Genomic DNA, 72089 nt, shown 5'->3' with positions numbered 1-72089 from the left:
TTGCTTTCCCTTCTGTTCGTTTTCCCCCTGCTGGTCTTTTTTAGGTTCGTTCCCTTTTTCTCTCTCCTCCCTCTCTCTCTTCTCTCTATCGTTCCGTTCCTGCTCCCAGCTGTTCCTATTCCCCTAATCAATCATTTAGTCTTTCCACACCTGTTCCCTATCTTTTCCTCTGATTAGAGTCCCTATTTCTCCCCTTGTTTTCCGTTTCTGTCCTGTCGGATCCTTGTATATTGTTCACCGTGCTGTGTCTTTGTCTCGCCCTGTCGTGTCGTGTTTCCCTCAGATGCTGCGTGGTGAGCAGGTGTCTGAGTCTGCTACGGTCAGTGCCTTCCCGAGGCAACCTACAGTTTATGGTCGAGTCTCCAGTCTGTCCTCGTCATTACGAGTGGAATTGTTTTTTATGCTTTGTTTACCGCTCCGAATTGTCTAGGAGTATTGCATATTTCCTTTACTGGAATAAAGACTCTGTTTTCGCCAAGTCGCTTTTGGGTCCTCATTCACCTGCATAACAGAAGGATCTGACCAAAGAATGGACCCAGCGACTATAGACGCTCGTAACACTGCCGTCGAGATCCAAGGAGCCATGCTCGGCAGACACGAGCAGGAATTGTCTGCTGCTCGTCATGCCGTGGAGAACCTGGCCGCTCAGGTTTCCGACCTCTCTGGACAGTTCCAGAGTCTTCGTCTCGTGCCACCTGTTACTTCCTGGTCTGCCGAGCCTCCGGAACCTAGGGTTAATAACCCACCTTGTTACTCCGGGCAGCCCACGGAGTGCCGCTCCTTTCTCACCCAGTGTGATATTGTGTTCTCTCTCCAACCCAACACATACTCTAGAGAGAGAGCTCGGGTTGCTTACGTCATATCACTCCTTACTGGCCGGGCTCGAGAGTGGGGCACAGCTATCTGGGAGGCAAGGGCTGATTGTTCTAACAATTACCAGAACTTTAAAGAGGAGATGATTCGGGTTTTTGACCGTTCAGTTTTTGGTAGGGAGGCTTCTAGGGCCCTGGCTTCCCTATGCCAAGGTGATCGATCCATAACGGATTACTCTATAGAGTTTCGCACTCTTGCTGCCTCTAGTGACTGGAACGAGCCGGGCGCTGCTCGCTCGTTTTCTGGAGGGACTCCACGCAGTGGTTAAAGATGAGATTCTCTCCCGGGAGGTTCCTTCCAGTGTGGACTCTTTGATTGCTCTCGCCATCCGCATAGAACGACGGGTAGATCTTCGTCACCAAGCTCGTGGAAGAGAGCTCGCGTTAACGGTGTTTCCCTGCTCCGCATCGCAACCATCTCCCTCCTCTGGCTCAGAGACTGAGCCCATGCAGCTGGGAGGTATTCGCATCTCGACTAAGGAGAGGGAACGGAGGATCACCAACCGCCTGTGCCTCTATTGCGGACTTGCTGGACATTTTGTCAATTCATGTCCAGTAAAGCCAGAGCTCATCAGTAAGCGGAGGGCTACTGGTGAGCGCTACTACTCAGGTCTCTCCATCTAGATCCTGTACTACTATGTCGGTCCATCTACGCTGGACCGGTTCGGTGCTACATGCAGTGCCTTGATAGACTCTGGGGCTGAGGGTTGTTTTATGGACGAAGCATGGGCTCGGAAACATGACATTCTTTTCAGACAGTTAGACAAGCCTACGCCCATGTTCGCCTTAGATGGTAGTCATCTTCCCAGTATCAGATATGAGACACTACCTTTAACCCTCACAGTATCTGGTAACCACAGTGAGACTATTTCTTTTTTGATTTTTGGTTCACCTTTTACACCTGTTGTTTTGGGTCATCCCTGGCTAGTATGTCATAATCCTTCTATTAATTGGTCTAGTAATTCTATCCTATCCTGGAACGTTTCTTGTCATGTGAAGTGTTTAATGTCTGCTATCCCTCCCGTTTCTTCTGTCCCCACTTCTCAGGAGGAACCTGGCGATTTGACAGGAGTGCCGGAGGAATATCATGATCTGCGCACGGTCTTCAGTCGGTCCCGAGCCAACTCCCTTCCTCCTCACCGGTCGTATGATTGTAGTATTGATCTCCTTCCGGGGACCACTCCTCCTCGGGGTAGACTATACTCTCTGTCGGCTCCCGAACGTAAGGCTCTCGAGGATTATTTGTCTGTGTCTCTTGACGCCGGTACCGTAGTGCCTTCTTCCTCTCCGGCCGGGGCGGGGGTTTTTTTTGTTAAGAAGAAGGACGGTACTCTGCGTCCCTGCGTGGATTATCGAGGGCTGAATGACATAACGGTTAAGAATCGTTATCCGCTTCCCCTTATGTCATCAGCCTTCGAGATTCTGCAGGGAGCCAGGTGCTTTACTAAGTTGGACCTTCGTAACGCTTACCATCTCGTGCGCATCAGAGAGGGGGACGAGTGGAAAACGGCGTTTAACACTCCGTTAGGGCATTTTGAGTACCGGGTTCTGCCGTTTGGTCTCGCCAATGCGCCAGCTGTTTTTCATGCATTAGTTAATGATGTTCTGAGAGACATGCTGAACATCTTTGTTTTTGTCTACCTTGACGATATCCTGATTTTTTCACCGTCACTCGAGATTCATGTTCAGCACGTTCGACGTGTACTCCAGCGCCTTTTAGAGAATTGTCTCTACGTGAAGGCTGAGAAGTGCTCTTTTCATGTCTCCTCCGTTACTTTTCTCGGTTCTGTTATTTCCGCTGAAGGCATTCAGATGGATTCCGCTAAGGTCCAAGCTGTCAGTGAGTGGCCCGTTCCAAGGTCACGTGTCGAGTTGCAGCGCTTTCTAGGTTTCGCTAATTTCTATCGGCGTTTCATTCGTAATTTCGGTCAAGTTGCTGCCCCTCTCACAGCTCTTACTTCTGTCAAGACGTGCTTTAAGTGGTCCGGTTCCGCCCAGGGAGCTTTTGATCTTCTAAAAGAACGTTTTATGTCCGCTCCTATCCTCGTTACTCCTGACGTCACTAGACAATTCATTGTCGAGGTTGAAGCTTCAGAGGTAGGCGTGGGAGCCATTCTATAACAACGCTTCCAGTCTGACGATAAGGTTCATCCTTGCGCTTATTTTTCTCATCGCCTGTCGCCATCTGAACGCAACTATGATGTGGGTAACCGCGAACTGCTCGCCATCTGCTTAGCCCTAGGCGAATGGCGACAGTGGTTTGAGGGGGCGACCGTTCTTTTTGTCGTTTGGACAGACTATAAGAACCTTGAGTACATCCGTTCTGCCAAACGACTTAATGCTCGTCAAGCTCGTTGGGCGTTGTTTTTCACTCGTTTCGAGTTTGTGATTTCTTACCGTCCGGGTAGTAAGAACACCAAGCCTGATGCCTTATCCCGTCTTTTTAGTTCTTCTGTGGCTTCTACTGATCCCGAGGGGATTCTTCCTTATGGGCGTGTTGTCGGGTTGACAGTCTGGGAATTGAAAAACAGGTTAAGCAAGCACTCACGCACACTGCGTCGCCACGCGCTTGTCCTAGTAACCTTCTTTTCGTTCCTGTTTCTACTCGTCTGGCTGTTCTTCAGTGGGCTCACTCTGCCAAGTTAGCTGGTCATCCCGGCGTTCGAGGTACTCTTGCTTCTATTCGCCAGCGCTTTTGGTGGCCTACTCAGGAGCGTGACACGCGCCGTTTCGTGGCTGCTTGTTCGGACTGCGCGCAGACTAAGTCAGGTAACTCTCCTCCTGCCGGTCGTCTCAGACCGCTTCCCATTCCTTCTCGACCATGGTCTCACATCGCCCTAGACTTCATTACCGGTCTGCCTTTGTCTGCGGGAAGACTGTGATTCTTACGGTTGTCGATAGGTTCTCTAAGGCGGCACATTTCATTCCCCTCGCTAAACTTCCTTCCGCTAAGGAGACGGCACAAATCATCATCGAGAATGTGTTCAGAATTCATGGCCTCCCGTTAGACGCCGTTTCAGACAGAGGCCCGCAATTCACGTCACAGTTTTGGAGGGAGTTCTGTCGTTTGATTGGTGCGTCCGTCAGTCTCTCTTCCGGGTTTCATCCCCAGTCTAACGGTCAAGCAGAGAGGGCCAATCAGACGATTGGTCGCATACTACGCAGCCTTTCTTTCAGAAACCCTGCGTCTTGGGCAGAACAGCTCCCCTGGGCAGAATACGCTCACAACTCGCTTCCTTCGTCTGCTACCGGGTTATCTCCGTTTCAGAGTAGTCTGGGTTACCAGCCTCCTCTGTTCTCATCCCAGCTTGCCGAGTCCAGCGTTCCCTCCGCTCAAGCGTTTGTCCAACGTTGTGAGCGCACCTGGAGGAGGGTGAGGTCTGCACTTTGCCGTTACAGGGCACAGACTGTGAGAGCCGCCAATAAACGTAGGATTAAGAGTCCTAGGTATTGTTGCGGCCAGAGAGTGTGGCTTTCCACTCGCAACCTTCCTCTTACGACAGCTTCTCGTAAGTTGACTCCGCGGTTCATTGGTCCGTTCCGTGTCTCCCAGGTCGTCAATCCTGTCGCTGTGCGACTGCTTCTTCCGCGACATCTTCGTCGCGTCCATCCTGTCTTCCATGTCTCCTGTGTCAAGCCCTTTCTTCGCACCCCCGTTCGTCTTTCCTCCCCCTCCCGTCCTTGTCGAGAGCGCACCTATTTACAAGGTACGTAGGATCATGGACATGCGTTCTCGGGGACGGGGTCACCAATACTTAGTGGATTGGGAGGGTTACGGTCCTGAGGAGAGGAGTTGGGTTCCGTCTCGGGACGTGCTGGACCGTTCGCTTATTGATGATTTCCTCCGTTGCCGCCAGGATTCCTCCTCGAGTGCGCCAGGAGGCGCTCGGTGAGTGGGGGGGTACTGTCATGTTTTGTCTTATATTGTCTTGTCATTTTGCTTTCCCTTCTGTTCGTTTTCCCCCTGCTGGTCTTTTTAGGTTCGTTCCCTTTTTTCTCTCTCCCTCCCTCTCTCTCTTCTCTCTATCGTTCCGTTCCTGCTCCCAGCTGTTCCTATTCCCCTAATCAATCATTTAGTCTTTCCACACCTGTTCCCTATCTTTTCCTCTGATTAGAGTCCCTATTTCTCCCCTTGTTTTCCGTTTCTGTCCTGTCGGATCCTTGTATATTGTTCACCGTGCTGTGTCTTTGTCTCGCCCTGTCGTGTCGTGTTTCCCTCAGATGCTGCGTGGTGAGCAGGTGTCTGAGTCTGCTACGGTCAGTGCCTTCCCGAGGCAACCTACAGTTTATGGTCGAGTCTCCAGTCTGTCCTCGTCATTACGAGTGGAATTGTTTTTTATGCTTTGTTTACCGCTCCGAATTGTCTAGGAGTATTGCATATTTCCTTTACTGGAATAAAGACTCTGTTTTCGCCAAGTCGCTTTTGGGTCCTCATTCACCTGCATAACATAAATGACCATGCTACCTTTAGATACAATTAACCCGATAACATTATTATCCAATGCATTACTTTTTCTCTCTGCCGCAAATGTCATACATTTCACAGCGTAATTTAATCCCCGATATTTAATAAATATGCATTCGCATCCTCTCATGGCTCCTTTAATTTACTTATCTTGGGTAACTCTCATCCGTTCCGGAACAAAGAGTTCTATCTAAAACCGCCAGAACACACTGTTCCGGTTTTATCAACCCCTAAAATTGGCCATAACCATTAAACAAATAACCAAAATATTTTTATATCACTTCTGGAAACCTAGATACGATTTGCTCCGTTATCCCCAGTCCCTGGTGACAAAAGTGTCTCGCTAGTGACGTCATCAACAAGCGTTCAACCTCGACTCATATTGGCAACGATTTTCAACTCATTGTAAATAATGGTTGGCTGTCTGTAACAACAGTATTTCGGGTTCGATAAACCAAACCTAATTTATCACCTCTGTTGAACCCTGAATTAGTCTACAACATCAATCAACATCTCTCAATTCGCTAATTTTATAAAAACATTTCGATGGGCATAATGGGCATGAATTATAGTTGTCTCTTTGTTATCATTTAGAATCCATTTTGCTCTAAGTACCTGTCTCGTCTTTGACTTAGAGTGTATTTTTAATTACAACTCTATTCCCAATACATTATTCACTTGTCTAATTACAAACTCAGACCAGCATTAGTGAGTGTACGCCTTTAAAACGTTTACTACAAAAACTAAACCTAATAATTATGATAATCCCCTCACATCGTTTATTTTAAATCCCTTGAGGTATCATGTAACTTATTTTTCTATCTTCGAATTGTCGTCCCACAATATTTTCTACTGTCATTCACTCAAACCACTGTGATTACCGTGCACTGTCCCTTTAAGATAAGACTTTTCATTTGTTCCCCACAATGAGGTCGGAAATCAGATCATTTTTAGAATACGTTACTTTTCGTTCAATTTCACTGGCGTTACCTTAACCAAAAATCAATAATTAGAAAAACAATCACAACTTCTTACGATTACTATTCTCACCTAATTTATAGTCCAAAGCGTTGCACTATATAGCCCCATTTGAGTGTCTAGCAATTCCGTTGCTTGGCTATAGACACAAATCTGCCTGCCTTTGTAAAATATATATTCCCTATTCAGATTGAGTTCAGTTTTGAATTCTAATCATCAGAGTAAACCCAACCAAACTTCTCAACTTACTATACCCTAACATTTAACGTACCATGCTATAACGTCCAGATAGCCCGAAATTGTATCGTATCTCTCCGTTATTCCCTACATTTAAATTACAACCTGTTGACGATTTTTTCGTGGAGTGTTACACTCCCGGGCGAAATGTCCAATTTTGTTACAATTAAAACATCTTGTATTTTTCTTTTGACCCACCTTATTCATTTTTCTCGACTTTATTTCCTTCTCTAACTTCATCATACCTCTCTTAGTTTCCGCGGGATCCACATACTTGGGTGGTAATTTCACCGGTTGCTCCAGCACCCGTATTCTTATAATCACAAATTCGTCAACTGGATTATCTCTGCATTGTTGGTATAATCTAGGAAGATATAGTTTGTTATCCTCGCCCCCACTCAATTGGTTAACTTCTCTATCTGCGGGAGCAGAGGGTAGTGTCTCTCGAACCTTGTTAGATTTAATCTCTTTTTCGGCGCGTCCCATTCTCTTTTTTGCTTCCGAAAGCCAAACTCCGGCCGTGTATAACCCCTGTTTATTCTACTTTTTCACATTATTACCACATTCCTTATGTATCTGTTTTATAAGGGATTCCAGCTTTTCTACATTTAGACTGCCATCAAAATCGTATTTCTTTTTCCATCTTAGACAGAAATCGATGTTTCTCTTGTCTTTCTGTGCCATGTATCGCTCATCTCCCGTTAGTTCTGGGGCTTCTTTCGAGGCATTCCTCCCCATTCTTAATCTTATGTATCTAGTAGCAATGTTTTTAAACACTTATCTATGCCTTTCTATATCATTTTAAATTATATGTGCGTGCAGTTCTATAAATGTGTAATTTACCGTTACTACTATCCTGTCTACCTATGTGTGTGTTCCTTTAAAAATAATCAGTATGTATTTTCCATCCTGTGAACCGCGTCCATAGAAGACTTTTGATCGGACAATAATATTTCACCCAAAGGATATTCCTTTGGGACTTTCAACGTAAAATGTCTCAAATCTCACTACTCTAGACTAAGTTGACCTCTCCTGTGAACCACGTCTATAGAAGACTTTTGATCGGACAATAATATTTCACCCAAAGGATATTATTTTTGGGACTTTCAATCGTTAATGTCTCGAATCTCACTAATCTAGACTAATCACTTATCATTTGATATTAATTTCTTTCAGCATTGTACAGGTTCATTTATTCTGTTCGCCTAGAATTACCCTGCCTTCTCACCAAGCCTAATTTATCTCACCTTTTTAACATACCTATCTGCTACTTTCCGCAGTCAGCTTCCCATATACAGATAGACTATCAGGTAAAACTTTATTTAGGTATGTTTATTGAATTATTGGCCATCCTATTTGTACGGAACAAGCGTCCTAATTCTCCAATGCGTACTATATCACTCCTTAATAATCCTTCTGGCTTGCAAGACCAGGCTTTATTAAGCTCTAGTTTATTTGGTGGTAGTGCACCTTACCTCAGGGTCAATTTCGGACCCTGCTTCCTTTTTATCGATATCCTGGTTAATACCCCCGGTAGAAACCCATTTAATTGTTCGGAATATTCAAGCACCTATTATTGATCAAATTCAACTCCTTTATAACATTTGAATCAATAAATATCCTAAATAATCCCTCCCAAATTCGAGAATAAAGGCTACTTTACCTGCTGCCGACTGGGAAAAGCATTGTTCGTTGTATCTAGTCACCCTTCCTGTCCTCCGTGATAATACGCAGGCCTGTTTTAATTTTAACCTCAATTCAGAGGTCAGGTCTTTAGTAAAACGAGTCAAAAACTCGTCCGTGCACGATTTTCAGCGTATTACCTTCAGATAACAGGTAGAGTTGTTTAGATCCGGCTCGAAGGACCAAATTGATAGAGGAATTCTAAATTCCTTTAATGTTTTAATTGCCAATACCAATTAGCACTCATTTCTAATTCATTTAATGAGTTGTAAGTTCATTAATTATGCATGAAGTAGATTGAGACCAGTCTTAAAAGCCAGGTTAAAGAGCGTTTTAATTCCAGAGAGTACTGGCCCATACACAGATTTCCACAGGTTATAAACTCAAAATGACATCATCAGTTTCCCACGATAGCCCCGTTGTTTTTTTGTTTAGGTCCGGAGATGCTTTCTACTCCCCTCATAAACCAGACATTACAACCTGTCTAAAAGATACAGATTTCTCTCAACAATGGAATAAAACCCAAACATTCTTATCTTGTCTGAAAAGCTTTTTCTCCCCCTTGACCTTCCCAAGAGGCACAGACAATCAAATTAGTTCTGCTTACATTTTCAGTAACAGCTTAACCAATAACCTTTACTTTTCATATCATAACATAATAGTATTAGAATAAATGGTTTCTAATCATTAACGAATACATAATTGATCATCTAAACTATATTTTCCACTATCAATGCCCCATTACCTGAGTCAGGAATATCTTCATTTGGAATCAAATTTAGGCTGTTCAAATCAGCTCTGGAAGGAGTTGGGGCTGGAGTGCAATGTGTAAGGTGGTGTCAAGGTGCGCCTGATTTACCTTTGACCTGGACTGAGTGTGAAGTAACCTCCTTCACTTCGTACTGTCCAGTCCACCTGGGTTCCAGCCACTTTTTCTTGTGGACTTTAACCCTCACCCAGTCACCAACCTTTACCTTCAGTGGTGGCGTGTCCCCCGGCAGCTCCCCCTCCTGGACCTTGTGAACCTGGGTAGAGTGTGCTGCAGAGAGAACCGTCAGTTTTTTCACATAATTAGACATTACAATTTGTTGTACATCAAGAGCGGGCATATGACCTCCCTCCCTTGGTGGACCAGGCATGACTCTTACCAGTCACTTTTGCTATCTTAGCTTTCAAAATCTGATTTAGCGTTCCACCAGACCTTAGGACCGGGGGATGGTACACAAAACTGAATCTGTGTGTTATGCCAAATCTTTCTTCCACCTGTCTCAGGTGTTTGTTAAATGTGAGCCATTTGTCAAATTTGATTTGTCTTGGGATGCCATACCTGGGTATTAGTTTGGTTTGTAGCCACTTAACGACTGACCTAGCACCCTCCTTCACATACCTTAAGGGAAGATTTCGGCAGTACCTGTATGGTTAGTGAGAAAGTCCATATAGCAAATGTACGGTCCCTTACTAGACGTCCGAAATTGTTTGTAAAATTCGCGGACGGCGTCGGGCCGAGCGGCAGGGCCGGACCTACCAGGAAGTCATCAAATGACCTTTGTCAGACATTCGGTTTCCGTTTTACAAAAATAATAAGATTTAGGTCATTTTTCCGCTGTCCCGGAAATTCCCACAAGAGGGCATAAGCAATCATATTGCTATTGGACAAAACATCACGATTCACGACGGGGCATTATCTCGAAAACTGAAAATATTTAGAAGCCGAAACTCGGTGAGCGTAGGGGCGGCATAATGGGCAGTTGGCCCCGAACAAGATGGCGTCTAGGCCTCAACGGTTTTTGAGTTATGGCCATTTATCTGGGATTAAAGGTCCAAAATGAAAATAGAGAAATTATTTTTCCACTTCACGTCAAAGTCAAGGATCCTCCGGTGTCAATAAAAAAAGAACCAGCCATTTATCTATCGTCATTTAAGAGAAATCGTACAACGACACCTTGGTTATGTTCACAGATAGGTGTTTTTTTTCTAAGGTTACAGATCCAGTTGCAGGGTGTTCTTACGAATCTTTTTAAAGTGTGCTGCGGAGCTCTGCGAGATTTCTGTGATTTTCTATGATTTTCTGAAATAACACACACTCACTAAACCCTCCGTAAATAACTCAGTTCTTAACGTAAAGACTGAAAACTCAGGATTCTGTAAAGGCATACCCCAATCATGATATGAGTTTAATTATAGCTTCCTGTGCCAACCAGAAGTGCCTTAAATGGTGTCACAGTGGCAGTTTCCAAGGGTTAAAAAGGTCAGATCTTTTCAAAACTTCATATGTGTGATTAGGCAACTCCCATAAACTGTAAGTCAGTCATTTCTCCCAACAGATGTCAAAGAAAAGCTCTCTGTCACACACACACACACAGAAACACACACACAGCAAGGATGGAGTGACAAAGTGCGGTGCTTAAAGACACACAAAGCCTAAAAAGTGGGTTTGGTGTCAATTGGTATCAGTTTGGTGTCAGAATGACATCTAATTGACTGATGGACACTGACTTGCTAGTTGACTTTTGTACATTAGCAATATGTTTAAACGGAGAGGGACCATCACCAAAATGGCATTCTGAAATCAACACAAAAAATTGCATCACCATAGTCTCCAGACTGTGCCGAGTTCAACGAGACGCCCCGCTTGACCGTAGCTCGCTCTGAGTGCAGTGACCTTGAAAAAAAGCAGAACCAAAATGAAGCCTGGCCCTCAATGTCATTTGCTTTTAGGTGACAGTGAGAGAACCGTTAGGGTGAGAAGCACAATTCAACCTCAGGTACGTTCCTAAGGTCCTCCCGATCCGTGCAAGCCTAACCTTGACCGTGTAGCATTAACCCTTAATGGTTAAAAGAAGGTGTTTACTTCAAAGAGTTTGCATTGACTTCTCTCCCCATAGGAATACATTGCCTGCACCCCTAAATTCAACCTGAAGCCTATGTGGGTTATGAATGTCGTATGAACCTGTCTTCGATGACAGTCCATCAGGCCACTACGAGGTATACTTGTGTTGATTCTAAGCTTCCTGGACCAACCGGAAGTGGTTAAAATCACCCTAAAAGTGTATATCCATACCCTGCCTGCAGTTTGATAGACATAGTGCATTCAACCCTGTGTAAATCAGTCAATTCTTAACGTAAGGACTTAACTCAGGATTCTGTAAGAGCATACCCCAGTGAGGATATGTCTTGACTTATAGCTTCCTGTGCCAACCGGAAGTGCCATAATTGGTGTCTCAGGGGCTGTTTCGAGGGGTTAAAAAAGTCAGATCTTTCCAAAACTTCATATGTGTGATTAGGCAACCCCCATGAACTGTAAATCAGTCATTTTTCCCATAAAATTTCAAGGGAAAACTAAATCACACATACACACAGCTTGGAAGTAGGGACCCATTGGGGTGCGTAGAGACATACACTGCCTGCATTAGTTAACCTTGTTGGAACTTTTAAAGAACCGTCAGACCTAGAGTTCTGAAACTTTAGAATCCTGTTCTAGACCTCAGGTCGATTGTGCGTGGTGAGTTACGTGGCTCTAGACGGTTCTCGGACCGAGAAACAGCTTCGTACATTTGCAATGACTTCAATTCATTTTGACCATTACGAAAATGGCGACATTTAGAAATGTCTCAGAGACACAAGACTAGGTGCATTGCGACCGTCACGGCCCATATAGACAGACCCCAACGTTTCGGTCCGATAGCTCATTCAAGGACCCCGTAGCTAGTCATAGAAAAAAGTTGATTTTCAGCACCAATTAGGGTTTTGCTCGGACACCAAATGACCGATCGAGCCGAAACTTGGGATTCGTGGTCGCCTCAGCTAGGCCTACACGTAACATAAGAAATGGACCCACAGCTAGAACGTAACTTTGTGTTTTATGTTTTTTTTATGGTTTGAACCGAAGGCGTTGTGAATTTTGGGCCAGCTGAGGCGACCCCGAATCCCAAGTTTCAGCTCGATCGGTCATTTGGTGTCCGAGCAAAACCCTAATTGGTGCTGAAAATCAACTTTTTTTGGCTACTAAACGAGTTGGAAAAAGTGGGTTTAGTGTCAGTTTGTATCAGTTTCGTGTCAGAATTATATCTAATTGACTGATGGACGATGACTTGCTGGTGACTCTTGTCCATTTGCAATATGTTTAAACAGTGAGGTACCATCACCAAAAGTGACATTCTGAAATCAACCCTAACGAGCCATTGAGATGAACCAGAATCACTGCCCAGCCATCCCGAGTTCATCGGGCCAGTCAATTTCACATTCCTGCAGGATTTTTATAGAATGACAAAATCGTGATGGTACATGCCCATTGAACCATATTGCAAATGCACAGTGACTTTGCAAAAGTGAGAAAACATAAACAAATGGACATGATGAAATCAACACAACGAGTGATGGAAAGGTACAACTCTCACTGCTCGACCATCCTGTGTTCATCAGACCAGTCAATTTTTCATTTTTGAGCATGTCAAATTTCTTATGGTAAATGCACATTGAAACATATTGCAAATGCACGTGCATTTGCAATATGATTCTATAGTGTAAAAATATCACCAAATGGACATGATGAAATCAACACAACGAGTGATGGAAAGGAACAACTATCACTGCCCGGCCATCCTGTGTTCCCATAGCGGGCATTAATATCAGAATGACCGGTAAATGCATTCACAACCATATTTTTATTTTTGGGTTACCAGGTGCCTATTTTCAATCACCAGTTGCACAACAATGCGTATCCATCAGAATATTTTAAACAGTCCATAAAGCACTCAGGACTGCCCCCATAGATAGTGGGCCGTAGTAGGGTACTCCCATAGCGGGCATGGATAATAGGAGTCCCGGTAACTGCATTTACAACCATATTTTTTGTTTTGGGTTACCAGTTGCACAATGTTTGCACAAAAAAAATTATATGATAATAAAATTGGACAAAAGTATATTCATACAGTTCTTACACATGTGTAATTGACAAAATAAATCGAAAGAATTTCGAAAAACGGTCCAGAAAGCACTTTTTTAAGGGGTGATAAGTTTTTGACAAAAATTCATTTTTTCAAAATTTTGCTTTTGGACGTTGACTTGGGTTACATTTCCAATATGAAAAACCACGGTGGAGCGGATTCGCCCCCTGTTGAATTTTTAAAGTGTTACAACTGGTAATTGCCATATGGCATTTGCAATACACTTTGCATGAATCAACGCCGAATTGGGTGGTATTGGACAATGTGTATATGGTTTGTCCGATGCCAATGACTTCCCATTCATTTTTGTCCAATACAGGGGGGTATTCCCTTACTGTTGATATTGCTTCTACCCATTTGGAGAACCTATCTATCATAACTAGGAGATAGCGTTTGCCTTTAGATACATTGTCGGGGCCCATGTCGGTGTAATCTATACTAATATCCTGAAAACATGCATTAGGTACTGGGTATGAGCCCATTGGTGTTTTGATATGGTTTCTTTGGGTTGTGGCTGCCACATATGTAGCATTCGTCACAAAATAAGTCAGTTATTTCCTTCATGTGAGGGTGACACCAGATGTGCGAGGCCTTTTGGAGGGTCTTTAGTTTGCCTTCGTGTGTGGGGCCATGTGCTTCTTGTAAAAGTTCTGGGTCCATCAGTGTGGACTGCTCCATGGGCATAGGCTGAGTCTGTATAGATATTCACAGTCTTTCCTTTTCCTCTGATGAGAGCCTGCATCAATCTGATGATTTCAGCTAATTGGGCCGATGCTGGTTGAGGGATGATGGCTGATTGAAGGGTGACATCACGAGGTGAGCTGTTTTTTCAATAGCTTTTGCTACTGCAGCAACGTATCTGGAGCATGTTGTCTGTCCTACCTCAATGTGGTCAAGTTTGGAAGAGTAGTACATCAAGACCCTTCTCTCCCCTCTTGTTTCTGGAATAGGACGGATGAGATGAATCCTTCCTTTTCAGAAACATCCAAATGGAACTTGTTCTTGTAGTCAGGTGCAGTCAGAGCTGCTGCCACTGATAGATCTGTTTTCAGGAGTGCTATGGCTGTTGATGCTTCAGCCGTCCACGCCAGGGGTGCATGGAGGTTCCTTGATCGCTACCACCCCCTCTGGGCCACACACAATGGTACAACATCTGATAGGTGGGGTCAGGTGCATCATGTCTTCGTCCCAGTCTTCAGTGTAGGGGCAGTCATCAGTTTCTGTTGCATTGAGTGTGCAATGGATCTCAGCTTGGGGAGTCTTATATGGGTGCAGAGTGTAGATTTGAGCTTTCAGTTGGTTGAACTTAAACTGGATCTGAGGGGTGGCAGGCCCTGTGGGTAGGCATTTTAGCCAGTACACTTCTTGGGTTTCAGACAGTGTGGGCATCGGCAGGAGTGGCATCATCATAATTCTTACTGGGCGATCAGGTGTTGAAGTGGGAGGGTTGGTGGATACTTCCACTCCACTTTCAGTAGTATGTGAGGGAACTTGATAGTAGAATAGGTGCATCCTGTGTCTACCAGGAACTGATGGGGGACACCCTCAACTTCGCACATCATTGTTGGTTCAGCGTGCTGTTGAAAGTGTTTTCTCTCTTCTCCTGCCGTGGGTGGTGGGCATTTTTATGGCCAGGGCATGGTGTTTCCTGCCATACTTTGGAACTGTGGTTGGTTGTAATCTTGCTGTTGCTGCTGCATGTGATTAGGAGAGGGTCCTCCTCTTCCTCTGCCACTTCCTGGTGCTCCTCCTCCTCTTTCTCTCCATTGCTGTTGCTGCGGGGAGAGTGGTTTCCTGCCATCTCTGGCAAAGTGACCGGGAATTCCGCAGTTATAACACTGGTAGTTTCCCCCTCTGTATGGTCCAGTGTAGGGGCCTCGTTGAGCCCGTTGCTGTTGCAGGATATACCGCTGTGGGGGAGGGTATTGGGGTGGTGGGGCTGCCTGCTGTTGGATCGTCTGAGAGACAGTCTGTGCTACGATCTGAGTGATATCTGGCTGCTCCCCTTGGTCTTGAGTTTCTTCTGCAATCATTTGTTTGGGCGTGGTGGCTGCAGACATTTTATCTAATTCGTCTGATAATGTGTATAATGCGCTTATCTAAGTTTTAGTCAGTCCTTTGTGTGGTGTTTATTTCTATCTTTGTATACTTAGCCCGTCCTTGGTCGAAACCAAGGATGTATTCGCGGTGCCGGGACAGACTCAACTCTTGTACCCCACCCTCGTATTCAAAAGATTTATCAGTGTGTGTTGTCAGCTACGTGTGTTTCTCCGGTAGTAATTTGAAATTGTTCAGCGATTTGTTTAGGTATTTTCTAGAAATGATTCGGCGATTTCCTTTTGGAACAATATATTAGTGAATATATGCGGTTCTATAACAATTGTCAGAGTAATTCTAGCTCTGTAGGAAATATAGATAGAATTTCTTAGAAAACTAAAAGTTGTTCAGTGAATTATTTAAATACTTTCTGTAAATAATTGAGCAATCCCCTCTTGGGACAATATGTTAGCAAATTCAAGCGGTTCTATAACATCTCTTTATGAAATATCGAAAAATAGAAGAACTAAAAAAATTGTTCTGCGAATTATTTAAATACTTTCTGTAAATAATTCAGTAACTTCCTTTATGAACTTATATCAGTAAATTCCAGCGATTCTATAGCAATTGTCAGAATAATTCTATCTCTTTAGGAAATATGGATAGAATAGAAAAAACCCCAAAATCAGTGTGTAGCTTAGCATCTGTCAATCAAAGTCTGTACTTAGCTCGGCGGCTTATTTAAATACTTTCTAGAAACAATTCAGTAACTTCCTTTTGGAACTTATATTAGTAAATTCAAGAGATTCTATAACAATTGTCAGAATAATTATATCTCTTTAGGAAGTACCAACAGCAGAAAGAGGGAAAACAGAAGCAGTCAATATTTTAGCACTCCGGCTGGGTTAATTCACAGCTCGGCGACTGAACAGTATTTGGCTCAGCGACCGTCAATATTACCCCGTTTATCTATTCACAGTATGGCAATCATTCCCCAACAAATGTTTTCTCTGAATTGGGCACAACAAAATCGCGGAACGTCAAAACTGGTTATATTATGTTATAGTGTGATGTGCAATGGGCACATCATTCCCGATCTCTGTCTTGTGGAACACTAAACTTACATATACTATGTCTATTCGACTACACCTCTAACATAACCAATTAAATAGTCTACAACTTATTTAATAGGATATTTTATATGCAGATTCAGTCGATCTATTAATTAACTACACCTCTAACACAACCAATTAAACAGTATACCACTTATTTAATAAGATCTTTTACATGCATTAACTACACCTCTAACACAACCAATTAAACAGTATAGCACTTATTTAATAGGATATTTTACATGCATTAACTACACCTCTAACACAACCAATTAAACAGTATAGCACTTATTTAATAGGATCTTTTACATGCATTAAATACACCTCTAACACAACCAATTAAACAGTATACCACTATTTAATAGGATCTTTTACATGCATTAACTACACCTCTAACACAACCAATTAAACAGTATAGCACTTATTTAATAGGATCTTTTACATGCATTAACTACACCTCTAACACAACCAATTAAAATAAATCACGCAATTCATTCACTCAGTTTACATTAATCTCAGTATCCATTATACACTAGAAAACAGCCTCGATTTAACCTCACCTCAAACACAACCTATATATATTATAGGACAGTTTTCTATGCAGATTTCAGAACAAACCGGATTCCAGGGGGAAATCTAGTGTATTGGTCAAACATTAATTTCACTTATCCATTATAATAACTCAGTATAGGCCAATTAATAAAAATAAAAATAAAAACGAGCAAAACAAGATATCCTTGATCAATGCCTTAGGTTTTTATGTAAAACATTTTGGCAACGATTCATACTCACGTCAGTACTTTCTGATCAAAATTTGGTTTAGACTATAATACAATATGCAGATTTCGATTTAACAGGCTCTGCTCACCTTTTAAGTAGAGCGCTCCAATCAGATTTCCTGAGGCAAGACGAATGGCTGTGGACAGGTCACTCTTCCGCCTGATTTTGAGCCGCTGATCTGTTTTGTCCTCTCACACTAACTTATCATAGATCGAATCCAGGAATAACCATCCTCATGCTACCATTTTGTTAGTGTTTCATACTGGAGAGGGAATGCAAATCAACGACGCTGGACAGAGTAGAATCAGGTGTATCAAAAAGGCGGTTTATTGGTCAAAGATATCTTGTCCTGCCGTTTATCGTGCACAGACCTAAGCAATGCGACTCTGTGAAGAGTCAGAATAATTAGGCTGCTCAGCCAGAGTTTACAGCAGAATGTATACACAGAATAATGTAGGTGGAGTCTCGTCGTGTTGGTCTTCTGACTGGTCCTGAAGAGTTTGAGGCGGGCCCTGCTCTAGCCAGAGCAGGAGCCCCATTGGTGCACAGCAAAGTCCTTTGCTCTTGGCACCCGACCAGTAGGGGGGGTAGAGTGTGAGTGTACAGTGCTCATGAAATGTATGTGTGTCAAGGAAGTGTGGATATTGGTAATGTCTTCTTTAAGCTCAGGTGTTTCCTGTCTTTGCAGGAGTGCATGCAAGGGTCAATGTCAGTGAGATAGCTTGGCACTTCTAAGCTCGTTAGTGTTGCAGGCTGCTCTTTGTAGTTTACAGGGGAGTATATTTGCGTGATGGCAGCTGTGTGTCCTTCGGATAATCATGTTATTGCACGTAGGCTCTAAACTTGACTGAGGACACTGGGCCCAGAGTTATCTGAGGGCATCCGGTTTAACCAGAGCTTTGGTCCGCTAGTAACGCTTTATATTAGATTATTTATATAACACCTTCAATCTTCTTCCTTCCTCACAAATCAAGTACACTATGTTTGTAGAACCCGTGTAAGAGAGGTAATCACAGCACTGGACATTATCAAGACGCTTGAATCTGACTTCAACGAGAGCGCTGCAGAAGAGGACCTTCAAGAGGATATACGTTTCCTGACAAAAATGACGCAAGGACAATGGACATTATGAGATGCCGCTGCCGTTTAAGGAAGAAAGACCCAACCTGCCGAACAATAAAACATGTGCAGTTCACCGTCTCAAGTGCCTGGAAAGGAGGCTAAGGAAAAACAAGCAGTACTACAAGGACTACACAGCATTCATGGAAGAGACCATATCTTGTGGAGATGCTGAGAAGGTCTCCAAAGAGGAAATTAACAAGCATCCAGCATGGTACATCCCACACCATGGGGTTTATCACCCACAAAAGAGTGGGAAGATATGAGTGGGTGCAAAATATAACACATAGACAAATGCATAAGATATATAGAATAGTTGAACACTAAAACAGACTACATGAAGGGAAGGTGACACAGGTGCTAGGATAGCTGGACATACCAAGGCCAGAGGGATATACAAAGGAGGGGGTCAGTCAAATGACTAACTGATGACCAATAGACATAGTTCGCATATTTTTAGGACGTAGAGATGCAGAAGGAATAACAGAGAAGACACATAGTCTGTTGCTCTGAGATAAATACACACAAAGGAACATATTGAGCTAAGTGCAGAGCCAAAGCATAGGGCTGTAAAATAGAGGAATGTATAGTATTTTTAGTATAGCTGGACACGCTAGAAACTGAGGAGACACATAATCTGCTGATCTTAGATAATACACAAACAAAAGAATGCATTTAGTTAAGTGCAGGAACAAAGCAAGGGTCTTGTCATCATTATAATCTGATGGAAAGCAGGTATGAGCGTTATTGAGCTGAACAAGCAGGATGCACGGATTGGAATGTAACGTAATTTACATGTGGGATGGGCTCATGCAATATGTGGATAAATACTGGAGCCAGGGCTCTGGAAAAGGTGTGGGTCCCGCGGGGCTCTCCGGCTTGTTATACTGTCATGTTTGTCATTTATTATCATGTCTTGTCCCTGTGCTCCCCATTCTATTCGTTTCCCTCTGCTGGTCTTATTAGGTTCTTTCCCTCTTTCTATCCCTCTCTCTCCCCCTCCCTCTCTCACTCTCTCGCTCTCTCTTCTCTCTATCGTTCCGTTCCTGCTCCCAGCTGTTCCTATTCCCCTAATCATCATTTAGTCTTCCCACACCTGTTCCCGATCCTTTCCCCTGATTAGAGTCCCTATTTCTTCCTTTGTGTTCCGTTCCTGTCCCGTCGGTTCCTTGTTTAGAATTCACCGTGCTGTGATTGTGTATCGCCCTGTCCTGTCGTGTTTTTGCCTTCATCAGATGCTGCGTGTGAGCAGGTGTCTCCGTCAGCTACGGCCTGCGCCTACCCGAAGCGACCTGCAGTCTGTGGCCGCTTCTCCTGTTATTCCCCTCTACAGACTAGAGGATTTCTGTTATTCCCTGTTTGGACATTTCCTGTTAAGGATTCAGGATTTGTCGTTTTCTGTTTGGACTTGAATAAACTCTGTTTCTGTTAAGTCGCTTTTGGGTCCTCTTTCACCTGCATGACAGAAGGAACCGACCAAGGAATGGACCCAGCGACTTCAGACGCTCGTTACACTGCCGTCAAGATCCAAGGAGCCATGCTCGGCAGACACGAGCAGGAATTGTCTGCTGCTCGCCATGCCGTGGAGAACCTGGCCGCTCAGGTTTCCGACCTCTCTGGACAGTTCCAGAGTCTACGTCTCGTGCCACCTGTTACTTCCTGGCCTGCCGAGCCTCCAGAACCTAGGGTTAATAACCCACCTTGCTACTCCGGGCAGCCCACTGAGTGCCGCTCCTTTCTCACGCAGTGTGAGATTGTGTTCTCTCTCCAACCCAACACATACTCTAGAGAGAGCTCGGGTTGCTTACGTCATTTCACTCCTTACTGGCCGGGCTCGAGAATGGGGCACAGCTATCTGGGAGGCAAGGGCTGATTGCTCTAACAAGTTCCAGAACTTTAAAGAGGAGATGATTCGGGTTTTTGACCGTTCAGTTTTTGGTAGGGAGGCTTCTAGGGCCCTGGCTTCCTTATGCCAAGGTGAACGGTCCATAACGGATTATTCCATTGAGTTTCGCACTCTTGCTGCCTCTAGTGAGTGGAACGAGCCGGCGCTGCTCGCTCGTTTTCTGGAGGGACTCCACGCAGTGGTTAAGGATGAGATTCTCTCCCGGGAGGTTCCTTCAGATGTGGACTCTTTGATTGCTCTCGCCATCCGCATAGAACGACGGGTAGATCTTCGTCACCGGGCTCGTGGAAGAGAGCTCGCATCAACGGTGTTTCCCTGCTCCGCATCGCAACCATCTCCCTCCTCTGGCTTTGAGACTGAGCCCATGCAGCTGGGAGGGATTCGCATCTCGACTAAGGAGAGGGAACGGAGGATCACCAACCGCCTGTGCCTCTATTGCGGAGTTGCTGGACATTTTGTTAATTCATGTCCAGTAAGAGGCCAGAGCCCATCAGTAAGCGGAGGGCTACTGGTGAGCGCTACTACTCAGGTCTCTTCATCTAGATCTTGTACTACTATGTCGGTCCATCTACGCTGGACCGGTTCGGGTGCTACATGCAGTGCCTTGATTGACTCTGGGGCTGAGGGTTGTTTCATGGACGAAGCATGGGTTCGGAAACATAACATTCCTTTCAGACCGTTAGACAAGCCTACGCCCATGTTTGCCTTAGATGGTAGTCATCTTCCCAGTATCAAATTTGAGACACTACCTTTAACTCTCACAGTATCTGGTAACCACAGTGAGACTATTTCTTTTTTTATTTTCCGTTCACCGTTTACACCTGTTGTTTTGGGTCATCCCTGGCTAGTATGTCATAATCCTTCTATTAATTGGTCTAGTAATTCTATCCTATCCTGGAACGTTTCTTGTCATGTGAAGTGTTTAATGTCTGCCATCCCTCCCGTTTCTTCTGTCCCTACTTCTCAGGAGGAACCTGGCGATTTGACAGGAGTGCCGGAGGAATATCATGATCTGCGCACGGTCTTCAGTCGGTCCCGAGCCAACTCCCTTCCTCCTCACCGGTCGTATGATTGTAGTATTGATCTCCTTCCGGGGACCACTCCTCCTCGAGGTAGACTATACTCTCTGTCGGCTCCCGAACGTAAGGCTCTCGAGGATTATTTGTCTGTGTCTCTTGACGCCGGTACCATAGTGCCTTCTTCTTCTCCGGCCGGGGCGGGGTTTTTTTTTTGTTAAGAAGAAGGACGGTACTCTGCGCCCCTGCGTGGATTATCGAGGGCTGAATGACATAACGGTTAAGAATCGTTATCCGCTTCCCCTTATGTCATCAGCCTTGAGATTCTGCAGGGAGCCAGGTGCTTTACTAAGTTGGACCTTCGTAACGCTTACCATCTCGTGCGCATCAGAGAGGGGGACGAGTGGAAAACGGCGTTTAACACTCCGTTAGGGCATTTTGAGTACCGGGTTCTGCCGTTCGGTCTCGCCAATGCGCCAGCTGTTTTTCAGGCATTAGTTAATGATGTTCTGAGAGACATGCTGAACATCTTTGTTTTTGTCTATCTTGACGATATCCTGATTTTTTTTCTCCGTCCTCGAGATTCATGTTCAGCACGTTCGACGTGTTCTACAGCGCCTTTTAGAGAATTGTCTCTACGTAAAGGCTGAGAAGTGCTCTTTTCATGTCTCCTCCGTTACTTTTCTCGGTTCCGTTATTTCCGCTGAAGGCATTCAGATGGATTCCGCTAAGGTCCAAGCTGTCAGTGATTGGCCCCGTTCCAAGGTCACGTGTCGAGTTGCAGCGCTTTTTAGGTTTCGCTAATTTCTATCGGCGTTTCATTCGTAATTTCGGTCAAGTTGCTGCCCCTCTCACAGCTCTTACTTCTGTCAAGACGTGTTTTAAGTGGTCCGGTTCCGCCCAGGGAGCTTTTGATCTTCTAAAAGAACGTTTTACGTCCGCTCCTATCCTCGTTACTCCTGACGTCACTAGACAATTCATTGTCGAGGTTGACGCTTCAGAGGTAGGCGTGGGAGCCATTCTATCCCAGCGCTTCCAGTCTGACGATAAGGTTCATCCTTGCGCTTATTTTTCTCATCGCCTGTCGCCATCTGAGCGCAACTATGATGTGGGTAACCGTGAACTGCTCGCCATCCGCTTAGCCCTAGGCGAATGGCGACAGTGGTTGGAGGGGGCGACCGTTCCTTTTGTCGTTTGGACAGACCATAAGAACCTTGAGTACATCCGTTCTGCCAAACGACTTAATGCCCGTCAAGCTCGTTGGGCGTTGTTTTTCGCTCGTTTCGAGTTTGTGATTTCTTACCGTCCGGGTAGCAAGAACACCAAGCCTGATGCCTTATCCCGTCTGTTTAGTTCTTCTGTGGCTTCTACTGATCCCGAGGGGATTCTTCCTTATGGGCGTGTTGTCGGGTTAACAGTCTGGGGAATTGAAAGACAGGTTAAGCAAGCACTCACGCACACTGCGTCGCCGCGCGCTTGTCCTAGTAACCTCCTTTTCGTTCCTGTTTCCACTCGTCTGGCTGTTCTTCAGTGGGCTCACTCTGCCAAGTTAGCTGGTCATCCCGGTGTTCGAGGCACTCTTGCGTCTGTTCGCCAGCGCTTTTGGTGGCCGACTCAGGAGCGTGACACGCGCCGTTTCGTGGCTGCTTGTTCGGACTGCGCGCAGACTAAGTCGGGTAACTCTCCTCCTGCCGGTCGTCTCAGACCGCTCCCCATTCCTTCTCGACCATGGTCTCACATCGCCTTAGACTTCATTACCGGTCTGCCTTTGTCTGCGGGGAAGACTGTGAGAGCCGCCAATAAACGCAGGATTAAGAGTCCAAGGTATTGTTGCGGCCAGAGAGTGTGGCTTTCCACTCGCAACCTTCCTCTTACGACAGCTTCTCGTAAGTTGACTCCGCGGTTCATTGGTCCGTTCCGTGTCTCCCAGGTCGTCAATCCTGTCGCTGTGCGACTGCTTCTTCCGCGACATCTTCGTCGCGTCCATCCTGTCTTCCATGTCTCCTGTGTTAAGCCCTTTCTTCGCACCCCCGTTCGTCTTCCCTCCCCCTCCCGTCCTTGTCGAGAGCGCACCTATTTACAAGGTACATAAGATCATGGACATGCGTTCTCGGGGACGGGGTCACCAATACTTAGTGGATTGGGAGGGTTACGGTCCTGAGGAGAGGAGTTGGGTTCCGTCTCGGGACGTGCTGGACCGTTCACTCATCGATGATTTCCTCCGTTGCCGCCAGGATTCCTCCTCGAGTGCGCCAGGAGGCGCTCGGTGAGTGGGGGGTACTGTCATGTTTGTCATTTATTATCATGTCTTGTCCCTGTGCTCCCCATTCTATTCGTTTCCCTCTGCTGGTCTTATTAGGTTCTTTCCCTCTTTCTATCCCTCTCTCTCCCCCTCCCTCTCTCACTCTCTCGCTCTCTCTTCTCTCTATCGTTCCGTTCCTGCTCCCAGCTGTTCCTATTCCCCTAATCATCATTTAGTCTTCCCACACCTGTTCCCGATCCTTTCCCCTGATTAGAGTCCCTATTTCTTCCTTTGTGTTCCGTTCCTGTCCCGTCGGTTCCTTGTTTAGAATTCACCGTGCTGTGATTGTGTATCGTCCCTGTCCTGTCGTGTTTTTGCCTTCATCAGATGCTGCGTGTGAGCAGGTGTCTCCGTCAGCTACGGCCTGCGCCTACCCGAAGCGACCTGCAGTCTGTGGCCGCTTCTCCTGTTATTCCCCTCTACAGACTAGAGGATTTCTGTTATTCCCTGTTTGGACATTTCCTGTTAAGGATTCAGGATTTGTCGTTTTCTGTTTGGACTTGAATAAACTCTGTTTCTGTTAAGTCGCTTTTGGGTCCTCTTTCACCTGCATGACATATACTGTTGTATTAAAGCCTGATTGATTTCACAAAGTTCTGGTATGCGTTGTATTTGATCCGATTTTCCACTACACTGCTCAGCTAAGTTTCGAGAGACGTCCTTGAATGACCATCTCCTTGGTGGTCCAGAGTTGACAAACACATTGCTGGGCGTCCTTTGTCATTTTCCTAAGGGTCCAGTTGCAATCATGTGTGACGTAGAGCGCATTTTCCACCAGTTTCATGTGAAAGCAGAAGACCAAGATTATCTACGGTTCCTTTGGTGGGAGAACGGAGATCGAGAGTCTCAACCTTCAGTGCATCATATGAAGGTCCACTTGTTCGGCGCAGCTTCATCTCCTGGTTCTGCCAACTATGGTCTCAAACATCTTGCTGCCGAAGGACGACGAAGCTTCAGCGAGAAGTCTATCCAGTTCATAGAAAGGAACTTTTATGTTGATGATGGGTTGACAAGCGTATCGTCTGAAGCTGAAGCGGAGCTGGTGAAAGAAGCAAGAGAGCTTTACAGCATCTGCAAACTTCGGCTGCACAAGTTTATCTCTAACAGCAAGGAAGTTATAGCCATAATTCCCAAGGAAGAACGTGCCGAGGGTGCCAAAGACCTTGATATGGCTCTGGGTGAACCACACATGGAGAGAGCGCTTGGTGTACTGTGGTGTGTCGCATCAGACAAGATCCAGTTTAGAGTAGTTGTCAAGGAACGCCCACTCACAAGAAGAGGAGTGTTGTCTACAGTAGCCTCTGTATATGATCCACTTGGCTTTGTGGCACCCTTTGTCCTGGCAGGGAAGCAGATCTTGCAGCAGATGTGTCGTGACAAGATTGACCGGGATGACCCCCTTCCAGATGACCTAAGTTCCCAGTGGGAATTCTGGCTCCAAGGTCTACAAAACTTGTCTGAAGTAAGGATCCAACGAGGCTACTTGCCATCACGTTTCAAGGAGGTGCAGAGTAATGAGTTTCATCACTTCTCCGACGCTAGTACCTCAAGTTATGGAGAGTGCTCATACCTCAGAACAATCAGCACAGCAGGAGAAGTTCATTGCTCCCTAGTTATGGGGAAGTCGAGAGTCACCGCTTCCAAGGTTACGATCATACCACGACTGGAACTTTCAGCAGCGGCGGTAGCTGTTCGAACAAGTGACATGCTCAAAAGGGAGCTAGAGATACAAGGTCTACAGGAATACTTCTGGACAGACTCGAAGGTAGTTCTTGGCTACATCAACAATGAAGCCAGAAGATTCCACGTCTTTGTAGCTAACCGTATTCAACGCATTAAGCAAAGCATAGATCCCAAACAATGGAGATATGTGACCTCTGAAGAGAATCCTGCAGATCATGCTTCCAGAGGTCTCACATCAGAACAGCTCATCGCTTCCAACTGGTTCACAGGTCCAGACTTTCTTTGACAAGAAGAACTTCCAAAAGGACAAGTCAAGGGGGAAGAGTTCTCAGACAATGATCCAGAGCTGCAGAAATCCCTGGTCCATGATACCCAGGCAAAGGAAGAAAGATCCTTACTAGATCACCTTCACATGTTCTCAGACTGGGCAAGAGTGGTAAAAGCTATTGCCAGGCTCAAACGACGTGTCAAAGAAGCCATGGGCTTAAAATTGAGGTCCAGTGAAGCTACAAGCATAGAAGAAAGGAGAGAGCAGAGCTCACCATTATAAAGATGGTTCAAGAAGCAGCCTTCTCCCATGAGATACACAACCTTAGACACCAGAAAGACATCAAGACCAAAGATAAAGCAAGCAAGTTGCATTTCTGGATGAGCAAGGTATCCTCAGGGTGGGAGGTCGCTTGGCTCATGCAACTCTTCATTCCCATGTGAAGCATCTTGCAATCCTGCCAAGAGATAGTGCTTGACGAGCAGCACTGACAAGTGGCTATCATGAAAGAGTACGACACCAATGGCGTGGAATGACTATCAATGAGCTGCGATGGATCCAAGGATGCAGCAATGCAGTTTCCTCTCACATCTACAAATGTGTGAAATGTAGGAAATTCAGATATGCCAAGGACGGAAGAAGAGAGTTAAGCGTTATGGGCTCCTACTCCTGCTTGATGACTTAACCACCGACGCTTTTATCAATTCCCTGTGTTCATTCATACGTGGTAATGTTCGTCAAATCAGACGTGATCAAGGCAGCAACTCCATTGGTGCAAGACGCGAGTTTGTGGACGCCCTGAAAGAAATGGATCAAACAGGACTGAAGGAACTTGGATGCGAGTTTATCATGAACACCCTATCTTTAAGTCACAAGTGTTTGGGAAAGACAAATCCGCACGATACGAAGTGTCTTAACATCCATTCTTGATCAGTCAGACGGAAGACTCGACAGCGCTTCTCTGCGTACCTTTCTCTATGAAGTCATGGCAATTTTAAATAGTAGACTCCTAACTAGGGTATATCTGAATGATCCATTAGGTCCAGAACCTCTCACCAAATCATATCTTGACAATGAAGACCACAGTTATCTTAACGCCACCTGGACAGTTCATCAAGGAAGATCTTTATCTCCGCAAGAGATGGCGCAGAGTACAATTCTTAGCCAATGAATTCTGGACAAGGTGGAAGAAAGAGTACCTCCTAAACCTCCAACACAGACAGAAATGGAATAAAGAGAGAAGAACCGCAAGGATTAATGACATTGTCATCTTGCGAGATGATATTGTACCACGCAACCAGTGGAAATTGGCAAACGTTACAGAAGTGTACCCGGGACAGGATGGACGGGTGAGACGATTCAAGTTACTGATCAGTGCCTCAACCCTGGATGAGAGAGGTAAACACATCACCAAACCGGCCTATCTGGAGAGGCCCGTCCATAAGACAGTCACCCTCCTGGAAGCCGATCAAGAAACATACAGACCCCTTTCACAGAAATCACCAGTGATTGGTGGGAGTGTAACTGACAGTTAACCCTTAAGTCTATGTCGTTGTCCTTTGTTTGAATTGTTTACGTGTTCGCTGTGTGTGGGAAATGATAACACAAGCGTAACTACATAGCTAATACTGTTGTAACGGGGATCCTTATTGTAGCAACACACTTTTGGAGGGAAGGCAATCCCGCACTGTGTTAGCTAAGTTTTCATGTCATCGGGTGTAGTTCATAAAGGTTGAAGCGTGTATGTGAGGATGGTAACGTTATAATAATTAAGGATGAAGTGTGAATTAATGCCAGGAATAATAAATGTGAAGTTTGATTCCTCCCTTCTGTAATAAGCAGCCAATGAGGTATTTTACCATTATTCATGTGTTTAATCTGATACTGTTATAGCACCGGCTAAACTATTTATGTATGTAAGCACTTCAGAGTTATACCAAGCTAATATGTCACTCGTAAGATAAGGAGGATGTAAGAGTGTGCTTAACTGTATTTTTCATTTACTTTATAGTTCTCACGGAAGGTGATAATTCTGACTAAATCTACAGGATAAAGCGGCCAGTTAAAATCAAGGAGCGGTTGTGCTTGTGGTTACCGTAGGGAACTACACTACTCCCTTCACAAAACAGCGCAAACTGGCACTAACCAGAATAGAAACAGGAGTGGGAGGCCCCGGTGCACAACTGAGCAAGAGGACAAGTACAGTACATTAGAGTGTATAGTTTGAGAAACAGACACCTCACAAGTCCTCAACTGGCAGCTTCATTAAATAGTACCCGCAAAACACCAGTCTCAACAGTGAAGAGGCGACTCCGGGATGCTGGCCTTCTAGGCAGAGTTCTTCTGTCCAGTGTCTGTGTACTTTTGCCCATCTTAATCTTTTGTTTTTATTGGCCAGTCTGAGATATGGCTTTTCCTTTGAAACTCTGCCTAGAAGGACAGCATCTCGGAGTGGGGTCAAATTGCCATAGATAAAATGCAATTGTGTTCGTTGTCCGTAGCTTATGCCGCCCATACCATAACCCCACCGCCACCATGGGCACTCGGTTCACAACGTTAACATCAGCAAACCACTCGCCCACACAACGCCATACTCATGGTCTGTGGTTGTGAGGCCGGATGGATGTGGCTTATGATAGAGAAAGGAACATTCAATTCTCTGGCAACAGCTCAGTTGGACATTCTTGCAGTCAGCATGCCAATTGCACTCACCTTCAAAACTTGAGATATCTGTGGCATTGTGTTGTGTGACACATTTTAGAGTGGCCTTTCATTGTCCCCAGCACAAGGTGTACCTGTGTAATGATCATGCTGTTTAATCAGCTTCTTGATATGCCACAGCTGTCAAGTGGATGGATTATCTTGGCAAAGGAGAAATGCTCACTAACAGGGATGTAAACAAATTTGTGCACAAAGTTTGATAGAAATAAGCTTTTCGTTCGTATGGAAAATGTCTGGGATCTTTTATTTCTGCTCATGAAACATGGAACCAACACTTTACATGATCCGTTTATGTTGTTATTCAGTGGAGATGGAAAACACATCCTAAGAAAGGAGGAAGGAGAAGAGATGAGGAGACGAATCCACTTCAGACTATTTAGCTGTGCCCCTAGGCTCTGGCAAGATGACCAACCATGTGACCCAATTAGCTAATTAATTACCTCAATCACAGCACCACCCCCATATAAAAGTGCCAGAGAACATGCTACTTATCAACTGTTGTTTTGACTAGGATACTGTCAGTACGTGATAGTTGATGTTGTGTCAACTAGCAGGTGTAGTTTAATAGCTGTTCCTGGCTAGGGTTAGACACTTCTACGGAGCAATGGCTTTTGGGTGTTGGATGGGGTAAGTTTGGTGGTGGGCTTAAATGTTTTGAATAAGTGTTTTGATGCTGGCAACCTTTATTGACCTGTGCTATTGTTTTTCTTACAGAGTATTTGTACTCCTGTCTGTATGGCCTAGTGTAAGATGTTCTGACCTTCCAAGAGGTAAGAAACTTAAATTGAGTCAGCTTAGCCTTTATACAAGCTGTAGAACACTTGTTTGAATTGTTGGTCAGAATCTTTTAGTTTCCACCCTTCAGATTCTCACCTTGTGTGTCTATATAGGGGCCATTGAGACTGCATGCCGGGATCGATACCTGTTGGTAACAACCCAACTCTCATTTGCTGGGAACGAACCTCGCTTTGAAGCGGTTGGTAAGTAGGCTTTTAACGTTAAGTCTGCTGCAAAATGGGTCTGAAACCAGGTTTGGTCAGCTCATGAACTTGGCATCTTAACATGTCTTGGCCAGGGTTTGGTAGCTGGTGCTGACAAGTCTCTCCCTGCAGTATATTTCAGTCTCTCTGTGCCTGTTGGACCACGTAAGAATAAACTGATTTTTATTTAGTATTGGACTTGAGCATATTCAAATCATTTGATATGACCCAGTTCTTTACCCCTATCTAGATTCTGATGGCGTTCACCCCATCACTAAGCAGTATGGGTCAGAGTGTGGCTACATGTTCAGTATCCTCCCTCTGCCTGGCCTTGCTGAACTCAGAGCCTCCTACTTCTCCTGCCACACTGACAACCAGGTTCATATATTTTCTGTGCATTGTGGTCTTTTAAAAGCCACAACCCATGGGCACACTGGTTAAATCAACATTTCAATTACATTGAACCAATGTGGAGTAGCCATTGAGTTGATATCTGTGCCCATGGGAAGGGCTTTTAAACTATATTTTCTAGTTAAATTACTACCAGGTATCTCAGTTGAAGGTCTTGTTTTTGTATCTTAGGATGATGAGGTGTTCACTTTTAGCTTTAACTTGATCACAATTGATGTGAATGGAGTGGAAGCCACCTACTCTGTGAATGCAACCTGCCCCCTCCCTCTACCCTGGTCCCCCAGAGAAGTCAGCTGTGAGGAGAACTATATGGAGGTACTTATGCATGGATCTAGACTGTATCAGGGCTCGTGGAGGTGGGCTTGTGTATTTTTATAGGAGAGTGTTATGTTACCCTGTAGGTGTCAATGAGGAGTGACGTTTCTTGTCTGTCTGGTACAACGGATGCCTGGACTGCTGCCCTTGCTAAAGTAAGCTAAAGGCTATTTGGCAAATTGTCAATTAGATGAGCTCCACCAGTTTGTCCCCAATACCACCATGCATGCCCTGTCTCTTGTTCCCCATCAGGCCCACAGCTCTGCCACGTCTACCTGGCAGGTGATGTTCCAGCAGGAGGGGCAGCAGCTGATTCCCATGTCATTCTCAGAGGCTCGGGAGCTGGGCTACGTGTTCCACCTCACCCAGGGAGACTGGTGTTCCGCTCACCCTACACACCACGGTCTGTTATGGGGTCTGTCTCCATGGTGAGGATTTAAATGTCATGTTCAATGGCTTCCTTTATCTTGGTTGTCTTCAGGCTTGCTTAATTTGACATTAACGACCTAGACTGGTGGCTGTAATCCAAGAGGGTCTTACATTGCGTAATGTTTAAAACCAGGGTTATGCAGGATGGGAAGGAAGCCACTTATTTAGACTACTGAAATGCCCCTTTTGTACTATTGGCAAGTACACTTCATCCTTTATTCAATTCCAGATCAATGGTTCAGTGGTGGAGGTGGTCCATCCCATACTGTTCTCCAGGCAGAGATGGGTGGTTATGATGGTGGACTGGATTGTTGCGTGCAGCACAAGTAAGTTCCAGTGCAATATCAGGTTCCACATTATCATGGTTCAGACCTGAAGGGACTGGCTTGTCTTAAGCAATAGCGATGGCACAGTTAAGCAAATAATACTTTCACCTATGAAGTTATTTCAGATCGGTGAGATGTTTCGATCACTCAGTTGCAGAGGAAGAATTGCTCACAGGGTCTTAACACTTGTAATTTCTTTCCAGATGAAGGGATGTATGATGGGACGGGGCTGGTCTGGCAGACCCCCACGCTGCTGTCCCCGCTGGTCTCTGGCCTCTCTGGTTTGGAGAGCAGCAAGATCTCAATGGGGGTGGATGGGCAGCTCCTGGATGAGCCCATCACAGCAGAGCGAGGCTACAGCCTGGACATAAGTGACACCACTGTCCAGATCAGCATCCCTTTCAACGCTGCCGGAGGATACAGAAAAGTCAGTAGCGTACTAGACTGGCATCTCACCATTCACATGGAGACACTTACCTTGTATTCTGATGCAGAGAAGCTGCAAATGGCTTCAGTCACTCATGTCCTCTGTACACCTTGAATATTCTACTTTGTACCATATAACCTAATGGCAGATGCTTCATAACGGTTTCAACTCTTCCAGAGCTTTGTGATGGGCAACATGTACCATGAATTCTATGTGGTCCATCTCTACTATGAACAAATCTTTCTTGATGACTGTGGTGTGGAGACCAGACTCCGCCTCCACAGGCCCATGAACACACCCCTTCTGATCCAGCACCTCACCATCATTAACGGTAAGTTTTACTAACCTATCCGAAGTGGCTCTTCAGCTCCATGGTCATGATTGCTAACCCTGTTGTCCTTCTCCCACCACAGAAACAGTCCTTGAGGATCGTGTGTTTACTGTTTACCTGGGGAATCTCTCCTACGATGTTGACCTGGTGGCTGTGACGATCAATGGTCACAACTTCACCATACTAGAGGCGAATAAAAGTGGCCTCGTCATAACCATGGTCCCCCAGCCCAATAGTACCCTACATGCCTACATTCTCAGGGTACCATTTGAGGATGCTGTTGTTCACAAGCTGGTAAAGAGAAATACTTATTTTTACTCTAATGAACTGTGGTTTTCCTCAGTATTTCCTCATGGCTTCTTGATAAGGGAATTTATGTTTAATGTAATAAGATTATCTGAATGACATTAAGAGTTATGACTGAAGTATTTCACCCTAATAGTTACAGAAGCTTAGACTATGTGTTTAGACACAATACTAGAATATTGTGGGAACATTGTGTTTGTGTGATAAAGAGGAACTGACAACACATGTATTCTGCCCTTGAGTTGCGTTCCCATGCAAAACTAGACAGATAGCTAACAACTAAGTCTTCAATAAAACTCTCAAGGCGTGACTTTTCTTGAATGAATATATTGAAAACGTTTATGTTGTGAAACTGCAAAATACAGAAAATAATATACTTTAGTGTTCAATTCACACCGACATACTGTAGCTGTACATTAAACTGTAGCTGTACAAAGCACGCGCTAAGGTACCATGCATCTGGCATGATGCCAAACCATATAGCTAATTGTTAACCATATGGTAATTGCTCCTTTCATTACTCTAATAATAACAATCTATGTAGAATAACAAAGCATATTACACTAGAAACAGTAACAAAACTACAGTATTGTATATTTTACAATTCGTTTGCATGACGCATGAGCAAAGTAATACAGCTAACGACATACACAAGGCATTGCAATATGTGAGTAAATGCAACCAACATTGATATGTAAGAAACTCTATCAATAACAAGATTATCATCATTAGCTAAATGCTTGAATCGAACTTACAAACAAATGTTTTTCCAAGGCTGAAGCGTGACAAATAACTACATTGAAAGACCTGCACCGTAGCGTTTGTAGCTGCTTCTATGCGTGCAAAACAAATTCTGAACTTCCCGTTTGCGTTGTCTTTCTAAGTACCAGAAAGCGCCACTAAGGGGCAAATGACACCATTGAACACAATGTAAATCCAATTTAACCATTGTAATAAAATAATCTGTTACCTTCTAACAGGATGGCAGCACAACATGTGTTAGTACTGTGAGACCAAGGACAGGTGAAAGTCCCCCCCCCCCCCCACCAGGGAGGAACAGATACACTTGTAGGAGTTATATAGAAGGCTGTGCGCATGATAGGTTTCTTAGCACCTTCTCGTGAATAAAGGACTACCTTTGGCTTAAGCTGAGTCTTTTCCTATTTATTAAACCCAGGGTCTTACAAACCTCGGGAATTGGTCAAAGCTTGATTGTGGTTATAATCATTGGGATAGAAAATTCTCATGACATTTGTTATTGGAAGAGATCCCAGGTTCCTCAACATTTTTCAATTTGTTTTGGGGACCTCGGATTCACCCCTAATATGTGGATGTAAGATTTGTTTCTAAATGAGTTCATATCCATAGTACTCGCCAGAGGGGCTTCTTCAGTTCTCGTTGGCCATCAACTACACGTTGGTAATCCTGCCTCAAGAGGAGCCCTTCTACTACCTGGCCTCAGTCGTGGCTCAGTTTAATGATGTCTGTAAGTTGACTTGAACTTTATTAAGAGACCTAGGCTGGAAGTGATATTTCTCAGTCTTCCGAGCCTCCTGGTTCTGACCACTGCCTTAACGTGGACGCAGCCCAGTGATCTACCACTGTTTACCCCTGTCATTTTGGCACTATTGACTAAACTATTGGGCCGATCTTTTCTTCGTCAGTTCCTCCGGTCTTCAAAGGCGTCTGCAATGAGAAAAGCATCCGTTTCCATATGGACCATAAGCCATTTGACTACCTGTGGGAGGTGGGTGTTGGCCCCTACATTCTGACCACAAATCTGGCAGCCAAGCGGGGCTACATCATGCAGAATGACAGCAAGAGTCTGACCCTGGAAGTGCCCCTCTTCTCTGTTGGCTACACTTATAAGGTGAGATGCTCATTGGTCAAGTGCTTAAATTGGCTTGTTGTTGGCTCAAGTAGGAGTTATAATTATTTAAAATGTACCTTTTGCTTTTTTCCCAGGACATCAATTTGAAGCAGTTCAACGGCTCATTTGAAATTCACTCACGACTTCCTAAGACCTTGGAGGTCAAGAGTTCCTTGGCCAAAGCTTGTCTCTTCCAGACTACTGAGGTCATAGGTAACTACTAGTGCCTCATCTTTGCCTGCAACTTAATTTATTGCCTGACTGTTTAGTGTTAATCGTTCACCTTGTTCTAGCCCAGCTCTAACAACTTTCTCTAGTGTGTTCCACTGAAGGGGTGGTGACAGTGGTTACTGATGTGACTCTGGCCATCCCTGGAGCTGAACCCAATGGAACCTTTCTCCTGGACTCCACCTGCAGGCCTCAAGAGACTGATGACACCAGGGCTCTCTTTAGCTTTGGACTCCACACCTGTGGTACCAGGGTCCAGGTATAACTGTCCAACCCATACAATTTGACTCATTCAAGTGACTGGCCCTACCAGTGACTACTTCAAATAAGTTTGTCAGCATCTAACCTGGTAACCCAGAACTCATCTGGCTTAATTTGTTCAGCTGCATGACTTAGTTCTGGTTACATTTGTCTTAGAATTTGCCCAATCCTGATGCGTCCAAATAAACGCTGGAACTACTGCTGTTATCATTGGTTCAGGCGCAGAATCGGTCCACGAGATCAGCAAGCCGCCATCTCAAACTGTCAACATACAGGCTGAATATTTAAATTAATATTCAGACATTGACTGACAGGTGTCTATATTTCTCACGAGGCCTGACAAGGGAACAGCCATTTAGTTTTTTTTTGGCTTGCAACAGTTTGATATTCAATGAATCATGTTCAGGCTTGTGACATCCTCTTGTCATCTAGGTTGACCATCAGCATGTTACCTACGAAAATGATATCAACATTGAGCACAAGAGCCAATCTGTGAACGCACCAGTCAAAACCAGGGATACTGCCTCTGTGTACGTGACTTCACTGATAATCTACCTCATTGGTTGAATTAAAAATATTTACGTCAGTCATTAACTCCCACTACAGGCACTTGTGGCTTTAATGTTCAGTTCTCTTTTAGGGTGACAGTTCGGTGTGTCTATCCACTGAGTGACCTATACAAGCTGTTTGCATATTGGCGGTTTGAGGCAGACTCTCCAGGAGTTGGCACCATCTTGACTAGAGAAGCTGTAAAAAGTAAGTGTTCGGTAGTTGTGCAGCTAAAGAGGGTGGTAAAACTGCTACAGCTTTTTAAACCTGACTCTCTGTCCAATCATAGCATTTCAGCCCACCTTTCCACCCACCACCAGAAGACCGTTGACCTCCACAACTACTTCCAACACGGGCCTTAGTCCTGGGAGGGAAATGCCTGGCATCAACCCTAGGGCTAAATACGTCAAAGTCTTCAGCTGGCAAATGAACCAACCTAAAGGAACCACTTAGGCCCAGACCCCAGTCACTCTCCATACAATGGTATGAGATGGAGAGATCTGTTCTACATGTCATATTCCTAGATGAGATCTAGCTTCATTTTATTCTCTCCACAGGAACAAATGAAACCACTGACTGAATCGGGAGTGATTGCGGTGTTTTTGAATATAAATAAGTCTGGTTCTTAATAAAAAATGTCTTCCAAGCTGTACCTTGTCCTGATTGTTATGGGATGTGGCTGCATCCAGTTTGGGGATTATATCACAAGTGAGGACTTTGTTTGGTAACTAAGTTGGCTAGGTAAAGTCTTTGTGTGCGACGCATTTGAATATCTTTCATCTCAGTCACTTACGACACATGTTGGCCTTTAAGGGGTGATCAGCAATTCTAACTGTGGCCACCCTGCCACTTTTGGTCAACTGCTGCAGGATGGGGCCTGAATCTAAGCACACAGATCCATAAACTGCATTTTGGCAGCAAGGTGTGACCATGTTGAGGCTAGTTTTACTAGAAATGGATTAAAGCAAGCTCGTGGCATTACGCTATATTAGTCCAAATCAATGGGTAACTACAGATGACTCCTACTCATCCTAGAACTTAAAGCCTCTGTAGACAGAACAATATAAGGCTATTGCTGCTTTTTTTACCATGCTGTTTAAATGTCTGTGAATTCAAAGGGTGTTAGAATGAGTGGCTGACCACTTGGTTATGCCTATAATTTAAGGCTCATACACTGTCGAGTTATACACATTTTACCTGGATGCTGTTAACATGTACCCCAATTTTGACCTTACACAACACACTGCATCAGCCAGTGTCAAGTTGTGTGACTGAAATGCTAAATTGTAATTAGTCCCATCAGAATGTGGCATAGGTCTAGATTACACTACGACAGTTGGCACAAGTCATATCCTGGTAGAAGTGATTCAGCCACTTAATCTTTAAAGTTGACGGTGGTCCAGCTTGTTCATTGATGGAAGTGTCATTAACAGGCTATTTCGGTGTCAGCTTAGATTTGATAATCAGAATCACATTTGACTGGTCAAATTGCTCCAGACAACTAGCCTTCAGCTAGACATCAATGCTCATCCAACAATGGTAGGCCTATAGTTTACTTTTGGGTGGAAGCATTTGATTATGCAATGGCATAGGCCTATTTTTGGATTTGTGTACACAACTTACGATTCCTGGAGCTCTGAAAATGCCTACGGTCACATGGCTCGCTGTGAGAATATATATACATTTCCTAATTCTAAATTTAATTACAAAACAATGTAATGAAAGGTTTTTTTTGTCACATGATCGGTGAAAACGCCACGCATTCAACTCATGACTAATGGACAGCTCATGAACTAGGGTGTCGACGTTTGATTGAACTCGTATATTTAATGTCAGCTACCTGTTTTGCACGTGTTTGTGTAAAATTGCCTCTGCTGAGAGAGTAGGCAGTTTACCCACTTTCAGACAAATATATTGTGGGTTTAGGGACTGAAAATGAACAAGTATAAATAACATTAAGTGTTGGTCACATGTTTCATGAGTTGAAATAAAAGATCCCTGAAATGTTCCATACACAACTTATTTCTCACGTTTTGTGCACAAATGTATCTTACCAGTTAGTGAGCATTTTAACTTTGCTGAGATAATCCATCCACCTGACATGTCAAGAAGCTGATTAAACCGCTGGGGATAAAAGGCCACTAAATGGTGTAGTTTTGTCAACACAATGCCACAGATGTCTCAAGTTATGAGGGAGTGTGCAATTTGCATGATTGCAGGAACGTCCACCAGAGCTGTTGCAAGACAATTACATTTTCATGTCTCTACCATAAACCGCGTTCAACGTCGTTTTACATAATTTGGCAGTTCGTCCAACCGGCCTCACAACCGCAGACCACGTGTAACCACGCCAGCCCGTGACCTCCGGCTTCTTCATCTGCAGGATCATCTGAGACCAGCTACCCGGACAGCTGATGAAACTGTGGGTTTAGACAACTGAAGAATTTCTGCACAATCTGTCAGATACAATCTCAGGGAAGATCATCTGTATGCTTCACCAGGGTCTTGACCTGGCTGCAGTTTGGCATTGTAACCAACTTCAGTGGGCAAATGCTCACTTTCAATGGCCACTGGCATGCTGGAGATGTGTGCTTTGGTAGATGGTAGACATCTTGTGGGTGAGAGGTTTGCTGATGTCAACAGAGTGGCCATGGGGTTATGGTATGGGCAGGCATAAACTACGGACAATGAACACAATTGTATTATATCAATGGTAATTTCAATGTGCAGAGATACTGTGACGAGCTCCCGAGGCCCATTGTCGTGCCATTCATCAGCCGCCATCCCCCCGTGTTTCAGCATGGTCATGCACGGCCCAATGTCGCAAGGATCTGTAGCCAATTTATGGAAGCTGAAAATGTCCCGTTTCTTCCTTGGCCTGCATACATGTTTGGCGATGCTTTGGATCGACATGTAAGACAGCGTGTTTCAGTTCCCTCCAATATCCAGCAACTTCGCACAGCCATTGTGGAGAAGTGGGACAACATTCCACAGGCCACAATCAACAGCCAGATCAACTATATGAGATGTGTCGCACCGCATGAGGCATATGGTGGTCACACCAGAAACTGATGGGTTTGCTGATTCACGCTCCTACTTTTTTTGAAGGCATCTGTGAACAACAGATGGATATCTGAATTCATGTGAAATCCATAGATTAGGGACTAATTAATTTATTTCAATGGACTGGATTCCTTATATGGGGCGGTTGCAAGTTCAAATCCCCGAGCTGACAAGGTACAAATCTGTCCTTCTGCCCCTGAACAGGCAGTTGTAACCCACTGTTCCCTAGCCTAGTAGTTCCAGCGTTGGACTAGAACTGAAAGTATAGAACCATAGATCAGTACCTCTGTGATGTGCTCACAGCTAACTTCTCTGGAGATTAGGGCAGAAGAGACCAGAAGAGTCTCCACTGTTGTTAGTCATGAACAAGTTGAAGTTAAAGTGTAGATATGGTGTAACTTGTCCACTGTTGTTAGTCATGAACAAGTTGAAGTTAAAGGTGAACACCGTGTCCTCCTAAGAGGGTAGAAAAGCATTGAGCAACTTGCACCAAAGAAAATAAACAACAATGGAGATTAAAATATATATTTAAAATAAAACATTTAAATGGTGTGGTTGGAAGCCCATGGGCTTATAGAAAACCACACCTCAAAAGAACTATACACAATATATACACTACCGTTTAAAGATTTGGGGTCATATAGAAATGTCCTTGTTTTTGAAAGAAAATCCCATTTGTTGTCCATTAAAATAACATAAAATTGATCAGAAATACAGTATAGGTGTTGTAAATGACTACTGTGTCTGGAAACAGCTGATTTTTAAAGGAATATCTACATAGAGGCCCATTATCAGCAACCATCACTCCTGTGTTCCAATGGCACGTTGTGTTAGCTAATCCAAGTTTATTATTTTAAAAGGCTAATTGATCATTTGAAAACCCTTTTGCAATTATGTTAGCACAGCTGAAAACTGTTTAGAAAAATGCTGATTAAAGAAGCAATAAAACTGCTCTTCTTTGGACTGGTTGAGTATCTGGAGCATCAGCATTTGTGGGTTCGATTACAGGCTCAAAATGGACAGAAACAAATAACTTTCTTCTGAAACTCATCAGTCTATTCTTGTTCTGAGACATGAAGGCTATGCCATGTGAGAAATTGCCAAGAAACTGAAGATCTGGTGCAACGCTGTGCACTACTCCTTTCACAAAACAGCGCAAACTGGCACTAACCAGAATAGAAACAGGAGTGGGAGGCCCCGGTGCACAACTGAGCAAGAGGACAAGTACAGTACATTAGAGTGTATAGTTTGAGAAACAAACACCTCACAAGTCATCAACTGGCAGCTTCATTAAATAGTACCCGCAAAACACCAGTCTCAACAGTGAAGAGGCGACTCCGGGATGCTGGCCTTCTAGGCAGAGTTCTTCTGTCCAGTGTCTGTGTTCTTTTGCCCATCTTAACCTTTTATTTTTATTGGCCAGTATGAGATATGGCTTTTCTTTGAAACTCTGCCTCTAAGGACAGCATCCCGGAGTGGGTCAAATTGCCATAGATAAAATGCAATTGTGTTCATTGTCTGTAGTTTATGCCGCCCATACCATAACCCCACCGCCACCATGGGCAGTCGGTTCACAACGTTAACATCAGCAAACCACTCGCCCACACAATGCCTTACTCATGGTCTGTGGTTGTGAGGCCGGATGGATACGGATTATGGTAGGGAAATTAACATTCAATTCTCTGGCAACAGCTCTGGTGGACATTCTTGCAGTCAGCATGCCAATTGCACTCTCCTTCAAAACTTGAGATATCTGTGGCATTGTGTTGTGTGACAAATTTTAGAGTGGCCTTTTATTGTCCCCAGCACAAAGTGTACCTGTGTAATGATCATGCTGTTTAATCAGCTTCGTGATATACCACAGCTGTCAAGTGGATGGATTATCTTTGCAAAGGAGAAATGCTCACTAACAGGGATGTAAAAAAAAATGTGAACAAAGGTTGATAGAAATAAGCTTTTCGTTTGTTTGGAAAATGTCTGGGATCTTTTATTTCTGCTCATGAAACATGGAACCAACACTTTACATGATCCGTTTATATTGTTTTTCAGTGGAGATGGAAAACACATCCTAAGAAAGGGGGAAGGAGAAGAGATGAGGAGACGAATCCACTTCAGACTATTTAGCTGTGCCCCTAGGCTCTGGCAAGATGACCAACCATGTGACCCGATTAGCTAATTAATTACCTCAATCACAGCACCACCCCCATATAAAAGTGCCAGAAATTGAACATACTACGCATCAACTGCTGTTTTGACTAGGATATTGTCAGTACGTGATAGTTGATGTTGTGTTAACTAGCAGGTGTAGTTTACTAGCTGTTCCTGGTTAGACACATTTACTGCTCAGTGGCAATGGCTTTTGGGTTTTTGTTGGGGTAAGTTTGGTGGTGGGCTTAAATGTTTTGAGTAAGTGTTTTGATGCTGGCAACCTTTATTGACCTGTGCTATTGTTTTTCTTACAGAGTATTAGTGCTGCTGTCTGTATGGCCTAGTGTAAGCTGTTCTGACCTTCCAAGAGGTAAGAAACTTAAATTTAGTCAGATTAGCCTTTATACAAGCTGTAGAACACTAGTATGAATTGTTGGTCAGAATCTTTTAGTTTCCACCCTTCACATTCTCACCTTGTGTGTCTATATAGGGGCCATTGAGACTGCATGCCGGGATCGATACCTGTTGGTAACAACCCAACTCTCATTTGCTGGGAACGAACCTCGCTTTGAAGCGGTTGGTAAGTAGGCTTTTAACCTTAATTCTGATGCAAAATGGGTCTGAAACCAGGTTTGGTCAGCTCATGAACTTGGCATATTAACATGTCTTGGCCAGGGTTTGGTAGCTGGTGCTGACAGGAAGTCTCTCCCTGCAGTATTTTTCAGTCTCTCACTGTGCCTGTTGGACAACTTAAGAATAAACTGATTTTTATTTAGTATTTGATCCAGTTCTTTACCCCTATCCAGATGCTAATGGCGTTCACCCCATCACTAAGCAGTATGGGTCAGAGTGTGGCTACATGTTCAGTATCCTCCCTCTGCCTGGCCATGCTGAACTCAGAGCCTCCTACTTCTCCTGCCACACTGACAACCAGGTTCATATATTTTCTGTGTATTGTGGTCTTTTCAAAGCCACAACCCATGGGCACACTGGTTAAATCCACATTTCAATTACATTGAACCAATGTGGAGTAGCCATTGAGTTGATATCTGTGCCCATGGGAAGGGCTTTTAAACTATATTTTCTAGTTAAATTACTACCAGGTATCTCAGTTGGTCTTGCTTTTGTGTTTTAGGACGATGAGGTGTTCACTTTTAGCTTTAATTTGATCACAACTGCTGCAAGTGGAGTGGAAACTACCTACACTGTGAATGCAACCTGCTTCCTCCCTCTACCCTGGTCCCCCAGAGAAGTCAGCTGTGAGGAGAACTATATGGAGGTACTTATGCATGGATCTAGACTGTATCCAGGGCTCGTGGAGGTGGGCTTGTGTTTTTATAGGAGAGTGTTGTGTTACCCTGTAGGTGTCAATGAGGAGTGACGTTTCCTGTCTGTCTGGTACAACGGATGCCTGGACTGCTGCCCTTGCTAAAGTAAGCTAAAGGCTATTTGGCAAATTGTCAATTAGATGCGCTCCACCAGTTTGTCCCCAATACCACCATGCATGCCCTGTCTCTTGTTCCCCATCAGGCCCACAGCTCTGCCACGTCTACCTGGCAGGTGATGTTCCAGCAGGAGGGGCAGCAGCTGATTCCCATGTCATTCTCAGAGGCTCGGGAGCTGGGCTACGTGTTCCACCTCACCCAGGGGAGACTGGTGTTCCGCTCACCCTACACACCACGGTCTGTCATGGGGTCTGTCTCCATGGTGAGGATTTAAATGTCCTGTTCAATGGCTTCTTTTATCTTGGTCGTCTTCAGGCTTGCTTAATTTGACATTAACGACCTACACTGGTGGCTGTATTCCAAGAGGGTCTTACTTTGCGTACTGTTTAAAACCAGGGTTATGCAGGATGGGAAGGAAGCCACTTATTTAGACTACTGAAATGCCCCTTTTGTACTGTTGGCAAGTACACTTCATCCTTTATTCAATTCCAGATCAATGGTTCAGTGGTTGAGGTGGTCCATCCCATACTGTTCTCCAGGCAGAGATGGGTGGTTATGATGGTGGACTGGATTGTTGCGTGCAGCACAAGTAAGTTCCAGTGCACTATCAGGTTCCACATTATCATTGTTCAGACCTGAAGGGACTGGCTTGTCTTAAGCAATAGTGATGGCACAGTTAAGCAAAATACTTTCACCTATGAAGTTATTTCAGATCTGGGAAATGTTTTGATCACTCAGTTGCAGAGGAAGAATTGCCCATAGGGTCTTAACACTTGTAATCTCTTTCCAGGTGAAGGGATGTATGATGGGGCGGGGCTGGTCTGGCAGACCCCCACTCTGCTGTCCCCGCTGGTCTCTGGCCTCTCTGGGTTGGAGAGCATCAAGATTTCAATGGGGGTGGATGGGCAGCTCCTGGATGAGCCCATCACAGCAGAGCGAGGCTACAGCCTGGACATCAGTGACACCACTGTCCAGATAAGCATCCCTTTCAACGCTGCCGGAGGATACAGAAAAGTCAGTAGCGTACTAGGCCGCCATCTGACCATTCACATGGAGACGCTTACCTTGTATTCTGATGTAGAGCAGCTGCAAATGGCTTCAGTCACTCATGTCCTCTGTACACCTTGAATATTCTACTTTGTACCATATAACCTAATGGCAGATGCTTCACAACTGTTTCAACTCTTCCAGAGCTTTGTGATGGGTAACATGTACCATGAGTTTTATGTGGTCCATCTCTACTACGAACAAATCTTTCTTGATGACTGTGGTGTGGAGACCAGACTCCGCCTCCACAGGCCCATGAACACACCCCTTCTGATCCAGCACCTCACCATCATTAACCGTAAGTTCTACTAGCCTATCCGAAGTGGCTCTTCAGCTCATGGTCATGATTGCTAATGACCCTGTTGTCCTTCTCCCACCACAGAAACAGTCCTTGAGGATCGTGTGTTTACTGTTTACCTGGGGAACCTCTACTATGATGTTGACCTGGTGGCTGTGACGCTCAATGGTCACAACTTCACCATACTAGAGGCGACTAAAAGTGGCCTCGTCATTACCAAGGTCCCCCAGCCCAATGGTTACCTTCATGCCTACATTCTCAGGCTGCCATTTGAGGATGCTGCTGTTCACAAGCTGGTAAAGAGAAATATATATGTTTACTCTTTAATGAACTACTGTGGTTTTTCTCAGTATTTCCTCGTGACTTTCATTGGAGGATATCCAAGGTTCCTCCCCTTAACTTTCTCCAATTGGTTTTGGGGACCTGAGATTCACCCCTAGTTTGTGGATATAAGATTTTGCTTCTCAATGAGTGTTCATATCCATAGTACTCTCCAGAGGGGCTTCTTCAGTTCTCGATGGACATCAACTACACGTTGGTCATCATGCCTCACGAGGAGCCTTACTACTACCTGGCCTCAGTCGTGGCTCAGTTCAATGATGTCTGTAAGTTGACTTGAACTATAAGAGACCTGGGATGGAATTCTATTTCTCAAGATTGTCTTCCGAGCCTTCAGGTTCTGACCACTGCCTAACGTGGACGCAGCCCAGCGATCTACCCCTGATGTCATCTTGGCACTATTGACTAAACTATTGTGCCGATTTTTCTCTTCGTCAGTTCCTCCGGTCTTCAAAGGCGTCTGCAATGAGGAAAGCATCAGTTTCCAGATGGTCCATAAGCCATTTGACTACCTGTGGGAGGTGGGTGTTGGCCCTTACATTCTGAACTCAAATCTGGCAGCCAAGCGGGGCTACATCATGCAGAATGACAGCAAGAGTCTGACCCTGGAAGTGCCCCTCTTCTCTGTTGGCTACACTTATAAGGTGAGATGCTCATTGGTCAAGTACTTAAATTGTCTTGTCGTTGGCTCAAGTAGGAGTTATAATTATTTAAAATGTACCTTCTCTTTTTTTTCCCAGGACATCAATTTGAAGCAGTTCTACGGCTCATTTGAAATTCACTCACGACTTCCTAAGACCTTGGAGGTCAAGAGCTCCTTGGCCAAAGCTTGTCTCTTCCAGACTACTGAGGTCATAGGTAACTACTAGTGCCTCATCTTTGCCTGCAACTTAATTTATTGCCTGACTGTTTAGTGTTGATCATTCCCTTTGTTCTAGCCCAGCTCTAACACAACTTTCTCTAGTGTGTTCCACTGAAGGGGTGGTGACAGTGGTTACTGATGTGACTCTGGCCATCCCTGGAGCTGAACCCAACAGCACCTTTCTCCTAGACTCTACCTGCAGGCCTCAAGAGACAGATGGCACCAGGGTTCTCTTTAGCTTTGGACTCCACGCCTGTGGTACCAGGGTCCAGGTATAACTGTCCAACCCATACAATTTGACTCATTCAAGTGACTGGCCCTACCAGTGACTACTTCAAATAAGTTTGTCAGCATCTAATCTGGTAACCCAGAACTCATCTTGCTTAATTTGTTCAGCTGCATGACTTAGTTCTGGTTACTTATGTCTTAGAATTTGCCCAATCCTGATGTGTCCAAATAAACGCAGGAACTGCTGTTATCAATGCATCCTGTCATTGGTTCAGTTGCAGGATCGGTCCACGAGATTAGCAAGCCTCAATCTCAGTCGGCATACAGGCTGAATATTTAAATTAATATTCACTTTTACTGACAGGTGTCTATATTTTTAATGAGGCCTGACAAGGGAACAACCATTTAGTTTATAGACATGGCTTGCAATAGTTTGATTTTCATTGAATTATGTTCAGGCTTGTGATGTCCTCTTGTCATCTAGGTTGACCATCAACATGTTACCTATGAAAATGAGATCAATGTTGAGCACAAGAGCCAATCGGTGGACGCACCAGTCAAAACCAGGGATACTGCCTCTGTGTACGTGACTTCACTAATAATCTACTGCCTCATTGGTTAAAACAAATATTCACGTCAGTCATTAACTCTCACTACAGGCACTTGTGGTTTTAATGTTCAGCTCTCTTTTTTTAGGATTACAGTACGGTGTGTCTATCCATTGAGTGACCTATACAAGCTGTTTGCATATTGGCGGTTTGATGCAGACTCTCCAGGAGTTGGCACCATCTTAACTAGAGTTCCTGTAACAAGTAAGTGTTCGGTAGTTGTGCAGCTAAAGAGGGTGGTAACTGCTACAGCGTTTTACACCTGACTCTCTGTCCAATCATAGCATTTCAGCCCACTACCCTCACCACCAGAAGACCGTTGACCTCCACAACTACTTCCAACACAGGCCTTAGTCCTGGGAGGGAAATGCCTGGCATCAACCCTAGGGCTAAATACGTCAAAGTCTTCAGCTGGCAAATGAACCAACCTAAAGGAACCACTTAGGCCCAGACCCCAGTCACTCTCCATACAATGGTATGAGATGGAAAGATCTGTTCTATATGTCATATTCCTAGATGAGAGCTAACTTCATTTTATTCTCTCCACAGTAACAAATGAAACCACTGACTGAATCAGGAGTGTTTGGTGTTTGTGAATATAATTAAGTCTGTTTCTTAATAAATGTTTCTTACACTCTGTACCTTGTCCTGATTGTTATGGGATGTGGCTGCATCCAGTTTGGGGATTATATCACAAGTGAGGACTCTGTTTGGTAACTAAGTTGGCTAGATAAATGCTTTGTGTGCGACGCTTTAATGTCACTTGAGACTCATGTTGGCCTTTAAGGGGTGATCAGCAGTTCTAACTGTGGCCACTTTCAGTTAACTGCTGCAGGATGTGGCGTGACTAATTTAAGCACTCAGCTTCATAGACTGCTTGCTTTTGGTAGCAAGGCGTGACCATGAGATCAAAAGAATTAACCATGTTGAGGCTAGTGTTACTAGATATTGCGTCAATCAAGCTCGAGGCAAGTTGTATTCCAAAATTAATGGCTCTACTACAGATTCCCCTTTATCGTTCCATAACTTATAAAGCCTCTGTAGACAAGCTTTGTAGTACATCACTTGAAATGGCACACCCTGCATAGCTGAGCACATATGCTATAGAGAACAATGACATGCTATAGAAACACAGTCTTATGTAACTGCAAAGGGTGTTGGTAGATTTAAGTTGACTTGTCATGAGTATGTCTGACCACTTAGTTATGCCTTGAATTTAAGGCTCATACACAAGTTATACACATTTTACCTGGATGCTTTAAGGCTGTTAACAGGTACCCCAATTCTGACCGTACACAACACACTGCATCAGCCAGTGTCAAGTTGCATGTTATTGAAATGCTAAATTGTAACTGGTCCCATCAGAACGTGACATAGGTCTAGATTGCACTACAATAGTTGGCACAAGTCATATCCTGGTAGAAGTGATTCAGCCACTTAAAATCTTTAAAGTTGACGGTGGTCCAGCTTGTTCATTGATGGAAGTGTCATTAACAGGCTATTTCAGTGTCAGCTTAGTTTATTTGATAATCAGAATCACATTTGACTGGTCAAATTGCTCCAGACACCTAGTCTTCAGCTAGATGCCAATGATCATCCAACAATGGTAGGCCTATAGTTGGCTTTTGGTTAGAAGCATTTGATTATGCAATGGCGTAGGCTTCATTATTTATTTTGTGTGCACAACTATTCCTAAAGCGATACCAATGAGAACGTAGGCATTTAGGTGCTTCAGAGATCCAGGAATCGTAAGCTCAATTTTCTAATTCAAACGCTTTATTACAAATGTAAGGAAAGTGTTCTGTCGCATGACTGAAGTCCAAGCATTCAACTTATTGACAGCTCATGAGCTAGGGTGTCTGTTTTAATTGAACTCGTATCATATTTCATGTAGGTGACCTGTTTTGCATGTGTTTGTGTGGAATTGCCTCTGCTGAGAGGGTAGGCAGTTTACCCACTTTCAGACAAATACATTGTGGATATAGGAACTGAAACTCAAATAAAATATAACATGTAAAGTGTTGGTCCCAAGTTTCATGAGCTGAAATAAAAGATCCCTGAAATGTTCCTTACACAACTTATTTCTCACGTTTTGTGCACAAATGTATCTTACCAGTTAGTGAGCATTTTAACTTTGAGAGAATCCATCCACCTAACAGGTGTGGCATGTCAAGAATCTGATTAAACCGCTGGGGATAAAGGCCACTAAATAGTGCAGTTTTGTCAACACAATGCCACAATGTCTCAAGTTATGAGGGAGTGTGCAATTTGAATGATTGCTGGAACTTCCACCAGAGCTGTTGCCAGACAATTACATTTTCATGTCTCTACCATAAGCCGCGTTCAATGTCGTTTTACAGAATTTGGCAGTTCGTCAACCGGGCTCACAACCGCAGACCACGTGTAACCTGAAGACAACTGAAGAATTTCTGCACAAACTGTCAGATACAATCTCAGGGAAGATCATCTGTATGCTTGTAGTCCTCACCAGGGTCTTGACCTGGCTGCAGTTTGGCATTGTAACCAACTCCAGTGGGCAAATGCTCACTTTCAATGACCACTGGCATGCTGGAGATGTGCTTTACAAGGATTAATCCAGGTTTCAAATGAACCGGGCAGATGGTTAGACATCTTGTGGGTGAGCGGTTTGCTGATGTCAACGTTGTGAACAGAGTGGCCGTGGGGTTATGGTATGGGCAGGCATAAACTACGGACAATGAACACAATTGTATGATATCAATGGTAATTTGAATGTGCAGAGATACTGTGACGAGCTCCCGAGGCCCATTGTTGTGCCATTCATCAGCCGCCATCCCCGTGTTTCAGCATGGTCATGCACGGCCCAATGTCGCAAGGATCTGTAGACAATTCATGGAAGCTGAAAATGTCCCATTTCTTTCTTGGCCTGCATACTCACCAGACATTCACCCATTGAGCATGTTTGGGATGCTCTGGATCGACGTGTGCGACAGCGTGTTTCAGTTCCCTCAATATCCAGCAACTTCACGGCCATTGTAGAGGAGTGGGACAACATTCCACAGGCCACAATCAACAGCCAGATCAACTGAGGCATATGGTGGTCACACCAGAAACTGATGGGTTTGCTGATTCACGCTCCTACTTTTTTTTAAAGGCATCTCTGAACAACAGATGGATATCTGAACTCATGTGAAATCCATAAATTAGGGCCTAATGAATTTATTTCAATGGACTGGATTCCTTAAATGGGGCGGCAGGGTAGCCTAGTGGTTCCAGCATTGGACTAGTAACTGAAAGGTTGCACGTTCAAATCCCCGAGCTGACAAGGTACAAATCTGTCCTTCTGCCCCTGAACAGGCAGTTATAACCCACTGTTCCCTGGTAGGCCGTCATTGAAAATAAGAATTTGTCTTAACTGACTTGCCTAGTTAAATAAAGGTAAAAATAAAATGGTTTTTAAAAAACTAACTAAGTAAAATCTTTGAAATCGTTGCATGTTGCGTTTATATTTTGGTTCAGTATAGAACCATAGATCAGTACCTCTGTGATGTGCTCACAGCTAACTTCTCTGGAGATTAGGGCAGAGGAGACCAGGTGTTAGATATGGTGTAACTTGTCTCCACTGTTGTTAGTCATGAACAAGTTGAAGTTAAAGGTGAACACCTTGTCCTCCTAAGAGGGTAGAAAAGCATGTTTTTAATGGTGTGGTTGGAAGCCCATGGGCTTATAGAAAACCACACCTCAACAAAACTATACACAATATATACACTGCCGTTCAAAGATTTGGGGTCACATAGAAATGTCCTTGTTTTTGAAAGAAAATCAAATATTTTTTTGTCCATTAAAATAACATAAAATTGATCAGAAATACAGGGTAGACGTTGTAAATGACTACTGTGTCTGGAAACGGCTGATTTTAAAGGAATATCTACATAGGTGTACAGAGGCCCATTATCAGCAACCATCACTTCTGTGTTCCAATGGCACGTTGTGTTAGCTAATCCAGGTTTATCATTTTAAAAGGCTAATTTATCATTTGAAAACCATTTTGCAATTATGTTAGCACAGCTGAAAACTGTTTAAAAAAATCCTGATTAAAGAAGCAATAAAACTGCTCTTCTTTGGACTCGTTGAGTATCTGGGTCTTCAGCATTTGTGGGTTCGATTACAGGATAACTTTCTTCTGAAACTCATCAGTCTATTCTTGTTCTGAGAAATGAAGGCTATTCCATGTGAGAAATTGCCAAGAAACTGAAGATCTGGTGCAGCGCTGTGCACTACTTGTAACTGACAGTTATCCTGTAAGTCTATGCCGTTGTCCTTTGTTTGAATTGTTTACGTGTCCGCTGTGTGGGGGAAATGATAAGACAAGCGGAACTACATAGCTAATTCTGTTGTAGCGGGGATCCTTATTGTAGCAACACACTTTTGGAGGGAAGGTAATCCCGCGCTGTGTTAGCTAAATTTTCATGTCATCGGGTGTAGTTCATAAAGGTTGAAGCGTGTATGTTAGGATGGTAACGTTATAATAATTAAGGATGAAGTGTGAATTCATGCCAGGAATAATAAATGTGAAGTTTGATTTCCTCCCTTTTGTAATAAGCAACCAATGAGGTGTTTGTTCAAGCCTTTGTTACAAGCATTATACATGTTTATACCACATACTTGTCACGAATACCACCGAAGGTGGCTCCCCTTCCTGTTTGGGTGGCGCTCGGCGGTGGTCTTCGCCGGTCTACTAGCTGCCACCGATCCCTTTTTTCCTTTTCGTTTTTGTCTAATTGTTTTCACCTGTTCCTTGTTGGGGTTTTGGGATGGGTGTTATTTAAGTTCGTTTAGCCTGCTGGTGTTTGTGCGGGCTTGTGGTTATTCTACTTTATTATTTGTGGTGTTTGTTTTCTTTTGGGTTTTCGCTGTCCGGTATTTTGGTAACAGTGGTTTTGGGTTTTGTTGCACCTGTGTTTTGGGCTTCACCCATGTTTGTCCCTGTTACTCTCCTTGAGGACATTAAAGCGTTTTTTCCTGTCTACCTTCTGCTCTCTGCGTCTGACTCCACACCAATCACTATACCGACGTTACAGTACTAAGGTTTAAATTACAGTGAATTAGAGAATAAATTACCTACTCACTTATCCAAACCTTACCTAGAATTGATTTGATTTGATTTAGAATGTCAGAAAGAGGTAGTTTCACTATAGGTGATAGAGATGGGGTGGGTCAAGTTGAGCATCTGCAGGAACACCTCACAAACTTTAAGCCTTCATCAGAACAAACAGAGCAGCAGGAAGAGGCCCAGACTGGTGTGGAGTCACTTCTGCCAGCGAATGATGATACAGAGGCTGCTGATGAGATATCACAACAAGAGCCACGAAAAGGTGAGAGGTTAACTGAAAAGGGCAGTGAACTGAGCGACGAAAGATGGAGACAGCTCGAACATCGTTTCAGGGTCAGCTATGAGAAGTGGAAGGCTCTGGTAAAGGAAGCAAAACTGTCACCGACAGGCTGTTGCTCTGAAGACCTACTAGAAGACCTCTTAATCAAGATTAGCCATACCTCTACAGAGCTAAACCTTGTCTACGTAAATTTGGGTCAAATTGACATTCCCGACAATGATATACGATGCAGAGTTGATACTTGTGAAGCAGCGACAATGTCTATTATCAAGACTGTAAGGTGTAATTTAAAGGCAGGGAAGAAGGTCAAAGTAACCAGGTAGAGCTGCACTGGAAGGACAGCAATTCCTTGTGCATGTCTGAACTCTCACATAAGTCAAGTATCAACTATCAGCCCTCAAGTGCTTCCTCCCAGTCTCTAAGCAACTCAAAGGTCAACTCCAGACGTTCAAGCGTGTCATCTGTCAAGAGACAAGAGGCTGCGGCGGAAGTTTCTACTAACCAAGCAGCTTTAGAAGTAATGGTTAAGCAACAACGCCAACTAGAAGAGCTTCAGAGACTCGAAGATGAAGATAAGAAGAGGACAGCGGAGCAAGAAGCTGAGGCTGTGAAACGCAGCTTAGAAGAAGCTAGGCTGCGAGTCAAGTTAGAGGTAGAAAATGCTGCCAGACGAAGGACACTAGAAGACAAGCGTAGAGAGGTAGAGCACCTAGAAGTGCTCAAGAAACTAAATGCTGCCAAGGTGCGGATGCAAGTGTATGAGCAAGAAACCATGCGAAGATGGAAAACCTAAGACACCAAGGATTCAAAGCCCCGGAGCAAGGGTATTAGCAACTAACTCTGATGAGAAAGTTATTGTTACTAGTTGTGTCTTCTGCGAGAAGTGAGGTCACAGTGTCCACAAAAGTTCACGGATAAGCCCGCCTCAGAGCGACATAAGTTTGTTCAAGAGAATAAATTGTGCTTTGGCTGTTGAAGGCAGTGTATGCACTTCTTGACACCCAGAGCGACACCACTTTTATCCTTGAAGAGACAACAATGGCTCTCAATACAAGGAAGGACCCAGTCCAACTGAAACTCTATACAATGGCTTCAAGGAATACCATTGTGCCCTGCCAGAAGCTGTCTGGTTTGCAGGTTGGAGGGTTTTACTTGGAGAAGAAAATCCCTCTGCCAAAACCTACTCGAGAGAGTTTATTCATGCAAACAGAGATCATATTCCTACTCCAGAGACTGCAAGAGCATGGTCTCATCTTGAACACAATGCAGAGGAGATTGCTCCTCAACAGAGCTGTGATGTCGGTCTCTTAATTGGCTACAACTGCTCCCAGGCTCTCCTTCCAAGAGAAATTGTGTCTGGTAAGGAAATCAGCCTTTCGCTCAGAGAACAGATCTTGGCTGGAGCATAGTCGGCTATGGAAATCCATGTATCGACTATGGCACCGCTATTGGAGTGAGTCATCGGGTTATCGTTAGACAGATGATGCCAAGCCTTTGTTAGTGTTTCATACTGGAGAGGGACTGCAAATCAACGACGCTGGACAGAGTGGAATCAGGTGTATGAAAAAGGCGGTTTATTGGTCAAAGATATCTTGTCCTGCCGTTTATCGTGCACGGACCTAAGCAATGCGACTCTGTGAAGAGTCAGAATAATTAGGCTGCTCAGCCAGAGTTTACAGCAGAATGTATACACAGAATAATGTAGGTGGAGTCTCGTCGTGTTGGTCTTCTGACTGGTCCTGAAGAGTTGGAGGCGGGCCCTGCTCTAGCCAGAGCAGGAGCCCCATTGGTGCACAGCAAAGTCCTTTGCTCTTGGCACCCGACCAGTAGGGGGGGTAGAGTGTGAGTGAACAGTGCTCATGAAATGTATGTGTGTCAAGGAAGCATGGATATTGGTAATGTCTGCTTTAGGCTCAGGTGTTTCCTGTCTTTGCAGGAGTGCATGCAAGGGTCAATGTCAGTGAGATAGCTTGGCACTTCTAAGCTCGTTAGTGTTGCAAGCTGCTCTTTGTAGTTTACAGGGGAGTATATTTGCGTGATGGCAGCTGTGTGTCCTTCGGATAATCATGTTATTACACGTAGGCTCTAAACTTGACTGAGGACACTGGGCCCAGAGTTATCTGAGGGCATCCGGTTTAACCAGAGCTTTGGTCAGCTAGTAACGCTTTATATTAGATTATTTATATAACAAATCTTATCGTCTTATTAGACGTGAACAATATAAATAAAATATGAAGCAACCAAACAATTTGGTAGGAACCAAATTTTTGAGTCCCCCTCTAGTATGCAGCGAAGCTAGGCAAATAAGCAAGGACATACATAAGGTGGTGCTTCTAACCTTGTCTGGTGTGCATGGTGGGTCTGTAGGTGTCGTGCTATGTTTGGTGCGTGTGAGATTGAAGGGAGTGGTGCTAGGAATGTATCAGGGATAGGGGTTGGGGTGAGAGGGTTGATGCTTTAGTATGTGTTTGTTGTTCTATTAACCATGTGAAAGTGCCCAGGACACCCCAAATATCAGTAGGAATATCACAAACAGTGGTTCAGATATTCCTAACCTCACCCAGGGAGGGAGAAATGTCCTCTAACTGGGCGAGGTTCCTTTATCAGGATTAGAGGGGTTTGATGCCTGATAGAGGAATTCTAAATTCCTTTAATGTTTTAATTGCCAATACATTACATTACATTTACATTTAAGTCATTTAGCAGACGCTCTTATCCAGAGCGACTTACAAATTGGTGCATTCACCTTATGACATCCAGTGGAACAACCACTTTACAATAGTGCATCTAAATATTTTAAGGGGGGTGAGAAGGATTACTTTATCCTATCCTAGGTATTCCTTAAAGAGGTGGGGTTTCAGGTGTCTCCGGAAGGTGGTGATTGACTCCGCTGTCCTGGCGTCATGAGGGAGTTTGTTCCACCATTGGGGAGCCAGAGCAGCGAACAGTTTTGACTGAGCTGAGCGGGAACTGTACTTCCTCAGTGGTAGGGAGGCGAGCAGGCCAGAGGTGGATGAACGCAGTGCCCTTATTTGGGTGTAGGGCCTGATCAGAGCCTGGAGGTACTGAGGTGCCGTTCCCCTCACAGCTCCGTAGGCAAGCACCATGGTCTTGTAGCGGATGCGAGCTTCAACTGGAAGCCAGTGGAGAGAGCGGAGGAGCGGGGTGACGTGAGAGAACTTGGGAAGGTTGAACACTAGACGGGCTGCGGCGTTCTGGATGAGTTGTAGGGTTTAATGGCACAGGCAGGGAGCCCAGCCAACAGCGAGTTGCAGTAATCCAGACGGGAGATGACAAGTGCCTGGATTAGGACCTGCGCCGCTTCCTGTGTGAGGCAGGGTCGTACTCTGCGGATGTTGTAGAGCATGAACCTACAGGAACGGGCCACCGCCTTGATGTTAGTTGAGAACGACAGTTTGTTGTCCAGGATCACGCCAAGGTTCTTAGCGCTCTGGGAGGAGGACACAATGGAGTTGTCAACCGTGATGGCGAGATCATGGAACGGGCAGTCCTTCCCGGGAGGAAGAGCAGCTCCGTCTTGCCGGAGTTCAGCTTGAGGTGGTGATCCGTCATCCACACTGATATGTCTGCCAGACATGCAGAGATGCGATCGCCACCTGGTCATCAGAAGGGGGAAAGGAGAAGATTAATTGTGTGTCGTCTGCATAGCAATGATAGGAGAGACCATGTGAGGTTATGACAGAGCCAAGTGACTTGGTGTATAGCGAGAATAGGAGAGGGCCTAGAACAGAGCCCTGGGGGACACCAGTGGTAAGAGCGCGTGGTGAGGAGACAGATTCTCGCCACGCCACCTGGTAGGAGCGACCTGTCAGGTAGGACGCAATCAAGCGTGGGCCGCGCCGGAGATGCCCAACTCGGAGAGGGTGGAGAGGAGGATCTGATGGTTCACAGTATCGAAGGCAGCCGATAGGTCTAGAAGGATGAGAGCAGAGGAGAGAGAGTTAGCTTTAGCGGTGCGGAGCGCCTCCGTGATACAGAGAAGAGCAGTCTCAGTTGAATGACTAGTCTTGAAACCTGACTGATTTGGATCAAGAAGGTCATTCTGAGAGAGATAGCGGGAGAGCTGACCAAGGACGGCACGTTCAAGAGTTTTGGAGAGAAAAGAAAGAAGGGATACTGGTCTGTAGTTGTTGACATCGGAGGGATCGAGTGTAGGTTTTTTCAGAAGGGTGCAACTCTCGCTCTCTTGAAGACGGAAGGGACGTAGCCAGCGGTCAGGGATAAGTTGATGAGCGAGGTGAGGTAAGGGAGAAGGTCTCCGGAAATGGTCTGGAGAAGAGAGGAGGGGATAGGGTCGAACGGGCAGGTTGTTGGGCGGCCGGCCGTCACAAGACGCGAGATTTCATCTGGAGAGAGAGGGGAGAAAGAGGTCAGAGCACAGGGTAGGGCAGTGTGAGCAGAACCAGCGGTGTTGTTTGACTTAGCAAACGAGGATCGGATGTCGTCGATCTTCTTTTCAAAATGGTTGACAAAGTCATCTGCAGAGAGGGGAGGAGGGGGAGGGGAGGAGGATTCAGGAGGGAGGAGAATGTGGCAAAGAGCTTCCTAGGGTTAGAGGCAGATGCTTGGAATTTAGAGTGGTAAAAAGTGGCTTTAGCAGCAGAGACAGAGGAGGAAAATGTAGAGAGGAGGGAGTGAACGGATGCCAGGTCCGCAGGGAGGCGAGTTTTCCTCCATTTCCGCTCGGCCTTCCGGAGCCCTGTTCTGTGAGCTCGCATTGAGTCGTCAAGCCACGGAGCGGGAGGGGAGGACCGAGCCGGCCTGGAAGATAGGGGACATAGAGAGTCAAAGGATGCAGAAAGGGAGGAGAGGAGGGTTGAGGAGGCAGAATCAGGAGATAGGTTGGAGAAGGTTTGAGCAGAGGGAAGAGATGATAGGATGGAAGAGGAGAGAGTAGCGGGGAGAGAGAGCGAAGGTTGGGACGGCGCGATACCATCCGAGTAGGGGCAGTGTGGGAAGTGTTGGATGAGAGCGAGAGGGAAAAGGATACAAGGTAGTGGTCGGAGACTTGGAGGGGAGTTGCAATGAGGTTAGTGGAAGAACAGCATCTAGTAAAGATGAGGTCGAGCGTATTGCCTGCCTTGTGAGTAGGGGGAAGGTGAGAGGGTGAGGTCAAAGAGGAGAGGAGTGGAAAGAAGGAGGCAGAGAGGAATGAGTCAAAGGTAGACGTGGGGAGGTTAAAGTCGCCCAGAACTGTGAGAGGTGAGCCGTCCTCAGGAAAGGAGCTTATCAAGGCATCAAGCTCATTGATGAACTCTCCGAGGGGACCTGGAGGGCGATAAATGATAAGGATGTTAAGCTTGAAAGGGCTGGTAACTGTGACAGCATGAAATTCAAAGGAGGCGATAGACAGATGGGTAAGGGGAGAAAGAGAGAATGACCACATGGGAGAGATAAGGATCCTATGCCACCACCCCGCTGACCAGAAGCTCTCGGGGTGTGCGAGAACACGTGGGCGGACGAAGAGAGAGCAGTAGGAGTAGCAGTGTTATCTGTGGTGATCCATGTTTCTGTCAGTGCCAAGAAGTCGAGGGACTGGAGGGAGGCATAGGCTGAGATGAACTCTGCCTTGTTGGCTGCAGATCGGCAGTTCCAGAGGCTACCGGAGACCTGGAACTCCACGTGGGTCGTGCGCGCTGGGACCACCAGATTAGGGTGGCAGCGGCCACGCGGTGTGGAGCGTTTGTATGGTCTGTGCAGAGAGGAGAGAACAGGGATAGACAGACACATAGTTGACAGGCTACAGAAGAGGCTACGCTAATGCAAGGAGATTGGGATGACAAGTGGACTACACGTCTCGAATGTTCAGAAAGTTAAGCTTACGTAGCAAGAATCTTATTGACTAAAATTATTAAAAATGATACAGTACTGCTGAAGTAGGCTAGCTGGCAGTGGCTGCGTTGTTGACTTTGTAGGCTAGCTGACAGTGGCTGCGTTGTTGACACTACACTAATCAAGTCGTTCCGTTGAGTGTAGTAGTTTCTACAGTGCTGCTATTTGGGGGCTAGCTGGCTAGCTAGCAGTGTTGATTACGTTACGTTGCGTTAAAAGAACGACAATAGCTGGCTAGCTAACCTAGAAAATCGCTCTAGACTACACAATTATCTTTGATACACAGACGGCTATGTAGCTAGCTATGTAGCTAGCTACGATCAAACAAATCAAACCGTTGTGCTGTAATGAAATGAAATGAAAAATGTGATACTACCTGTGGAGCGAAGCGGAATGCGACCGGGTTGTTGAGTGCGGAAGTTCTATTCAGTAGACGTTGGCTAGCTGTTGGCTAGCTAGCAGAGTCTCCTACGTTAAGGACGACAAATAGCTGGCTAGCTAACCTCGGTAAATTAAGATAATCACTCTAAGACTACACGCTCTAAACTACACAATTATTTTGGATACGAAGACAGCAAAGACAACTATGTAGCTAGCTAACACTACACTAATCAAGTCGTTCAGTTGAGTGTAATAGTTTCTACAGTGCTGCTATTCGGTAGACGGTGGACGTTTGCTAGCTGGCTAGCTGCTGGGCAGATAGCAGTGTAGACTACGTTAGGACGACGAAATACGAAGTTGCAATAGAAGTGCTGACTGTTTCACTTTGTTGTCCTCTTTCTTTTCCTTTTCTTCTGTCCTTCTTTTGTCCTTATTTTGTCTTCCTTTCTTCTGTTAACTAGATATTTTTTGTTGTTATTCTTTGTAAGCTAGCTAGCTTCTTCCAGGAGAGTCCCTAGCAACTGCTTAGCAACAAGTAAACAATTCTGCTAGCAATTCACCTAGCTAAGATAACTGTACAATTTTATGAAAAAATAGTAAATTTTTCAAAAGCCTGTCTTGTTTAGTTTGTTCCTTGTTTTGTCTTCTATTGAGTCTTGCAGTTTTCTCTTGATTTTTTCGATGTACTTCACTCTAAAAAAACATTTAAATCTCAATAAATACAGGAGCTCATTTTTCAGCAGCTGCTCAATTTAGAACTCAATACCAATTAGCACTCATTTCTAATTCATTTAATGAGTTGTAAGTTCATTAATTATGCATGAAGTAGATTGAGACCAGTCTTAAAAGCCAGGTTAAAGAGCGTTTTAATTCCAGAGAGTACTGGCCCATACACAGATTTCCACAGGTTATAAACTCAAAATGACATCATCAGTTTCCCACGATAGCCCCGTTGTTTTTTTGTTTAGGTCCGGAGATGCTTTCTACTCCCCTCATAAACCAGACATTACAACCTGTCTAAAAGATACAGATTTCTCTCAACAATGGAATAAAACCCAAACATTCTTATCTTGTCTGAAAAGCTTTTTCTCCCCCTTGACCTTCCCAAGAGGCACAGACAATCAAATTAGTTCTGCTTACATTTTCAGTAACAGCTTAACCAATAACCTTTACTTTTCATATCATAACATAATAGTATTAGAATAAATGGTTTCTAATCATTAACGAATACATAATTGATCATCTAAACTATATTTTCCACTATCAATCCTCCCTTTGATCAAATATTATACATTCAATTCTACATCTAGTTTTATTTAATCATAAAAATATAAGTATAAACGAATTTAACTAACCTTTTTATATAGGTTTATCAGATTATCATATGAATAGACAAATAATCAACAAATCAATTATAAATGTTTATCCAACTCGTCACATTTCATTAATCAATTCTAACCTTAACTCCAACTGTTTTTAAACCTACATCAGAATCATAACTCTTCCTTCTGGATTTTCGTCACGACCTTCATTAAAAACAGTTTAATCATGGAAACAAATTACAATCTAATTCCCCTTCATCTCAACACTAGCCTCATCAAACATAAATTCCCCACAAATGACAGATCCAGATTCGTCCACTTCCTCTGTAGATATGCCACGGGTCGGAACCTGGAATTGGCCCATAACGGCCCCATCTGTAGTGTCATTGATCTCTCTATAGTCCTGGAAACAATAACTTTCATACATACACGCAATCAACCACGTACATACAAGACTAACACAGTCACACAGGTTAAGGTGGCCCATAACACTACATTTTTCCATAAATACTGTCAACCCAATTTAATTCAGAGAAATATCCACCCCAGAGTTTCTGCCAACCCGTGAGCCAGGGTGGTCAAAACAGCTGAGGCTTCGGACACTGATTCGTCCGGAGCTGTGCCATTCGGGATGAAAGTACAACACATGTTCCCAAAGGTCACACATACCCCTTCCTTTTCAGCCAATAACATATCCAATGCAATTCTATTCTGCCAAGCCATCAGGCTGGTTGCTTCAGTCTGTTCTGCCAAACCTTTAATCGCATCTCTGGAATAATTGATAAAGCGCTGTTGATTATAATAAATATAATTAATCCAGTCTACATTGCTTGACTCTAAAAAATGCTTGACTCTAATCCTGCTAGTATCTGATTTCTTGCCTTGAACTCATCCAGCACACCTCGTGGCACCCCAATGTTATCAATATATGTCGTCAAAAGACCCAGATGGAGCATCTCTTCTCTCTCGTTTTGCTAACTTCATGTCTTGGTGTTGTATGAGTGTAAAAGGCCTTCCTAAATGTACTAAAGCACATAGTCCATTCCAATCAGTCGGCAATACCGCACAAACTCATTCCCCCACACAACCACCAGATATCAACACTGGCCCATTTTATTTTATTTGGCATTCCTGCTTTCATGAACAGCTTTACCATACATGCATTCCCTTACTATACTCCACCTGGTCCCAAATTGAGTGTATGGGTTTACGTAGCCATCCCTTTCAGTGTGAGCTATGACCTGTCCACGATCAATTTGGTGATTTACACAAATACTTCCCATAGAGTCCCATGGTTCTAGACTGCCAAGGGGTGAATGACTCCAATTGATCTACACAAAATTCTACCGAGAGATCCTTGCCCAATTCCACCCTCACATCCTTACTGTTTTGTTTCAGTGACCTTTTGAGAATCTTTGGTAACATCCCATTTCCCTCATCTAGCACATGAGTCAAATTATCCTCTTTGGCACTCTCCGGGGGATCATGGTGAATCAGGAATATGGCCCCCACAATAAAACAGCTCAGGACGGTCAGTGCACAAGTGAAGCCCCACCCTCTCCCCGAGAACATATCAACAGCCAGAGGCCAAGCCATCACTTCACTTCTATGAACGCTCACAGCTGGGGAAAGGTCAGGTATAGGGAATCTTCAGAAGGAGTTTGACCCCGTTCCATATGGGTCACGGTTCCTCTCCTTCCCCTGTGACCGCTCGACAGTGGCAGTATGACTCACCCCCCTACAATGTGTGACATGTACCCAGGTAGCTCTTTCGGCTATTCTCACCGCGAAGGCAGTCACCAGTAGTACTTGGAATGGTCCCTCCCACAGAGGCTGCTTCCAGTTTTTTTTCTTCAATGATTGGATCCAGATCCAGTCTCCTGGTTGAATCTCGTGTGCCACCTCCCTCTAATTCTCCTGCTGGGCATAAAACTTTTGACATACGTGTTTGATTAATGAACAACCTCCTCATGTGTTCCACCATACTGCTTTCTATTTCTACTTCCTCCAATCGCCTAATTGGGGCATTCTATGGGTCTACCTAACACCTTCTCAAATGGAGATAGCCCCTCCCTATCAGGGGTTATTCTAATAGTCATTAACACTATGGGCAGGCATTTTATCCCGTTCATTCCAGTACTTAGGTGTGTTTAAAATAGTTAGTTATTCCATATGCTACAAAGTGCTGTTTAACCATTCCTACCATCCCCCCTGTTGATACATGGCTTTGCCCATGTATCAATACAGCAGATATTTAAACAGTGACTTAGGTAAAACAGGTAGATTCCCTTTATGCCAAATACCTCCTCTATCTACAGCTCCCATTCTGACCCATTTAGAAACTTATTTACCCACTATGTTATCTTTGCTCTTCCTGCACCCCCCTCTAATTTCTCTGCTCTCCCACCTTCAAGGTCTCTGCGGCGCGTGGGAGGGCTCCTCTGTATGTTTCTCATGTTTTCCAAATTTGAACTACATGGGAACTACAAACCCATGGACCCTCTTTTAGAAAAAAATGTCTATGAGCGGCTTTTCTCCAAATTCCTTAATCAATCTATCTTAATCCCAACAATAATCCTAACTCCTCATAGATGTCCTATATTCCTGTTAAATATAATACTATTTAAAAACGTATAATCTAATAGATGCTAACCATATTAAAAATCCTTCCTACACTAACAAGCCCTCTCCTTGGGGACCCTCAGTATTCTATCTGACAATAACATGGGTTTAATATGTGTTGCAAAGTGTGGAATAAAACTTTGGTCCTGGAAAACAGAGTAAAACAGAACAAAGCATTCTTATAACCCATCTGGTCCTCTCAGCTATTCTTATCCAGCATCAGGTGGGCACCATGCCACCCTTCACGACAGGGAGAACAAACATACATGGGTCATCCTCAGTCAGTAAATAATACAGGAATTAGGGTCAGAAATCCAGTAACCACCATACCGGTATACTTACCAAACCAGTCTCCCAACCAGGGTGGACAGTCAGACTCCTCTACCCCCGCCATGGTCCTCATCTCAGCAGATAGCCCATTTAAGGCCCTTAGATATACTACCATCTGGACTGGTGTTATTAGGGATATACGTACAACATTGTTCACTGAACATTTTGTAGACTCCCCCCTGACTAGCAAGAAGCATATTCTAAGCAAGTCCATTCTGTATAAGACAGCCACAAATTGTCCCTACCATCAAAACCAGTCTCCGTGCCTCATTGATCAATAGCTGAATAGTCTAACATTAATTACCTGAATGGGATTTTTAGCATAGTGGTGACAGGTTCGGTCCAGGGGTGATAGAGGAGTGTGTCTGGCCCCGGTCCGTCTGAGACCTCCGGTTTTGGCAGTACCTTAATAGAAAACACACCCACCGTGTCTGTCCCGGTCCTTTGTAGTCCGGGGGTGTAAGTGCCTGCATCAGAGAGCTTAATAGTTTTGATGGTTAGTAGGATTTCATCACCTTTACAAAGTTCAACAGTGCTCCCAGGTTTCCCCCATATCATGGAAAGCCTATCCACCTTTGTGGGATCCCCTTTCTCCAGTCCCAAAACTGTCCCAAGTTGGTTATCATACGGACACCCTCCCCTATTAATAATAATAATAATAATATATGCCATTTAGCAGACGCTTTTATCCAAAGCGACTTACACTACACAGGTAATGTCTCCCGTCTTTTGACACTCCTGTAACCGAGTGTTAAAACCAAACAAAAATATCTCAATTTCTTCCCTGCCCTGTTGGCTCAAAATATGTTATCTTCCACTATTTATTCTCAATGATAAATATGACTTTCTCTCTGTTACAATACCAAATCCCTAATAGCCCATTCAAAAAACTTCACAGCTAATGTTATAAAGACAGAATCCTGAACCACTTTCTCATTTGCAGTTCAAACAGTAATTCTAACCCTCAACCAAAACTGCTTCATTTCTAATGAATTTACCTTAATACTAGTAACTCAATATGACCCCATTCATTATACAAATGACTCTCCCCCGAGGCTGATCAGACCTTGGGAGCCAGTCATGATAAGGTCAAAAGGTCATACCATATTAGGCATAAAGAACCCTTTATCTTTTGAATAGAAATAGTCACCTGTATAATTCAAAGTTATAATCTAAAGTGAGCCACCACACCCCTAACTATCATTCCCTAATGCTATTTCGAATCAGAAACTCAATAAGTGAACTATAACTAAACCTAATGATAATTCCCCTTTGACTCAAATCATTAATCATAAGTTTTAAACACCGTCTACGGATATGTTTACTTAAATTGTCATGTTTTGTCTTATATTGTCTTGTCATTTTGCTTTCCCTTCTGTTCGTTTTCCCCCTGCTGGTCTTTTTAGGTTCGTTCCCTTTTTTCTCTCTCCCTCCCTCTCTCTCTTCTCTCTATCGTTCCGTTCCTGCTCCCAGCTGTTCCTATTCCCCTAATCAATCATTTAGTCTTTCCACACCTGTTCCCTATCTTTTCCTCTGATTAGAGTCCCTATTTCTCCCCTTGTTTTCCGTTTCTGTCCTGTCGGATCCTTGTATATTGTTCACCGTGCTGTGTCTTTGTCTCGCCCTGTCGTGTTGTGTTTCCCTCAGATGCTGCGTGGTGAGCAGGTGTCTGAGTCTGCTACGGTCAGTGCCTTCCCGAGGCAACCTACAGTTTATGGTCGAGTCTCCAGTCTGTCCTCGTCATTACGAGTGGAATTGTTTTTTATGCTTTGTTTACCGCTCCGAATTGTCTAGGAGTATTGCATATTTCCTTTACTGGAATAAAGACTCTGTTTTCGCCAAGTCCCTTTTGGGTCCTCATTCACCTGCATAACAGAAGGATCCGACCAAAGAATGGACCCAGCGACTATAGACGCTCGTAACACTGCCGTCGAGATCCAAGGAGCCATGCTCGGCAGACACGAGCAGGAATTGTCTGCTGCTCGTCATGCCGTGGAGAACCTGGCCGCTCAGGTTTCCGACATCTCTGGACAGTTCCAGAGTCTTCGTCTCGTGCCACCTGTTACTTCCTGGTCTGCCGAGCCTCCGGAACCTAGGGTTAATAACCCACCTTGTTACTCCGGGCAGCCCACGGAGTGCCGCTCCTTTCTCACCCAGTGTGATATTGTGTTCTCTCTCCAACCCAACACATACTCTAGAGAGAGCTCGGGTTGCTTACGTCATATCACTCCTTACTGGCCGGGCTCGAGAGTGGGGCACAGCTATCTGGGAGGCAAGGGCTGATTGTTCTAACAATTACCAGAACTTTAAAGAGGAGATGATTCGGGTTTTTGACCGTTCAGTTTTTGGTAGGGAGGCTTCTAGGGCCCTGGCTTCCCTATGCCAAGGTGATCGATCCATAACGGATTACTCTATAGAGTTTCGCACTCTTGCTGCCTCTAGTGACTGGAACGAGCCGGCGCTGCTCGCTCGTTTTCTGGAGGGACTCCACGCAGTGGTTAAAGATGAGATTCTCTCCCGGGAGGTTCCTTCCAGTGTGGACTCTTTGATTGCTCTCGCCATCCGCATAGAACGACGGGTAGATCTTCGTCACCAAGCTCGTGGAAGAGAGCTCGCGTTAACGGTGTTTCCCTGCTCCGCATCGCAACCATCTCCCTCCTCTGGCTCAGAGACTGAGCCCATGCAGCTGGAGGTATTCGCATCTCGACTAAGGAGAGGGAACGGAGGATCACCAACCGCCTGTGCCTCTATTGCGGACTTGCTGGACATTTTGTCAATTCATGTCCAGTAAAGCCAGAGCTCATCAGTAAGCGGAGGGCTACTGGTGAGCGCTACTACTCAGGTCTCTCCATCTAGATCCTGTACTACTATGTCGGTCCATCTACGCTGGACCGGTTCGGGTGCTACATGCAGTGCCTTGATAGACTCTGGGGCTGAGGGTTGTTTTATGGACGAAGCATGGGCTCGGAAACATGACATTCCTTTCAGACAGTTAGACAAGCCTACGCCCATGTTCGCCTTAGATGGTAGTCATCTTCCCAGTATCAGATATGAGACACTACCTTTAACCCTCACAGTATCTGGTAACCACAGTGAGACTATTTCTTTTTTGATTTTTGGTTCACCTTTTACACCTGTTGTTTTGGGTCATCCCTGGCTAGTATGTCATAATCCTTCTATTAATTGGTCTAGTAATTCTATCCTATCCTGGAACGTTTCTTGTCATGTGAAGTGTTTAATGTCTGCTATCCCTCCCGTTTCTTCTGTCCCCACTTCTCAGGAGGAACCTGGCGATTTGACAGGAGTGCCGGAGGAATATCATGATCTGCGCACGGTCTTCAGTCGGTCCCGAGCCAACTCCCTTCCTCCTCACCGGTCGTATGATTGTAGTATTGATCTCCTTCCGGGGACCACTCCTCCTCGGGGTAGACTATACTCTCTGTCGGCTCCCGAACGTAAGGCTCTCGAGGATTATTTGTCTGTGTCTCTTGACGCCGGTACCGTAGTGCCTTCTTCCTCTCCGGCCGGGGCGGGGTTTTTTTGTTAAGAAGAAGGACGGTACTCTGCGCCCCTGCGTGGATTATCGAGGGCTGAATGACATAACGGTTAAGAATCGTTATCCGCTTCCCCTTATGTCATCAGCCTTCGAGATTCTGCAGGGAGCCAGGTGCTTTACTAAGTTGGACCTTCGTAACGCTTACCATCTCGTGCGCATCAGAGAGGGGGACGAGTGGAAAACGGCGTTTAACACTCCGTTAGGGCATTTTGAGTACCGGGTTCTGCCGTTTGGTCTCGCCAATGCGCCAGCTGTTTTTCAGGCATTAGTTAATGATGTTCTGAGAGACATGCTGAACATCTTTGTTTTTGTCTACCTTGACGATATCCTGATTTTTTCACCGTCACTCGAGATTCATGTTCAGCACGTTCGACGTGTACTCCAGCGCCTTTTAGAGAATTGTCTCTATGTGAAGTCTGAGAAGTGCTCTTTTCATGTCTCCTCCGTTACTTTTCTCGGTTCTGTTATTTCCGCTGAAGGCATTCAGATGGATTCCGCTAAGGTCCAAGCTGTCAGTGAGTGGCCCGTTCCAAGGTCACGTGTCGAGTTGCAGCGCTTTCTAGGTTTCGCTAATTTCTATCGGCGTTTCATTCGTAATTTCGGTCAAGTTGCTGCCCCTCTCACAGCTCTTACTTCTGTCAAGACGTGCTTTAAGTGGTCCGGTTCCGCCCAGGGAGCTTTTGATCTTCTAAAAGAACGTTTTATGTCCGCTCCTATCCTCGTTACTCCTGACGTCACTAGACAATTCATTGTCGAGGTTGACGCTTCAGAGGTAGGCGTGGGAGCCATTCTATCCCAGCGCTTCCAGTCTGACGATAAGGTTCATCCTTGCGCTTATTTTTCTCATCGCCTGTCGCCATCTGAACGCAACTATGATGTGGGTAACCGCGAACTGCTCGCCATCTGCTTAGCCCTAGGCGAATGGCGACAGTGGTTGGAGGGGGCGACCGTTCCTTTTGTCGTTTGGACAGACTATAAGAACCTTGAGTACATCCGTTCTGCCAAACGACTTAATGCTCGTCAAGCTCGTTGGGCGTTGTTTTTCACTCGTTTCGAGTTTGTGATTTCTTACCGTCCGTGTAGTCAGAACACCAAGCCTGATGCCTTATCCCGTCTTTTTAGTTCTTCTGTGGCTTCTACTGATCCCGAGGGATTCTTCCTTATGGGCGTGTTGTCGGGTTGACAGTCTGGGAATTGAAAGACAGGTTAAGCAAGCACTCACGCACACTGCGTCGCCCGCGCTGTCCTAGTAACCTTCTTTTTTCGTTCCTGTTTCTACTCGTCTGGCTGTTCTTCAGTGGGCTCACTCTGCCAAGTTAGCTGGTCATCCCGGCGTTCGAGGTACTCTTGCTTCTATTCGCCAGCGCTTTTGGTGGCCTACTCAGGAGCGTGACACGCGCCGTTTCGTGGCTGCTTGTTCGGACTGAGCGCAGACTAAGTCAGGTAACTCTCCTCCTGCCGGTCGTCTCAGACCGCTTCCCATTCCTTCTCGACCATGGTCTCACATCGCCCTAGACTTCATTACCGGTCTGCCTTTGTCTGCGGGGAAGACTGTGATTCTTACGGTTGTCGATAGGTTCTCTAAGGCGCCACATTTCATTCCCCTCGCTAAACTTACTTCCGCTAAGGAGACGGCACAAATCATCATCGAGAATGTGTTCAGAATTCATGGCCTCCCGTTAGACGCCGTTTCAGACAGAGGCCCGCAATTCACGTCACAGTTTTGGAGGAGTTCTGTCGTTTGATTGGTGCGTCCGTCAGTCTCTCTTCCGGGTTTCATCCCCAGTCTAACGGTCAAGCAGAGGGGGCCAATCAGACGATTGGTCGCATACTACGCAGCCTTTCTTTCAGAAACCCTGCGTCTTGGGCAGAACAGCTCCCCTGGGCAGAATACGCTCACAACTCGCTTCCTTCGTCTGCTACCGGGTTATCTCCGTTTCAGAGTAGTCTGGGTTACCAGCCTCCTCTGTTCTCATCCCAGCTTGCCGAGTCCAGCGTTCCCTCCGCTCAAGCGTTTGTCCAACGTTGTGAGCGCACCTGGAGGAGGGTGAGGTCTGCACTTTGCCGTTACAGGGCACAGACTGTGAGAGCCGCCAATAAACGTAGGATTAAGAGTCCTAGGTATTGTTGCGGCCAGAGAGTGTGGCTTTCCACTCGCAACCTTCCTCTTACGACAGCTTCTCGTAAGTTGACTCCGCGGTTCATTGGTCCGTTCCGTGTCTCCCAGGTCGTCAATCCTGTCGCTGTGCGACTGCTTCTTCCGCGACATCTTCGTCGCGTCCATCCTGTCTTCCATGTCTCCTGTGTCAAGCCCTTTCTTCGCACCCCCCCGTTCGTCTTTCCTCCCCCTCCCGTCCTTGTCGAGCGCACCTATTTACAAGGTACGTAGGATCATGGACATGCGTTCTCGGGGACGGGGTCACCAATACTTAGTGGATTGGGAGGGTTACGGTCCTGAGGAGAGGAGTTGGGTTCCGTCTCGGGACGTGCTGGACCGTTCGCTGATTGATGATTTCCTCCGTTGCCGCCAGGATTCCTCCTCGAGTGCGCCAGGAGGCGCTCGGTGAGTGGGGGGTACTGTCATGTTTTGTCTTATATTGTCTTGTCATTTTGCTTTCCCTTCTGTTCGTTTTCCCCCTGCTGGTCTTTTAGGTTCGTTCCCTTTTTCTCTCTCCCCTCCCTCTCTCTCTTCTCTCTATCGTTCCGTTCCTGCTCCCAGCTGTTCCTATTCCCCTAATCAATCATTTAGTCTTTCCACACCTGTTCCCTATCTTTTCCTCTGATTAGAGTCCCTATTTCTCCCCTTGTTTTCCGTTTCTGTCCTGTCGGATCCTTGTATATTGTTCACCGTGCTGTGTCTGTGTATCGCCCTGTCGTGTCGTGTTTCCCTCAGATGCTGCGTGGAGAGCAGGTGTCTGAGTCTGCTAGGTTCAAGTGCCTTCCCGAGGCAACCTGCAGTTCTTGATCGAGTCTCCAGTCTGTTCTCGTCATTACGAGTGGAATTATGTCTTATGTTTGTAGAATTACTTTTCTGGATTAAAGACTCTGTTTTCGCCAAGTCGCTTTTGGGTCCTCATTCACCTGCATAACATGTTCCCTATCTTTTCCTCTGATTAGAGTCCCTATTTCTCCCCTTGTTTTCCGTTTCTGTCCTGTCGGATCCTTGTATATTGTTCACCGTGCTGTGTCTTTGTCTCGCCCTGTCGTGTCGTGTTTCCCTCAGATGCTGCGTGGTGAGCAGGTGTCTGAGTCTGCTACGGTCAGTGCCTTCCCGAGGCAACCTACAGTTTATGGTCGAGTCTCCAGTCTGTCCTCGTCATTACGAGTGGAATTGTTTTTATGCTTTGTTTACCGCTCCGAATTGTCTAGGAGTATTGCATATTTCCTTTACTGGAATAAAGACTCTGTTTTCGCCAAGTCGCTTTTGGGTCCTCATTCACCTGCATAACATAAATGACCATGCTACCTTTAGATACAATTAACCCGATAACATTATTATCCAATGCATTACTTTTTCTCTCTGCCGCAAATGTCATACATTTCACAGCGTAATTTAATCCCCGATATTTAATAAATATGCATTCGCATCCTCTCATGGCTCCTTTAATTTACTTATCTTGGGTAACTCTCATCCGTTCCGGAACAAAGAGTTCTATCTAAAACCGCCAGAACACACTGTTCCAGTTTTATCAACCCCTAAAATTGGCCATAACCATTAAACAAATAACCAAAACATTTTTATATCACTTCTGGAAACCTAGATACGATTTGCTCCGTTATCCCCAGTCCCTGGTGACAAAAGTGTCTCGCTAGTGACGTCATCAACAAGCGTTCAACCTCGACTCATATTGGCAACGATTTTCAACTCATTGTAAATAATGGTTGGCTGTCTGTAACAACAGTATTTCGGGTTCGATAAACCAAACCTAATTTATCACCTCTGTTGAACCCTGAATTAGTCTACAACATCAATCAACATCTCTCAATTCGCTAATTTTATAAAAACATTTCGATGGGCATAATGGGCATGAATTATAGTTGTCTCTTTGTTATCATTTAGAATCCATTTTGCTCTAAGTACCTGTCTCGTCTTTGACTTAGAGTGTATTTTTAATTACAACTCTATTCCCAATACATTATTCACTTGTCTAATTACAAACTCAGACCAGCATTAGTGAGTGTACGCCTTTAAAACGTTTACTACAAAAACTAAACCTAATAATTATGATAATCCCCTCACATCGTTTATTTTAAATCCCTTGAGGTATCATGTAACTTATTTTTCTATCTTCGAATTGTCGTCCCACAATATTTTCTACTGTCATTCACTCAAACCACTGTGATTACCGTGCACTGTCCCTTTAAGATAAGACTTTTCATTTGTTCCCCACAATGAGGTCGGAAATCAGATCATTTTTAGAATACGTTACTTTTCGTTCAATTTCACTGGCGTTACCTTAACCAAAAATCAATAATTAGAAAAACAATCACAACTTCTTACGATTACTATTCTCACCTAATTTATAGTCCAAAGCGTTGCACTATATAGCCCCATTTGAGTGTCTAGCAATTCCGTTGCTTGGCTATAGACACAAATCTGCCTGCCTTTGTAAAATATATATTCCCTATTCAGATTGAGTTCAGTTTTGAATTCTAATCATCAGAGTAAACCCAACCAAACTTCTCAACTTACTATACCCTAACATTTAACGTACCATGCTATAACGTCCAGATAGCCCGAAATTGTATCGTATCTCTCCGTTATTCCCTACATTTAAATTACAACCTGTTGACGATTTTTTCGTGGAGTGTTACACTCCCGGGCGAAATGTCCAATTTTGTTACAATTAAAACATCTTGTATTTTTCTTTTGACCCACCTTATTCATTTTTCTCGACTTTATTTCCTTCTCTAACTTCATCATACCTCTCTTAGTTTCCGCGGATCCACATACTTGGGTGGTAATTTCACCGGTTGCTCCAGCACCCGTATTCTTATAATCACAAATTCGTCAACTGGATTATCTCTGCATTGTTGGTATAATCTAGGAAGATATAGTTTGTTATCCTCGCCCCCACTCAATTGGTTAACTTCTCTATCTGCGGGAGCAGAGGGTAGTGTCTCTCGAACCTTGTTAGATTTAATCTCTTTTTCGGCGCGTCCCATTCTCTTTTTGCTTCCGAAAGCCAAACTCCGGCCGTGTATAACCCCTGTTTATTCTACTTTTTCACATTATTACCACATTCCTTATGTATCTGTTTTATAAGGGATTCCAGCTTTTCTACATTTAGACTGCCATCAAAATCGTATTTCTTTTTCCATCTTAGACAGAAATCGATGTTTCTCTTGTCTTTCTGTGCCATGTATCGCTCATCTCCCGTTAGTTCTGGGGCTTCTTTCGAGGCATTCCTCCCCATTCTTAATCTTATGTATCTAGTAGCAATGTTTTTAAACACTTATCTATGCCTTTCTATATCATTTTAAATTATATGTGCGTGCAGTTCTATAAATGTGTAATTTACCGTTACTACTATCCTGTCTACCTATGTGTGTTCCTTTAAAAATAATCAGTATGTATTTTCCATCCTGTGAACCGCGTCCATAGAAGACTTTTGATCGGACAATAATATTTCACCCAAAGGATATTCCTTTGGGACTTTCAACGTAAAATGTCTCAAATCTCACTACTCTAGACTAAGTTGACCTCTCCTGTGAACCACGTCTATAGAAGACTTTTGATCGGACAATAATATTTCACCCAAAGGATATTCTTTTTGGGACTTTCAATCGTTAATGTCTCGAATCTCACTAATCTAGACTAATCACTTATCATTTGATATTAATTTCTTTCAGCATTGTACAGGTTCATTTATTCTGTTCGCCTAGAATTACCCTGCCTTCTCACCAAGCCTAATTTATCTCACCTTTTTTAACATACCTATCTGCTACTTTCCGCAGTCAGCTTCCCATATACAGATAGACTATCAGGTAAAACTTTATTTAGGTATGTTTATTGAATTATTGGCCATCCTATTTGTACGGAACAAGCGTCCTAATTATCCAATGCGTACTATATCACTCCTTAATAATCCTTCTGGCTTGCAAGACCAGGCTTTATTAAGCTCTAGTTTATTTGGTGGTAGTGCACCTTACCTCAGGGTCAATTTCGGACCCTGCTTCCTTTTTTATCGATATCCTGGTTAATACCCCGGTAGAAACCCATTTTATTTGTTCGAATATTCAAGCACCTATTATTGATCAAATTCAACTCCTTTATAACATTTGAATCAATAAATATCCTAAATAATCCCTCCCAAATTCGAGAATAAAGGCTACTTTACCTGCTGCCGACTGGGAAAAGCATTGTTCGTTGTATCTAGTCACCCTTCCTGTCCTCCGTGATAATACGCAGGCCTGTTTTAATTTTAGAGGAATTCTAAATTCCTTTAATGTTTTAATTGCCAATACCAATTAGCACTCATTTCTAATTCATTTAATGAGTTGTAAGTTCATTAATTATGCATGAAGTAGATTGAGACCAGTCTTAAAAGCCAGGTTAAAGAGCGTTTTAATTCCAGAGAGTACTAACCCATACACAGATTTCCACAGGTTATAAACTCAAAATGACATCATCAGTTTCCCACGATAGCCCCGTTGTTTTTTTGTTTAGGTCCGGAGATGCTTTCTACTCCCTCATAAACCAGACATTACAACCTGTCTAAAAGATACAGATTTCTCTCAACAATGGAATAAAACCCAAACATTCTTATCTTGTCTGAAAAGCTTTTTCTCCCCCTTGACCTTCCCAAGAGGCACAGACAATCAAATTAGTTCTGCTTACATTTTCAGTAACAGCTTAACCAATAACCTTTACTTTTCATATCATAACATAATAGTATTAGAATAAATGGTTTCTAATCATTAACGAATACATAATTGATCATCTAAACTATATTTTCCACTATCAATCCTCCCTTTGATCAAATATTATACATTCAATTCTACATCTAGTTTTATTTAATCATAAAAATATAAGTATAAACAAATTTAACTAACCTTTTTATATAGGTTTATCAGATTATCATATGAATAGACAAATAATCAACAAATCAATTATAAATGTTTATCCAACTCGTCACATTTCATTAATCAATTCTAACCTTAACTCCAACTGTTTTTAAACCTACATCAGAATCATAACTCTTCCTTCTGGATTTTCGTCACGACCTTCATTAAAAACAGTTTAATCATGGAAACAAATTACAATCTAATTCCCCTTCATCTCAACACTAGCCTCATCAAACATAAATTCCCCACAAATGACAGATCCAGATTCGTCCACTTCCTCTGTAGATATGCCACGGGTCGGAACATGGAATTGGCCCATAACGGCCCCATCTGTAGTGTCATTGATCTCTCTATAGTCCTGGAAACAATAACTTTCACACATACCCCTTCCTTTTCAGCCAATAACATATCCAATGCAATTCTATTCTGCCAAGCCATCAGGCTGGTTGCTTCAGTCTGTTCTGCCAAACCTTTAATCGCATCTCTGGAATAATTGATAAAGCGCTGTTGATTATAATAAATATAATTAATCCAGTCTACATTGCTTGACTCTAAAAAATGCTTGACTCTAATCCTGCTAGTATCTGATTTCTTGCCTTGAACTCATCCGCACACCTCGTGGCACCCCAATGTTATCAATATATGTCGTCAAAAGACCCAGATGGAGCATCTCTTCTCTCTCGTTTTGCTAACTTCATGTCTTGGTGTTGTATGAGTGTAAAAGGCCTTCCTAAATGTACTAAAGCACATAGTCCATTCCAATCAGTCGGCAATACCGCACAAACTCATTCCCCCACACAACCACCAGATGTCGACACTGGCCCATTTTATTTTATTTGGCATTCCTGCTTTCATGAACAGCTTTACCATACATGCATTCCCTTACTATACTCCACCTGGTCCCAAATTGAGTGTATGGGTTTACGTAGCCATCCCTTTCAGTGTGAGCTATGACCTGTCCACGATCAATTTGGTGATTTACACAAATA

The 72089-nt window shown here is 44.4% G+C and overlaps 1 protein-coding gene and 1 pseudogene across 2 annotated transcripts; both read left to right on the top strand.

Moving 5' to 3' along the window:
• The first annotated feature begins 28596 nt into the window (after positions 1–28596).
• Positions 28597–35208, top strand: LOC124013661 (annotated as a pseudogene).
• A 4656-nt stretch (positions 35209–39864) lies between these two features.
• LOC124013662 lies at positions 39865–45072 on the top strand. Of its 2 annotated transcripts, XM_046328035.1 has the most exons (18): positions 39865–39996; positions 40084–40139; positions 40260–40349; positions 40576–40703; positions 40905–41048; positions 41134–41202; positions 41300–41476; positions 41707–41803; positions 42005–42228; positions 42406–42559; positions 42644–42855; positions 43047–43164; positions 43337–43542; positions 43639–43756; positions 43863–44032; positions 44473–44570; positions 44685–44800; positions 44881–45072. In XM_046328035.1, the coding sequence occupies exons 1-18, from the start codon at positions 39974–39976 to the stop codon at positions 45039–45041; spliced, it is 2361 nt and encodes a 786-aa protein (XP_046183991.1). In that variant the 5' UTR covers positions 39865–39973; the 3' UTR covers positions 45042–45072. The 2 variants fall into 2 exon arrangements, 1 of the variants encoding a protein (XP_046183991.1); XR_006834908.1 differs by lacking the exon at positions 44473–44570.
• The last annotated feature ends 27017 nt before the right edge of the window (positions 45073–72089 follow it).

Source organism: Oncorhynchus gorbuscha, linkage group LG25 (genome assembly GCF_021184085.1).
Source record: "Oncorhynchus gorbuscha isolate QuinsamMale2020 ecotype Even-year linkage group LG25, OgorEven_v1.0, whole genome shotgun sequence".
In the NCBI taxonomy this organism is placed as follows: Eukaryota; Metazoa; Chordata; class Actinopteri; order Salmoniformes; family Salmonidae; genus Oncorhynchus; species Oncorhynchus gorbuscha.
Note: the sequence above shows the minus strand (reverse complement) of the source record. Positions and strands in the feature narration are given on the sequence as shown.

Excerpts from the sequence above, each read along its gene's own strand:
- LOC124013662 (XM_046328035.1), top strand. The coding sequence starts at position 39,974 with ATGGCTTTTGGGTTTTTGTTGGG. Across the intron at positions 41,477-41,706 it reads TCATGGGGTCTGTCTCCATG|ATCAATGGTTCAGTGGTTGA; the intron begins GTGAGGATTTAA and ends ATTCAATTCCAG. Across the intron at positions 43,543-43,638 it reads CTGTTGGCTACACTTATAAG|GACATCAATTTGAAGCAGTT; the intron begins GTGAGATGCTCA and ends TTTTTTTCCCAG.